The 51,947-nt window shown below is 47.0% G+C and overlaps 1 protein-coding gene across 7 annotated transcripts; it reads right to left on the reverse strand.

Annotated features, from left to right (window-relative positions):
- Positions 1 to 523: 523 nt before the first annotated feature.
- On the reverse strand, positions 524 to 51,446 carry MAPRE3 (microtubule associated protein RP/EB family member 3). 7 transcript variants are annotated; one of them, XM_077330529.1, is made up of 7 exons: positions 51,316 to 51,446; positions 10,566 to 10,693; positions 10,165 to 10,310; positions 5,772 to 5,973; positions 3,801 to 3,952; positions 1,735 to 1,887; positions 524 to 1,639 (listed from the first exon to the last, which is right to left on the reverse strand). In XM_077330529.1, exons 1-7 carry the CDS (start codon positions 51,342 to 51,344, stop codon positions 1,568 to 1,570), a joined length of 882 nt encoding a protein of 293 aa, XP_077186644.1. In that variant the 5' UTR covers positions 51,345 to 51,446; the 3' UTR covers positions 524 to 1,567. The 7 variants fall into 7 exon arrangements, with proteins under 7 accessions (XP_077186644.1, XP_077186663.1, XP_077186654.1 ...); XM_077330548.1 differs by lacking the exon at positions 51,316 to 51,446 and adding an exon at positions 43,826 to 43,990; XM_077330539.1 differs by lacking the exon at positions 51,316 to 51,446 and adding an exon at positions 43,757 to 43,989.
- Between the last annotated feature and the right edge of the window lie 501 nt (positions 51,447 to 51,947).

The raw sequence follows: 51,947 nt of genomic DNA on the forward strand, positions 1-51,947 counted from the left end.
ATAATTTTAAAGGCAAGCATGGTTGGACAATGCCCTGACTAGGCTAGCCTGATCTTGTTAGATCTTAGAAGCTGTGCAAGATTGCTCCTGGTTAGTACATGGATGGAAGGCCACCAAGGAAGTCCAGGATTCCCATGCAGAGGCAGACAATGGCAAACCACCTTGAAACATCTCTTGCCTTTAAAGAGGGTTGCCATGAATCAGCTGCGACTTGATGACACTGTCCACTATCGCAGGATGGGACAGCCTGGTCTTTATCTTGGAATCTGATTTCTGAGCAGCATGGTGCACACACAAAGGGTGCACACACACCCCCCGTGACAAAAAGACAACTTCTCCCTCTGTAAAAAAGAAATGCCAAAGTAGGAGACAAAAGACTGCTGGTCTTCTCAAAGGTTCTGCAGGCACTTTCATCCCCCTGCCTTCTTGGAGGCCCTGAAGCGTGCCCTGGTCCCATCTGTCCACGAGGGCGGGCGGAAAAGTCTCTCAGATGAACTCCAGAGCACAGACACACCGGGACAGGTTTTTAAACCACACAAGTTTTATTTTAAATAAAACGCAACACAGATGCAGGCTTTGCACACCGGTGTCTGTGATTGGACAGGCAATGCAAACAGGGAACGGGGTCAAGGCAGAGTCTGTGTGGCAATCTTGTCAAAACAGCATGAACTAAACCTTGGTGGGGCCAGAACCATGGGTGGGGGAGGAGGCCCAAAGCCCCTCCTCGTTGGTAGAGTCCCAAGTGCAATTGGCTGGAACTCAAGTAAGAGGCATTTATGGAGACAGGTCATTCGGGGGGGGGGGGGCGTTTCCACTCACCCACCTGCCCTCAACTGCAAGGCTGCTGTGCCCCCCCCCCAGGTTCCACCCTGAAGCCCCAAACAGAATGAGCTCTCCTTTCCCTCCCCTTAAGCCCACTCGATATGTCAGAGCAGCCACATTCTCAGCAGCATCATTAAAATCCACCCTACCCCAATAAATAAATATTCCAAGTCCAACCCTTTCCCCACCCCCACCCCATGGAGCAAGCTTCCAGTTCTGCGCTTGGCCTCCGCCAGGCTCGGACACCCCCACCCCCAAAGCCAGGAGGGGGTGCCAAAGCTTGGCTCAGCATGAACACAACAGGCAAAGTGCTAGCGAAATCCAGTACGGAAAAATATACAAAGAATTTGTCTCTCAATATAATACAAGGGGGTTGGGAGCGCTCACACCCAAGACAACTGGAAAGAAAAATTCAATAAATAAGGAAGATGGGGGTGGGATGGGATAGGGCGAGGAGGGGAAGGAGCCCAGGGCACCATGCCAGGCGTCCTGCCCCACCACAGGCCTATTTACAGCACTGGTCTCCTCCCTCTACTGCTGCCTATTTACCATGTCATCGTGGGGCAGATCCTGCAGGATCTGCGAAACACACAGAAACCACTGTGGGCCTCTTGCATTGGTAAGAAACCTGTTATAATGTGTGGACTGTGCGGGACGAGGCTGTACAACGCAAAAACCTTAAATGTCCATGGTCAGTGAAGAGCATGGGGCGGTCTGTCATGGCAGACAGTGAGCGAGTGTGGAACTAGTATTCATCCTGGTCCTCCGGATGCTGTTGCACATCCAGCTCATCGTCTTCTGGCGGGGCAAAGCCTTCCTGCAAGGGCAAGGGGGAGAAGCTCAGAGTCATGGCGAGCTGCTGCCTTGGTGGACCCAAAGGGCAACGGGCAAACAGGCCCTTCCTGTACTGACCTCTGTGGCATACAGGATGCTTATGATGCCTGAGATGATGGGGCTGTTCTCACTCTCGTGCTCCTGGCAGATCAGCTCGATGTCTCGCAGTTTGCTGAAGTAGAAATCACGTTCTTTCTCCAGCCCGTCCACTGTCAACTTCAGGTCCATCAACTGCCCCAGGAGAGAGCGCCAGAAAAAAAAGGGATACAAGTCAGATGCTGCTAATGCCATGTGCCTCCTCCAACATTTCAGGAAGCTCACTTTAGAATACCCACACACTGTGAGCCCAGTATCTGGGTGAGGAGTAGTCTACAACCAATTTTTAAAAACAAATAAGTTACTTGCACGGGGTTAGTGCTTCCAGTGCGAAGACAAATTCCCTGCACGGAGGCAGAGGGAGCTGCACCTTGCAGTATCTGTAGTATCTGACTGGGGCGGACGAAAATGCAAAACTGATCGATCCATTGTGGAGAAAGAAAGGCTGCCATGTACTGGGTCACAAAGAACTAGTTCACATCTTCACCCACAGTGTGGGTCTCTGCTGATAGCAGATGTCACAAAACTCTCTTCTCTACCACGGGTGGACGGGTATGTGTGTTAGGTGTGTGCATTTTTTTAAAAACTCTGGAGACGTTTTGGCTGTTTCCGGAGAGCTCCAGAGAAAGTAACTGAACTAACCGGTGCCTGGGTTAGACAGGTTCTTCTGCCAAATGATGCCCCAGCTTCCGCTGCTGCTGCTGCTACTTACAAAGAACTACACGAAGGTTACCATCCATGAAACCAAATGGCTGGAAAGGCTGACAGGCACCCACCTAAGCCTTTTTAAAAAACAGCCCGGAGCCAGGAAGCAGGCTTGAGAAAGTGCCTGCATGCTCACTCGCTGGAACCAGCTTGGCACTGGAAAGCAGCTCTTTGCCTCTGATGAACTGGGAGCCCTGGCTTGGGACCCATGCCCTGTCACGTTCTTGATACTAAGGGGGCCTATTCATTGGGAAAGTTCCTTACATGCAAAAAGGTGTCCTCTTGTTTTGGGAGGGGGTGAGAGAGAAAACCTGACTTGAAAGCTCTGCCCTGACAGCTTGTGAGCAGTTTTTCCTGACCATCCCCCCAGCCAATGGGCAAGGAATGAAAATGTTCCCCAAAACCGACCAGTTCATCCTTGATATACAAAGGAAAATATCTAGTTTCATCCTTTAAAAGTGCCCCCCCCCCCGAAATCGCTATGAGGTGTGTTGGCATGATTTAACAGGCTTCTTTATGGTCCCCTATAAGGATTTTTTTCCCTCTCAAGCTAAAAGGTTTTGACCATTTTCCACAGGAAGGGTGCTCCATCATTTTAGTGGCTGAGTCCAGCTCTAGGATATCCTCTGAGAGAAGAGGATCAGAACAGCACGGAGGATTCCCAGTGTGATCCCGTGATATATTCAGGGGACAAGTCTATTTTAGATAACAACATGCATTATACCACACTTCATCCATTCACTCACTCACACACACACAGCAGAGGAGTCCATTGATGGTCTGCACAATGCATTTTTACAGGCAGCATGCATGCCCAACCGCTAACATGAAAGTGGGCAAAAGCTTATCCACAAAGCAAAGCAGCCCAGGTATTGCAAGGACAAGAGAGCGCCAGCTAGTTAGCAGCCACTAACGCACCTAAAGGGAATTCAACGAGTGAGCAGCCAAAGGAGTGATTTGAAGATATGCCAAGAGAGCTTGTTCCAAGCCTCCTTGAACTGGACATGCCAACAACTGAATTGGGACCTTGCATAAAGGGTGCATTCTGCCACTGAGCTAGGGGCTCTCTCAATGAGGACAGGAGCCAAGCTGAGGCACTTGCCATTCAAGCAGCAGCAGAAGCCCAACAGCTGCACTTTGAGTAGCAGCAAACAAATCATTACTGTAAGGATGGGGGGAAGGGAGGGTGTAGGTATCCTGCCATCCAACTGACCATGACTGAGGGAGGAGGGCGGGAGCTCTTTCTGCAATTCACTGGGCTGCTCTAAGGAGACAACCCCCACCCCACCCACATCCCTTTCACATTCCTCTAAGAAACCAAAACCACCATCCCCACCCCGCACCTGCTGGTTTAACTCCAAGATCTGGGCATCGGCTTCGCTGCCTCCATTCCGGGCCAGAGGGGTGTTTTTCCGTACAATATTGCTGGGAGCGATGTTCATCCTGGCTGGATTCTGCAAGTTCTTAGGGCCCGTTGGGGAGGTTCTCTGCGGGACTTTATGAAGAAGCCAGAGAGAGAAAGAGAAGTTACTATGAGTCCCCTGACTGACTAGCCCCAAACATAACAGACTAGAAGACCCTGGAAGGTGCAAGTCTGAAGCACGCTTTGGGGTGGGGGGAGAAGACTGTGCATGTCTGTACATGGATGGTCAGAGGCCCTGTACTGGTTGCAGAAAAGTGATGACCATTTGGGAAGCAGAGAAGAGGAAGATCAGGCAAAACCAGGCTTCTTTTTGCTTCTACATCACTAGAGAGAAAGGCACACAGACAGGTGCTTCTTAATTCTGGGCTCACTGCCAAAACTGTGGGGATTCAGGAATGACCCTTGCTAGAGAAAGGAACTCCTATCAACTTTGCCCAATCCCCACCCCACTGGAGCAGAGGCTGGTACCTTGGGGGCAGACGAACCATCACCACCACCACAACAGGCAGCATGAAGCTACATGCAGGAAAAAGGAGTCACATCCCCCAGCCACACACTGTTCCCTCAGCCAGCCCCAAAGCTGCCCCAAAGGGTGCTGCCACCGTTACACAGAGAAGCAAGCAGACCCAGCTGGGCAGAGCCATGCAGAACTTAGAGGCTGCTTCCATTTGTGATTTCCTGGCCTTCCAACTCTCCATTCATACGCGCACCTTTTCCCTCTGCCCTGTACCTGTCACGAGATGCAAGTCACTCCAATGAACCACTCCGCACTGGATGACTCACCACAAGGCAGGCATTTTCTCTCCTTGGAGAAGCAACCTCAATGACAACAAAAGATGGTTGTCTGAACCCTCCCCCTTGAGCCCTGTTCGGCCCAAAGGCTCCATTTCCTTTGCCCTCAGACTCTCCCCACCCCAATCTCACATAAACAGACTGGGAATGCTTTTCTATAAAAGACCAAGAGTCCCTGCAACCACCACAGTGAGAAGCGCAAAGTGCTCTGGTTCTGGCAGAGTTCAACTCCAGAGGCATTATGGAGGCTGCGAGGAACTATGGCTGTGGAGTAGGGGAAGCCTCATCCCCTTGTTATGATCAGGGGGACTGGAAGATGCAGCCACCCACAAAGAATGGTAGGTTTAGGGGTGGAAAAGCTCCCAGGGAAGCCTTGGGTGAAGAGCCACTTTCCAGCCTAAGGGCAGGACAGAATAGTAATAAACATCCCAGACCAGCCAGTGCTAAACCTCTGAAGAGGAGCCCCAAGTTCACAGGTCTTTGAACTCAAGCACATTCTTGGCCTCAGCCCTCCACCTAACTTGTCTAACAGGGACCACGTAATTCCTCACAGCGGTGGGAAGAGAACAGAGAAGATGGGGACAGAGAAGCTCTAAGCAGGCAGCACTTTGGCTTCCATAGCAAGTCACTCACCCATGCAGGTAAGACCTGCCCAGGGCTGCAGAGCCAGATTGGTGGGTCCCAGTTCCAAATTTCTTCAGGGAAAGAGTAGCTAGTGAGGCTGAGCAAGAGATTCCAAGAGAAGCAGACCTAACTGTTGCCCAGGGGATCACAGGAGCCAGCATGCAATGCAGTCAGTTTCCACCCACTCAAACACAGCAGCCCGCGAGGATATATATTATCCTCAGGGAAAGGTAGGCAGAGGCTTGCTTGGGTGAGTCTGATGCTCTTGCATATCTGGCCGCTGGAGCATTTCTCAGCACCTCTCCAAAGTCCACATGCCACACAGCAGGCTGTAACTTCCCAAGCCAACAGAGCTGGACACTCTTTTCCCTGCCCACCCTGTGTGCCCCCAGGAAACTGCCAAGCTGGATGCCAAGGAGCTGAGGTCATGCTAGAGGCGGGATCCTGGGGTGCCAGCCCTCCCTGGCAACATTACCTGCAGTGCCAATGGGTTTCTTGGATTTGTTGAAGTTCTGATCACCTGGGTTTGGAGGGGGGGCCACGTCTTGGCCTTGCCTCGCCAGCAACGGATTGTACTCCTTCCCATCATAGTTGGCGTCGAAGAATTTCTTAAACCACTGAATGAACTCAAAGTTGTCTTGGAACTTCCCCTTCACCAACCTCTCTACTGGGATGATCTGCAGCCACACGAGTCCATCGTATGAAAGGATAAGAAGTTGTTATCAGGCTTCTGTGAGCAGCCCTTTTCAAATTTATCAACCCTGCCCCACAGTCAAAGAACAGAAATGGGCAAGATTGCAGGCAAGCTTTAGGAATATGAATGGCCTTCATGGGTAACTACAATTGCTGGAGTGATTACTATGAAAAAAAAATGACAAGCTACACTAAAAAAAAATGACCATTGGTCTTTCTCCCCAGAAGTACAGGAAGACATCTTGAGATGAGGCATGTTTCTCACCACTCATCTCAGGGAGGCAGGACTTTTTTTTCCTTCCTGTTTCTGTGTGGGCGTGCCAGCATTCCCCAGTTTGAGACTTCCATCACTGCTCTGCAATGACTGGCACTACTAAAAAACTTAGAACAACTGAACAAAAAGCATTCCTCACGCAGAAATATCAAGAACCCGAAGGAGAAGCAATTAATGCTAAGGTATACACTAACATGCTGATCGACAAACATCAGAAAAAACATAGGAGAAAGAACAACATCCCTCTATGGAGGGATAAAGATGTCTTCCTGTACCTCAGGGGAGAAGGACCCCTTACAGGTAAGACCAATGGTCATTCTCCCCAGAGGTGGAAGACATCTTAGGACCTCCCCGAGCAGTGTCCAGGGTGGAAAGTTGCTTACATATTAATTACATCGTGCATTTTTCACAGTCAGAGTAGTTCAGCAGTGGAATAGGCTGCCTAAGGAGGTGGTGAGCTCCCCCTCACTGGCAGTCTTCAAGCAAAGGTTGGATACACACTTTTCTTGGATGCTTTAGGATGCTTAGGGCTAATCCTGCATTGAGCAGGGGGTTGGACTAGATGGCCTATATGGTTCCTTCCAACTCTATGATTCTGTGATCTGCAGAACTAAACATGTCTACTTTATAGTGCTTAGTGAATGTAGAGATTGAGGACCAGGTAGCTGCACTACAAATTTCTTCTATAGGGGCTTGATTGAGAAGTGCAGCTGTAGTGCCTGCACTACGTACAGAGTGCGCCAGTATACCTTCTGGTACTGTAATCCCTAACACCCTATATGCTTCCACAATACAGTCCCTAAGGCATCTACTCAGGAAGGACTTAGACATCCTTGAACCCTTTATTAGGTGCAGACACCAAGATAAAAATGAATTCTGTTTTCCTAAAGTCAGCCGTTCTGATGAGAAATGCCTTGAAGGCCCGTCTGATATCCAGATTGTGCCAGGACCTGTCCAGATGGTGTTTAGGATTGGGACAGAAAGTGGGAAGATGTATCTCCTGGGATCTATGAAATGAGGAGTTTATTTTTGGAATAAAGGACGATTCCAAGGGTAAGGTGACTTTGTCCTTGTGAAACATGCATAGCTTCGGATTCACAAAGAGAGCCCCCAGCTCCAAAATACATCTTGCTGATGTTATGGCCAGCAAAAATAGTGTCTTCGTGTGTAACAGTTTGAGACTGATACCTGCAATCAGCTCAAAGGGATGCTTCGTGAGCATGTTAAGCACCAGCTTCCAGGCTGGAAACCTATGACAAATTGCAGGACCAAGTAATGATGTTCCCTTCAAGAATCGAGTAATATGAGGATGTTGAGAAAGACGTACCTTCCGTATTCTAGGAATTGAGACTGCTGCTACCTGCCTGCGTGGACTTCCTTGTTCTAGGCTGTCCTGGAGAAACTCCAAAACGTCCCTTAATCCGGGCTTTGTATGAGATATATGCTTCCTTTTATACCTGAGCCTAAATGTTTTCCACATGCACTCATATATTTTAGAAGTAGATTTTCTTCTTGCTGAAAGCATCATATCCGATACCCTAAGGCTATAGCCGGCCTTTAAGAAAGACTGCCGTTCAGTTTCCAGGCAACTAAGTGGAACCACTCCAGCTCCAGGTGCCGCAGTGGTTCTTAATGAAGGACATCTACTACAGGAAATCCAAATAATTGGGTTATCTGGTGAAAAGCTCCCTGCTTTAGAGCCCACTCTCCTTCTGATATCATCCACCTGCTGAGCCAATCTGCCTGGCAATTTTCTGTTCCCTATATGTGCTCTGCATGTATGGACTGGAGGTGAAATTTGGCCCACCTCAGGATCCTGAGAGCTTCCATATGGAGATGAGAAGATCTAGACCCCCCCCCTTGGTGATTTATATATGCTCTTGTTACCATGTTGTCTGTCCGAATCAATATTGGTGTCCCGGTCACCACCTTCAGATGTTGGAGAGCTAGAAATACGGCTCTCAGTTCCAAAAGATTTATTAGGAAGGATTTTTCGAGACTGGACCATGTCCCCTGGACCAGCTTGCCCTGTGAGATGGTTCCCCAACATAGCAGGCTGACATCTATGAAGATCTCCAACTGCTGGTGAAGAAGGAATCTTTTTCCCGCTGTCAAGTAGAGATGACCATCCACCACTGGAGGCTCTGCTTCACCGATGGCGTCACTGTCAAGGATTTATCTGTCCTGTACATTATGCTGAACTGATGAGGTCTTAACAATGCTTATAGCTGCCTGGCATGCCCACTGCAGAGTTTCCATGCAGGAGACCATGAGACCCAATAGGCTCACCAGAAACATCAAGGAGAGAGACTTGCTGCAGATGACCGGGATTGCCATTTCCCTAGTTTTCACCGCCTTCTTGTGGGTAGTCAACAGCATTCCTTTCTGAGTATCTATAATTGTGCCCGGATGCTCCAGGCATTGAGAGGGAGCTAGAAGACTCTTTTGCAGGTTTATGATAAATCCAAATTCCCTTAATGTCGCAATGACTGTATTGGTGTTGATGTGAGCACGAGGCAGAAATGCAGACCTTATAAGGAGGTTGTCTAAATACGGATTAATATGTATCTTTTGTTCCCTCAGGACCACAACAGGATTGATGAGAAGACTTGAGGAGCCGATGAGAGGCCAAAAGGGAGGGCCCTGAATTGAAAATGACAATACTCTACACAGAATCGAAGGAACTGCCTGTGAACTAGTCTTATAGGGACATGCAGGTATACTTCCTGAAGAACTAACCATGTCAGGAATTCCCTTTCCTGAATGGCCTCTATGATGGAGCAAAATGTTTCCATCTGGAAACTTTTGTATCTGACCAATTGGTTCAGGCACTTCAGGTCCAGAATGGCCCGCCAATCACCATTTCTTTTTGGGACTGTGAAAAAGATAGAATAGAGGACTTTCCCTAGGTCTTCTGGTGGTACTGGTTCTATGGCCTGTATCTGGAGAAGGTAGTCTATTGCTGTTAATGTGCGGAGCCTCTTTTCTGATCACATGCTGACAGGCGATCTTAAAAATCTTTCCAGTGAGGTGCATTGAATTCTATGGCATAGCTTTTGGTAACCACCTGCTGGCCCAGGGAGCTGTTGATTGCCCTCAAAGACCGAAACGGCCATGTTGTCCTCAGAGAGGAAATTGTTTGGATGCCATTGCAAGAAGGATCGTGTTGGGAAAGCTGCGGCTGCGATGAACTGAGATTGAGGAGGTCCACTAAGCCAGTGGTCCGCAACCTTTTACAGGTTGGACCGGTGGCAGCAGGGAGGGCAATTGCCCGGCCGCACATGCGCGGCTGCATATGCGCCATGCACGGCCGCAAACATGCATGTGCGGCACTTCCTGCTTCCCTCTCGCCCCCCCCCCCACAGTAAGAAGCTTGCTGGGCCGCAGCCTGGGAAGTTTCTTACTGCGGGGGGGGGGGGGAGGGAACCGCGGCCTGGTGCCAGGGCCTTCGCGGCCCGGCATGGTGGTTGGGGAACACTGCACTAAGCCACAAGGTACCACTAAACTCTCTGAAGACAGTTGAAACTCTGCTAGAAGCACTATAGAATTTAGGAATCAGATAAGAGTAGTAGTTAGATTAGAATACATTTAGAATTAGGAATTAAGTTAGAAATAGAAGCAAACTGTTAGCGAAGCAAATAGCTGCTCTCCCTGTAACAGAGGCAGGAAAGAACTGGGGAATGCTGACACGCCCACAAGGAAATCGAAAGGAAAAAAAAGTCCTACCTCCCTGAGATGAGGGGTGAGAAACCCCCTCATCTCAAGATGTCTTCTGCTTTTGGGTGAAGCAAGTATTTAGAAGTCATAGTTATTGCTTAGCATTTATATAGCTCTTCCTGTGTTCACAATTGAACCCTGAACTATGAAGACAGGCGGGCTGTTAATAAAGAAATAGACCCACCTTGTCCACACCCATCTTTTTGAAGGCTGCCTGCAACACTTTGAAATTGTGGATATACTCATGCTCCAACTTGGCCTGAAATTTCACCTTCCTCAAATGGATGCAGCCTGGGAACAACATGTCCATGAACTGGCAGTAAGCAGCACCTGAAAGAGAGGGGAGTACAGAGGTAGAAAGACAGGAATGTAAATAGTGGCTTTTCACACACATCTCTGTTCCTCACATCCTGACTAGGGACCTACATTATTTTAGGGATCTGCTTCTCTCTCCAGCTCTGCAGCTGTCACTTAATCCCTAGCAACAATGCTCAAAGCCTAGTGGATTTCTGCAGGTCACAAAGCGGCTATCAGGGCAGCCATGCTACCCCCACCCCTCAACTCCTTTCTGATTCCTCACAGTACCTGAGCAGAGCTGTTCGATCTTGGTGTAGTTGAGCTGCAGGGAGTCGTTGACCCATGCTAGCATGTCATGGCGACTTAGGTTCTCGCTAGTCACAGATGTGGAATACACATTGACGGCCATGCCCCAACTTCATGAGAAAGAGAGAAAACGTTGATCAGGAAACAATTGGTTAAGGTTCAGCCCCTGCCCAGGAAGCAGAGCCAGCAATGTGCTCCATTCTCACAAATTCACTTATACAATGCAGACGGCAGTAAGCTACAAGGAGACAGATGCATCAGGCTGCCTTATACGACACCAGACCACTGGTCCACCTTTGGGTTGGGAAATACCTGGACATTTTGGGGGCGGAGCCTGGGGAGAGGTGGGTTTGGGGAAGGAAAGGATCTAATGCCACAGTCTCCATTTTCCAAAGCAGCCATTTTCTCTAGGTGAACTGATCTCTGTAGATCATTTGTAATCCCAGTTTTCCAACTATTCCCTACCCTCACATCTATCCATGTGAACTCACCTAGCACTGGAGATAACCCCAAAGTCCTTCCCCCTGTGCCCCCCCAACCATGTTCACATTATGTGTACGATTTGTGCAGCATGTGCACTTTATTTTTCTTTGGACATATGCTGAGTTAATTGCATGTACAGATGAATATGCAATTGAAACCACATGTTTAACCAGCTACTGGTCTTCAGTTTCACTTGCAAAGTGAACTCACACTGGCTCTTTCTTACACAGGTGGTTGCACAGACATAACACCAGATATAACTGTGTTCACAAATGAGAGGTCTTTAGTCTGCTGGGGGGCTACTAGGAAGAGGGCCTCCTCTGTAGTGTACACCAATTACAGAACTCTCTCTCAAAGGCCATCCACCTGGTTCTCTCTTTGCTACCTTTTCAGTGCTAGGCCAAGATGGGCTTGTTCTCCTGGGGCTGATTATGCAGTTAATGGGATTTATTAGGGCTGTGCTTAATTTCTCTTTGAATTTGGGGTTGCTTTTGCCTGGTGCTTTACTTATCATCCCTGCCCGCTGCTTTTTAGGAAAATGTTCTGTTGCTTTATATTTTCCTGTAAACTGTATGGGGCCTGAGGCCAGGCTGGTCTTCCATTGCTGCTTTCTGAGCTGTGATTTTACTGTCAGAAGGGTCAAGAGAGGGTGAAGGCAAGGCAAGGCAGGTTTCACTGGGATCTTTTGCACTGAAGTGGGCTGTTGGCTGATGCGGGGAGGGGCGCAGCTTAAGGGGGGGAAGGCCCACTTCTCATTCAGTTGGGGGACAGACCTCAGAATGGACAGACCACACTGGAGGGAGGGCACTTCATTTAATGACTGATAAGCAGCTTAGCAGCTGCTGGACTCCTTTCCTAATCCCCCTTTCTCTAAAGAGTGCAAGACATATCAGCAGCATGCCAGGGTGATTTTTTTCATGCAGTATCCCTTTATCCTAGTTTGGGAGAGTCCGTCTCTCCTCCAAGCATTCTCTCTGTCTCCAAATTCCACCTCACAGCCACAGGCCACTAGCTGAGGTGGAAAATGAAAAACTGGGGTGCCTAGGAATCTGATTTTTGAAAAAACAGGACATACTGCCCCACCTTCCTCTAAGTCAGGGGTAGTCAAACTATGGCCCTTCAGATTTTCATGGACTACAATTCCCATGAACATTTGCTGGCAGGGGCTCATGAGAATTGTAGTCCATGGACATCTGGAGGACCACAGTTTGACTACTCCTGCTCTAAGTCTTCCAAAATCTTTGAAGTCCCAGGAAGAAGAATGTCTTTTTGTCACAGGAGGTGGAAAAAATAAATTGGGGTGTGTGTGAGAGACAAGGTAAATGCCTTACTTACTTTCAAATCAAACCTAAACTTCATTTACTAATTGAACAACATAAAATGCATCGTTTATAACTTAGCTGGCATATACTATTTAGGAATATCCTAATTTTCTATAATAAAAACTTCCAAGTATAGACGGTACTTTACAAAGAGTTGCAAACTTCTGCATCCTAGGCCACCACAGCACATAAATCTTTTGCCATCGGAGGGGTAGGAAAAATAAAAGTTGAAGACAGGAAAAAAATGTAGTAAGCATATGAAAGTATTTTAGAGAGAAACTTCCTTTGGACCAAGTCACAGTAAATAGGACTGTCTGGATATTAAGCTCAAGGTTAGAGCACTGAAAACACTGAACTCTTCTATAATTATCCTTAAACACATGAAAGCATATTGATGGTCGCCAAAATTATTTACATTTAAACAAAAAAAACACCCTTCAGAATTTTGTATTTGTATAGGTCTACAGTATAAAACAGTTCCTTCCAATTCTCCATTAGGAAAACTGAGAATCTTTTCAGACTTACTCATACTGTACAATTGGAATGAGTGAAATGCTTTGTAAGGCAAGGCAAGGTTTATCTTACTATTTTGCTGTGTTATTTTCCCTTCAAAAAATAGTTCTTCAAATTTCCCAGTTATTCCACTAGACAAAGTTCTCAGACTTTTTCATACTATATATTTTAAGTGTGAAAACCTTGCCTTCCAAAGCAGTTTATTCATTCTAAAACAAAAAAGTATTTCATAAGATTTCCCCTCTTGAGTGCTCCTCCAAATTTCCCAAATTGGAGGGGAAACCCCCCAAAAGAAATACTGTCCTTCAACAGAGTGCTGCCAAATGTGCATTCTTCGCATCTGCAAAATGTGCAATTTTTCTGAAATCCCTCATTACAGTACGGATATTTGAATCTCTTGCAAAACCCTCAGCGATGTCCAGGCCCACTGAAAAACCCAACATCTTCCAGACTTCCTCATTCCACTTAGGTCTGTTGCTGCTGATGCAGCCTGAGAGACCACTGTGGAGTAGTATCGGCCTACCATGTAAAACTCCCAAACTAATCCTTCCTTCCACCACTCACACTCCAACCCCCAAATGGGGCATTGAGGAACAGCTGGATCCAATCAGATTAAGGGGTTAAATACTTTCACTACTGCAGACAAAGCAGAGATTGCTTAAAGCACAGCTGAGTCCAGACTAGCAGAGGGGAGAGGGAAAGAGTGTATTATTATATTCAAACCTCAAGGTATACCTGTGGGCAGATGCAAGGAAACTCCTGTAACTTCACTGCTCCTTCCCTTGGCTTCAGTAGAGAACATGGTGTGGCAGAAGGAAGGTGGAAGAGATCTCCCTGGCATCTCATAAATATGTAGTGGGCTCTTTGACAATCATGATACGCCATCCAACCCCAAGCAATAGTTACTTCCTCGCAAGAATCACTTTCCAGGACCCTGGCACGCCCCCCAACCTCTTTCAGTACTTCCAAAGTCCTCTGCACACCTTACAATGGCCCAAGAAATTCATGACTTGTCATCTCTTGGCCTTTGCTTTCTCAGAAGAATTGGCACGGATGGGGAAGAATACCTTTCTGGGATAGTGGGGAAGCCACCCAGAGTCACCTTGGAGCAGAGCAGGTGGCAGGAGCCAAGGGAGGTCCAAAGGTATACTGCACCTACCTGTAGAAGCGTTCTTCCCGCACAGTGTGCTTTCGGAAGGGGACAAGGCACTGATCTTCCAGACTGTTCCCATTGGAAGGAAGCAGCAAAGAGCGTACCCTGATCGGGGCCATGGTCTACCCAGGGAGCAGCAAAGAGCAAGCAGTGCCTGGTAAATGATCACAGCACATTGCAGCCCTGCTCTGGCACAGAAAGGAGGAAAGACAGAAGGTGGGAAAGGGAGGAGGGATCTGTCACATGCCAGTCTTAGCCTTGGCCAAGTTAACCCTTTGCAGGCCACTGGAACAAAAACTGGAGTGAACCATGAAGCACAGCATGATCTGCAGCTTCATTATTCACTTGTCTTTGTGCTGGGAGTATTTTGTGCTTTGTGCTGGGTTCCCACACCAAGGGATCTGGGGCATCCAGAGTCATAAAGAGGCGGGCAGGGCAAGAAAGTGCAGGTAGAAATTGACGGTGGTGGGGCTGTTCCAATCAGAGTCAGCTCAGAAAGTCACACCACCTGCCTCTTGAATTGCCAAAAAGAAAATCAAAAACTGAGCTCCCAAACTGGAGGCAGAGGGTGGCAGCAGGCAGAGACATCCACAGATATAATAGTCATCCAGCAAGAATTAGGGATTTTATACATGTTCCAGAAAGCTTGAAGCCATGGGCAAAACACCTCTAACACTGTGTGTGTGTGTGTAAAAATGGACAGTTTGGGGAAAATGAAATATATGTACGGCTCATTTTCTTATAGACAAGGTATTTTACTGGATAAAATGCTGTTGTCATAACTTAGCTACCACCCCTCAGCAGAACCATAGTTGCCTTCGTTTTGTTCAAAAACTGGATATATTTGCATCTCTATGTTAACTAAAATTAGACATTTATACTTCTAAGTCAGCTTGTTTTATTTTGTAAAAGTCTATGGCTATATACAAATAAATTCTACTATTATTGCTTCTAAAATTGAGTTCAATAACACCTTTAAGACCAACAAAGATTCATTGAAGGTGTGAGCTTTTGAGTGCATGCACTCTTCCTCAGACACTTCTAAGTTTCATATATATGTCAAGAACCAAATAAGATGCAAGTTACAGAGCTGCTATCTAAGCACATATTTCTTGGCTTTTGCCATGTGGGAAACAGGACACAACTGAAAGCAGAAAATGTAATTTTTTTGTAAACAGATGTTTGGCTTGGACTTAACAGTCTTAATGTAGTCACTATTAAGGCATATCAGCACATTTAGTTATTCAACATAGCAAAACTGAAAACACCAATTTCTTCAGTATCTATTATCCCATAGTGTCATATTAAGTGCACTGAAATTTGCTAACCACATACTATCCACATACTCAAATGTGCTATATATTTGTATGTGCCTACAATATACATAAGAGCCTCTTGTGGCACAGGATGGCAAGGCAACCGACATGCTGTCTGAAGCTCTGACAATGAGGCTGCGAGTTTGATCCTAGCAGCTGGCACAAGGTTGACTCATCCTTTCATCCTTCTGAGGTTGGTAAAATGAGTACCCAGCTTGCTGGGAGAGTAAAACGGTAATGACTGGGGAAGGGAATGGCAAACCACCCTGTATTGAGTCTGCCATGAAAACGCTAGAGGGCGTCACCCCAAGGGTAAGACATGACTCGGTGCTTGCACAGGGGTTACCATTACCTTTTACAATATACATAGGAATGATTATAAATTATAAACCTGTTCCACAGAGTAAGGGTCAAAAACATTCACACTATGAGGCCAGATACAGGAAAACTGGCCAGGTTTGTAGGAAATATCCAAAGCCTTTAAAATTATTGAGGGGGGGGGGGTTCCTAACAAGGATTCCCAGCACAGAGAAGCACAGTATGCACTTACACAGACAATGTAAGGATCTCAGCCATTGTATGTGTGTGTGTGGGGGGGGGGGAGAAGCAGCAGTGTGGGCAATGAGGTCATGGTAGTAGGAAGGAAGTAACAGTAGTGCTGCATTCTCCCTGCTTGCTTCTCCATAACAGACCATGTGTGTCTTCCTACCCCACCCCTCGCCCTTATCATCTGGTGCTGAAAACTGTCATTCATCAAAAAGTCTTCATACATCTTAGAAAGCATTTTGCAAATTAAAACTTTGTCTTAAAAAGCACTCCACCCATTTCAAATAAGAAAATGTTTCCCATCTGTTTTATTTTTTCCCCATCATTTCCTCCAGTGTCCATTTTTTCCACTGGAAAAACTGGGGGTGGGGGTGGGGGTGGAGGGGAAAATTTTTTCCCAGAGGGGAAAAATACCTCCCTGCCATTTGTACCCAAGCCTTTCTTTCTAATAGAAATGAGCAACGGCCAGCAAAGGAGGAAAAGAGCGCAAGGATCAAACAGTACCCGGTCCCATCCTGGTTCATGATGTCACAGAACCTGACAGAGCAAACTCAGTGTGCATCTGGGTCTACTAGGCAAACACCCAGAGTCTTTTCCAGATGCTCCCAAGCTTAATGTGATCAGATGCAACTGTGGCACTCCTCACAGTCCCCTCCCCTCCCATGGCTACCCAAAGCATTAAGAAAGATTGGCCTAAAGGGGCAGAAGGGGGGGAGGGAGGGATTTTGCCAGCCCACAGCAGCTGGTGCTACAGACAAAGCTAAGCACTGCAATCTGCATAGAGTTGATATGTTGATTCAGCTGGATCAAAAGGGAAACTGGACTGGGCTCCACTGGATTAAGCAATGGGCAGTTTAAACAGGAGGGATGAAGAACGACAGTGGCAGCATCAGGGAGGATGCATACACATTTTTTTGCCTTTCACTCCAGGAAAGCATCCCAAGTCCCAAAATCATTTGATAGAAACGCCAACAACCCAAAAAGTGACAGTTTTGTCCAGACCTTCACAGACATGGAGTCCTCATGTTCAGGCATAGGCTGGGCGTTACACACGAACTGCAAAGATGTGGAATGTTAACATACTAGGGACCAAGCCCGTTGTACTTGTAAATACAACGGGCGCTACGTGTGCTTTTGGGGCTGGGGGCAAGACTTCTTTCCTCTGCCCCCCCACCCCGAGCTCAGAAGCGCACCCACAGCCTCCTCGAAGGCTGAACTCTGAAGCATTGTACGATTTTGAAGTCCCACCTCCAAAATTCGAGGAATATTTCAAACCCAGGGGTAGCCAACCTCCAGACGGGGCCTGGAGATCTCCTGGAATTACAGCTCATCTTCATAGTATAAAGATCAGCCCCCCAGGCAGAAAGGGCTACTTTGGACAGGGTTGTGGTAGAGAAGAAACATTTAAGGCCTCCCACACTGGTTGTTGTTCAATTGAAAGACTTGAGGCCTACTGCACAGGGTTGTTGTGCAGATGAAACAGGAGACAAAAGAACCCCCGCAACAGCATCCAGTTTCATCTGCAGAATAGCGCAGTGGCTTCAAATCTGCAGAGTTGCAAAGAAGAAATACACATGGCTTGGCTGTGTCTAACCCCCGGCCAGAGCAGTATTTTAAGTGAGAAGGGGCTTTTCTGTGGCCTCTCTGTCAGCCAACTGTTTGGCAGAAGGAGAAATCCCCCCCCCACAAAAGGAATGCCCACCCCCATGCCCTGAGGATCCCCTGCATTGCACTTGGAAACGCCTCAGTCAAGGCCTGTCAGAGGCTCCTTTGCAGCAGGCCTGAATGGAGGGGGAGGGAGCACACTCACCAGCCTCCTGCCAGCTCTGTCAGGGTTCTGAGGCAATTTACAGTTGGACATGACAGTTAGGATAGCCTTGGGGCGAAAAGGGCTGGTGCAGCATGTCCAAGCCTCTGTTCTCATCCCCCTTGGCAGCCCTACTGACCTCCTCTCTCTGCGGTGGTCAGGAGCAGACTGGCAGCGATGTCTCCAGATTGCCCCTGGCTGGGCGGGTCGGGAGGCGCTTTGCGCCTCCTGACTGGATGGAACTCTGGTCTCTCCTGGTGAGGGCCCAATCAGAAGGCGCTTTGCACCGTCCACTTGGCCCCTCACCCGACTGGCTGGAATTCTTGTCAGTCCAAGGCCAAGGGGCCAATTGTTGGCCCCTGTTTCCTATCCTGAACTCAGCCCACCCCTCTTAGCCTTACTGTTGTTGTGAGGGAGATGCTTCATTCTGTAAACCACCGAGTGGTTTACAGATGAAGCATCTCCCTCACAACAATTCCCTTTTCTTTGCAATTAAAAAGATCCACAAAAACTACTCTCCTCACTTTTTTGCTGTCTCACCTTTGTCTGCCTTCTTTTTGCACATCTTACTCTCCTCACCTGCTGCTGGAAGAGGCGGAAGAGAGCAATGTGCCTTATTTGCATTGAGCTTCCATCTGTCAATCAATTCAGGCAACCAACCCCTTCTCTAAAAGTTTAAAGCAGGAGTAGTCAAACTGCGGCCCTCCAGATGTCCATGGACTACAATTCCCAGGAGCCCCCTGCCAGCATTCGCTGGCAGGGGGCTCCTGGGAATTGTAGTCCATGGGCATCTGGAGGGCCGCAGTTTGACTACCCCTGGTTTAAAGGTTCTGCAATGCCTGCTAATTTTCTTTTAAATCACTTCTCTATTAAATCACTTCTCTATTACAATGATTATTACAATGCCTATACATAGAATCATATACGCCAGTGGTCCCCAACCTGCGGTCCGCGGCCCGGTGCCGGGCCGCGGTTCCCTCTTCCCGCAGTAAAAAGCTTCTTACTGTGGGAGGGGGGAGAGGGAATCAGGGCGTGCATCGCGCATGCGCGGCCGGCCACACATGCGCACTGCGTGGCCGAAATCGCGCATGCGCGGCACTTTCGCGCATGCGCAAAAGTGCCACGCATACGCTATTTCGGCTGTGCATGTGCACGGCCGGGCCGCGCATGCGCGCTGCGCGGGTGGGGCAGTTGCCCTGCCGGTCCCCAGCCGAAAAAAGGTTGGGGACCACTGATATACGCTACCCCTTATGGCAGGGGTAGTCAAACTGCGGCCCTCCAGATGTCCATGGACTACAATTCCCAGGAGCCCCTACCAGCATTCACTGGCAGGGGCTCCTGGGAATTGTAGTCCACGGACATCTGGAGGGCCGCAGTTTGACTACCCCTGCCTTATGGGATCATGAGTAGGCTTTTGCAGGAAGGGCCCAATTTAGCCGCTTCGGCACCCATTGAAGTCAATGGCACCATAGACTATAATGGGAATGTCAGTATTCCCGCATTTCCCAGGACCTGGGGAGGTGAGGGTTTGAGGTTCAGCTTCCAAACTTTCAGGGTAGCTCTGGGAGGCTCTTCCCTGACTCCTCTCCACATTCAAAATGATTGGTCCAAGGGGTCCACATCTAGGAGCTCCTGAAGAGGGTGCTCCTATCCCTCCATAATATCCAATGGAGAGTCTGTCCACCAATTCGTTGCTTTAGGAAGTTTGCCATTTTTTAAAAAGTAATTCTTGCCCTTGGGAACAAGGCAGAGGGAGGCGGGAGCAAGGGTGGTACGCTGCAGACGAATTTACACGTTTGAGCCTCCATACCTTCCTTCTGCTGGTAGCCTGCTGGTTGCTTTCTGGTCGCTAGCGCTTTTTAAGGCGGTGAATCCACTTTATGGGATTCCCAGAGAAGCGCTTTAAAATGAAGAATGTAATGAGCAGTCAGCGGGCCAGACGCTGGATGTGTGCGACGTCATGTGAAGGGACCAGAATATTCAGCCTGCATTTGAATGGCATATTTAAAGGGTAAGGAAATCACCTTCTTTTACCCCATCCCCCTTTTGAGTCTGATGTGACTGCTAGCTCAAAGGAGCAGCTGAGCAGTACAACAGAAACCAGGCAGTAGAAAAGGTTACCAGTCCTTTGTAAAATCATTTAGCGTTGTATTTTAAAAACAAGGCTTGCAAAACACCCTGCGGAAGGGCCTTTGTTAAGCAAAAAGTCAATGCATTTTTTTGTTAGGAAAGTTTTTTGTTAGGAAAAAGTATTTCGTTAGTGCATTTTATCCCACCCTTCCTTCCAGGAGCTCACAGCAGTGTGTACCATTCTCCCTTCCTTCACTTTATCATCACAACAACCTTATGAAGTGAGTGAGACAGAGAAATAACTGGCCCAGGGTCACTAGGTGAGCTACCATGGGAAAGTTAACCTGATTCTCCCAGATCCTAGTCTAGCACCCTGACCAGTATATCACATTGGCTCTCATTAGTGATTAGAAGGATTATTTCAGTCCCCAGCCCTGTACCCTTGATATACGAGGGTAACTAAAAAAAAAATTGCTACAAAATCATAGAGAACTTTACTTAAAAAATCAAAATGTGAAGTTTCTCAGTATATCCTCCATCTAGGTCTGTACACTTCGAAAGGCGGTGTTTCCAACTCTCTAGCCCTAACTGAAGAATTCTGCGCTCTTCAATTTACACCCCTTCCAGCTGACAGTTTTGGCATCCTCAGGGGACTCAACTTGTGTTCCATTTAAATGCAGTAATACAGCCCTTGCAACCCTTAAAGAATGAGCAAGTACATTGCAATGATCGGAAACAATTGCGCAACACATCTTTCCTGGCCCCTTCTCCCACCAAAGCAGTTTCTTTCCTTCTTTCTTTTTTAAGGCACCCTAATGAGACTAAGACAAGGGTATTACTGAGAGAACTTCCACTGATAGCAGAGACATGCTTAAATATGCTTTGTTTGAAATAAACCTGCACACGGGTGAATTGGAACCCTAGTTTGACTTACCATATTTTGCTTAAAGGTAAAGGTAAAGGTATCCCCTGTGCAAACACCAAGTCATGTCTGACTCTTGGGGTGATGCCCTCTAGCGTTTTCATGGCAGACTCAATGCGGGGTGGTTTGCCAGTGCCTTCCCCAGTCATTAGCATTTACCCCCCAGCAGCAAGGTGGTGTCAAATTCAAATAACCTGCATACAGAGTAACTGAGGATTCCTGCAACTGCGATCATCCATAAAACTTAGTTCTGCATCTCTTTGCTTTATACATTCTTACTGGACACTGAAAGCAAAGTAATAGTTGCTGGTTTTGACATTACTTATATTATGTCAGTTATGTAAGCCTGGGGTAGTCAACCTGTGGTCCTCCAGATGTCCATGGACCACAATTCCCATGAGCTCCTGCCAGTGTTTGCTAGCAGGGGCTCATGGGAATTGTAGTCCATGAACATCTGGAGGACCACAGGTTGACAACCCCTGATTGTAAGCCCCTTGGATAAACAAATGTGTGTGTGTGTGTGTGTGGGGGGGGGAAACAACTTTTGCCATTCTGAGAAACCTAAGAGAAGGGTTTTGTCAACTACCTGGCACCACCACGATTTTTGCTTTAAAAATAAGCACAAAGTTTTTTGACCCAGAGAGCTTGCAATCTTGATTGAAGAGTCATCTCAGACTGGATTCGAGCCAAGAAAAGCTGATGCCGCAGAAATCGAGTCAGCCTTTAAAGTACCACAGGATTCCTGGTTCTTGAATGGCCCACTGGGTGCGGAGTTCAAGTCAGCATTTTTCTTCCTCTCCCATACCAGAAAATATCAATGTTGCTGCTTATACATCTTGTATATTTTCTGCAGAAAGAGATCAGTTGCCAAACATTTAAAGACAAACCTGTCAAAACTTATGAGATGGTTGCCTTCCAACTGCCCAGCTAGCTCCAATCTTCCTTGCATAGATCTTTTCAATCACTGCAAAATTAATACTGGAGGTTAAAGGACTTGCAAGGACAAAAAGCTGCCACTGGTGCATCAGAGATAATGTAAGCCAAAGAGGAAACAAAGGTCACTTTTGGCCCATTCCCTGTCTTCACTACAGCCCACCCCATGGGAGCCAGTTAGGAGTGCGGACTTCTAATCTGGCGAGCCGGGTTCAATTCTGCACTCCCCCACATGCAGGCAGCTGGGTGGCCTTGGGCTCGCCACGGCACTGATAAAACTGTTCTGACTGAGCAGTGATATCAGGGCTCTCTCAGCCTCACAGGGTGCCTGTTGTGGGGAGAGGAAAGGGAAGGCGACTGTAAGCCACTTTGAGACTCCTTTGGGTAGAGAAAAGCGGCATATAAGAACTAACTTTTCTTCTTCTTCATGTACATGGCTCCCCCCACATACACACACATCTTGCCCTTCACTCCAGTTTTAAACTTCAGTTCAATGTAACTGGACACAGCATTCATGCCTGAGGATCTGTCTCAGTGATCTTTCTATAATTATACTTGCAGGACTTTGAGGCTGCCCAGGAAATAAAAGGCCAGGCTGGCAGATGCCCCACCAAATGTTATTTAAACGCACACTGCTTCTGAACCATACATATCTGCCCCCCCAAGGTGGGAGAGAGCACAGTGCAGCTTTTAGAGCATGGGAACACTGAGGACCAACCACCACTGTTGGATGACCGAACAAACAATCTGTGGACCAATAGCAAGGAAAGAACCGGAGGGGACACACAAAGTACTATCAGTCCTAGGCTGTCTGAAATAAGAGTGATGGCTGTTAGGCTACTTTCCCCCAGGTTCCTTAGTTGTTCTTTCTATGATTGCTTTGGCAGAAAAAAGTTCTTGCTACACGTGGCAAAGCCAATATTCAGAAAAATTGGCACACTGCTGCCATACTGGCGTCTGCTTTAGCTCTCTGGACGGTATAGCTGCTGACCAGGATAATGTGTTTTCTGTTAGGGTTTCAGTGCACAGTAAACTACAGCATCACCAAACAGGAAGAACATTTAGCTTTGGTAATCTCCCATCCCAAGATGTTACTGCATATGCAACTGTGTTTGATCTCTAAAGAAATAGCTGCAAATAGAGGAAGGCTTTTTCTTTGCAAGACAAGCTGCTCTGTCCCCTCTGATCCACTTGGCTGCCCTTGAGGGAATCCTGGAGGCAGACTCAGTCCACCTAGCTTATGTCGTCACTTCTGACAGGAAGCTCTTTCCGAGAGATGTTGAGAACTGAACCTGGAATTTTCTATATTCCACTCTCACTATTACAACAGCAGACCGGATTAGCAAGAATGCCTCTTCCTTGCTGGAAGTCTTCAAACAGAGGCTGGAAAGCCAGCTTAGTGGGTTCCCTGAACGAAACAATGGGTTGGGCTCAATGGCCCACGAACGTCCCTTCCAAATTTACAGCCCCTCTCCAAATGAGCTTTGTTGAGGAAGACAAGCAGAAATGCATACAGTATGCTGAACACGGGCTTCTAAGGTAGAGCCAGAATAAAGATATTATAGAAACACTGAGCTGGAAGGGACTTCAAGGGTCATCTAGTCCAACCCCCACCCTCACACAACACAGGAAATTCACAGCTACCTTCACTTGCTCCCCCAGTGACTCCTACACCATGCCCAGGGGAACTAAAAAAACAAACAAAAAAAACTCCAGGACCCCTGAGCCAGTCTTGCCTGGAGGAAAATGTCTTCCTGAACCCAAAGAGGGAATCGGCTTTACCTGGGGCACACAAGAAAGAGTCAGGAGAGCTGACCACTGGCTCCTCCCTTCCCACTCACCCTCTCATGATCTGCCTAAATTCATCTACATTGTTGTCAGAAAGCCACCTAGTCTCTGCTTTAAGTTGCCAAGCCTTCGAAGATCACATGCCTCCTCCAGGCTCGCAACTGATAGCCTCCCACCCCTGCCCCCTGGACAAATGGAAAATGAGGAATTCCACCCGAAGCTCCCAGAGGAACCTGCTCCTCTTCCTCCGTCTCCCAAGATACCCAAAGGAGGGCATTGCTAAGCGGCACAGGTGATTTTTGGCCAATTGCTGCCCATGCCATCATGGGTGGGATGTGACATACTGGGGGTGGGGGACTGGACTCCAGCATCCTATTGCTATGCCATTTGGCCAGGAGAAGGGGGAAGGAATTATTTGGATGCCACTTCGGAGAAATACTACATATGCATTAGTGACTAATGCTCATTTAGATGTAGAAGGGGGTGGGGAGAAAGCAACAATCCCCAGAGACAGCTGGGGAGAGAGATGGCTAATAGCAGGGGTAGTCAACCTGTGGTCCTCCATATGTCCATGGACTACAATTCCCATGAGCTCCTGCCAGCAACCACTGGCAGGGGTTCATGGGAATTGTAGTCCATGGACATCTGGAGGACCACAGGTTGACTACCCCTGGCTAATACTACTAAGCTCTGCAGTATAGGTTCTTTTGTAGCGGTCAAGTTATAGGCCTGTAAAGCATAGCAGGGTGCTTTCTTTAGATAAAGCCACCTACGTGCTCCTGGAAAGGAAACCAGCACTTCACTCCCACTTATGACTAGCCATTTCTTTTGGAAGCTCCCACACAATGCATTAAGGTGAGCAATGATTTTGTTCAGCATCTGGTATTCAGAGGTATACTGCCCCTAAACATGGAGGTTCCACTTTATATCTCTGTTAGCAACGATAGTTTATCTATTAGTGTCTAATCCCTTCCCTAAAAAAATATATCTAGGCTAATAAGAACATAAAAAATAAAGGTATCTGAGAATGCCTTCCTCACCCTGAAGCACTGGAGCAGCAAGAGAGGGGGCTGCAATAATCACCTGACACTTATGCAGTCTTGAACTCAGGATTTTGAGAACACAGGCTGGGAAAGGAATCTCAGTCTATGAGCCTCTTTCTGGGGCAGGAGCTGCTTGTCCCCAGACTTAAATGTGGAAGTATCTTCCCCATCACCCCCAGGGACAGATCTAAAAGGAAGTGGCAGGAATCAGGTCACTGATGACTAGCAGGGCTGATGCTCTAGGAAAGTAAAGAAGACCTGGCAGGTAGGGCAGGATGGCAACAAGGTGAGGGGGGCACAAAAACCATCTAATTCAGCCAATGCCTGGCACAGGATGGCTGAGAATAAGACTAATAAAGATGTCAAAGAGGGAACAACCACTGGGGGGCAGCAAAAGCTCTGAAGAAGAGGTGTTGCAGCTGCCTGATGAGGATTTGTGTTGGTGTTTAAAGTACTACAGGACTCTTGTTTTATTTTGCTGCCACACAGTTCAGAGCTGCTACCCCCGCCCACACAACTCGGCTTCTCCTTACTGTCTGGAAACCTCTGAATCTCTCCCGACCTCAGTCTGCTGATGGGCCTGCGTAAGCTACAGTGAGAACTTCCCAAAGAGAACAAGGAATCACTCTGTGAATTAAAAGGAACCTGGATCTATTTTACACGCAGGATCATCTAATCTAATGAATTTTGTTGCCTCACCTGGTCTCCATTTCAAGACTGCCACAAGCCAAAGACTGTGGCATTTTCCATTATGTTCTGTAGCATTTTCTCCCCTTCCCTCCTCACACCACCCTTGTTGTACTGAACATCCAATCAGATGGAGAGCTCTGTCTCACTATATTGCGACTTTCTGGCTGGTCCAGATAAGAAGGCATTAAACTGGAATGTATACTATTTGAACTTCCTATAGACATGACACATTACCCTTTGAATCCCACTGATAACACCTTTCCCCCCGCCATATCCACACATGTGCTGCCAAATGAGAGCAATACACGGATTTGATAACCTGGATTCTAGTTCACAATAAATCTGTTTTGCCTTTAAGGTGTCCAAAGACTCCCTTTTTGGTTTCCTATAACACACTCGTGTGATAGGCCCCCTGGAAGCTTTGCTCTGGGTGTGTGTAAATAAAGTGCCGTCAAGTAGCAGCTGACTTATTGAGGCCATGTAGGGATTTCAAGGCGAGACATATTCAGAGGACGTTTGCCATTGCCTGACTCTGCATAGTGACTTTCCCTGGTATTTCTTGGTGAGCTCCCATCCAAATATTAACCAAGGCCAACCCTGATTCAGTCTGCACATGGAGAATAATGCACTTTCAATGTGCTTTTGCGGCTGGATTTTCCTGTGCAGAACAGGAAAATCTACTTCTAAGGTGTATTGAAGGTGCATTAAGCACCTTGGGTGCTGAATGGGCCCCTGCTAGGTGCCCAAGCTCTGATGAGATCAGACTAGCCTGGGCCATCCCAGTCAGGCCTGTGTGCATGAACAAGATTGTGCTGCAATTCCAAGTGGGCATGTAAGCAATACTAAAAACTATGACATGATTTTAAATTAATTCCAACCCCAAAATCCCATGTTTTGCCATTGTATTACACAATGAGCTGCTGAAATAAAGTATCATTAATTCACTTCTTACAATTGTTGTCCGGCTGCATCCAAGTTAGCTGCAAAAGCAGGAGCCTTGGCCCATTCATTACCTTTCTAAACACCGTCCATTTAAAGATGCTCAACTCAACAAGACATTGGATGTACCACAGCGAGAGAGACTTAAGCAGGACGCGAAGTGCAGGGTACAGAGCCAAGAGAGGGTGGGGAAACCCACAGGAATGACAGCTCTATCAAAATCCTTCTTTGGCATGAAAGGAAAGCTACAACAGCCCAGGCCCAACCACAGCCATACAAATAGCTTCCAGGGAGTTCCATTCCAGTAAATAGCATGCTTCTTTCCAGAGGACTCCTGAGTGGACAAAAGACAGTTTAATAGTTTTCCCTCTTTCCCAGAGCCTAGTCCCAAGACTTGCTGCTGGGGGTGAATATGCCAATAGTGCTGGTACAACAATGGCTACAGAGTGATATGGAGTCAGGCTACTCAAAAACACAAATAGCAAAAGCATGCTTTCAAATTAACATGAGACCCAATCCAGCAGGGCTCTTGGGCAAACCCTACAGAAACAAATGAGCTGCACAAGGCACACTTGGTTGTGCAGGATCCCTTGGATCCATTATGAAGTCTCCTGCACTGCCACCGACCGCATCCATCTCACCTGTAACAGGACCACCTCTGGCTAGAGCACAGAGGTTCTTTAGGCAAGCAATGAGTTAAAGTTGCCGCAAGCTTTATGCTGAACAACCCATTTAGGCATCAGAATATTCAGAGCACAAAAGTCAGCCCAGGTCCTTATGCATCAGAGGGATTGAGCCAGGAGGAGTGGCCCTTGCCGGAACTCAGACAAACTGCAGGTCTAAGTAAAATCCCACTAAAACCAGCAGGTCCTTTGAGCTGATGAGGCAAACATCGAAGGCCAATGAGCCAGCAAATAGCACAACTTTGGCCCAGTGCTGACTTCAAAGCTCATAAAGAATTCTGGTGCTGGATTCACTGACACATGCACACACCCACGCACACACCCTGGTTCCTTGCAACAGTGCAAACTTTAATGAGACATTTATACGGTACAACCAAGTACAACTGATTAAGACAGTCATTGAGTGTGGCTACCCACATGAGAATTTCACAGAAGGAAGGTCATCTAGAGAGGAAGCCATACTTGTTAAACAACTCATCCCTTGCAACCTATATGCAGATGTACATAGAAACAGAAGCAGGTGCCAGGGTGGGGTTTGCTGCAGAGCAGCTTCATTCTCTACCACCCTCCCACAGAGATTTGACGCTGGTTCCAAAGTGGATTTGTTGCCCTTCCCCCCACACTGTGCTATCAAGTTTGCCCATTATGGATTTATTTTCCAAGTGTCTACATACTTGTTGGATCTAAACGTCCTTTTGGGGGGAGGGACCAGCATCACCTCCTTCTTTACAAGGTGAAAACTCCTACAAGGTGAGGGAATTGCTTTGTGATAGGAAAAAGGGCCAGCCAACCATCCCTGTGTGTGGCTTCACTTTGAAAAAGTAGAGTAGGAAACTTTGGCACAAGGAGCAGCTGATCAGCCCTGTCTAAATCCAGCTCTTGCAGAGAAATTGATTTTTTTATCCAAACTTTGTTGCTGAACAGTCCGTATCCTGTACTAATAATGTAAACATGCTTCCACAGCCGGTTCCCCTCAGAATTGTAGAGGTTTGGATCCTATATCTTTGTTCTGCATGCACTTCTCTCCGTCCGTTGCATAGGCTGTCCTCTGCTCTGCTGTGACACAGTTTACTAATGTAACAGGATTAACTTTTGCTTATATATTCCTAGTGTTACAATGGTCAGTTCTTAGTCTGATGAAGGGTGCTTGCACTCGAAAGCTCACGCCTTGAATAAATCTTTGTCGGTCTTAAAGGTGCTACTGGACTCTGATTTTATTGTGCTACTTCAGACCAACACGGCTACTCATTTGAAACTCTGCTGTGAAAGACATTCCTCTATACACTACCATCTCACCACTTCTGCATCCCTTTCCTGAGGGACTAAAACTACCAACCTTGCTAGGGAACTTTCTGGGCAGTACAGAATTCGTCCAGCACCACGACTGAAGTGATGACTTTGTTCCAGGGGGTCTTTCTAATATGTAATGGGGTGACAGGCAAGCAGGACTGGTGCTTATTTGTTCTGGGCAGCTGCAGCCATGCATGCCGGCTTTGGATCATATTTCTGTACTCACTAGGACTGGAGCTCTGCCCATATTGTTTTACAGCTGCAGGCAAAAGGCCCTCCTCTGGGAGACCCAGTGCTATGTCCATTTTTCTCACTGTCTGAAGAGCCCCTGAGCCCCTGGGAGGGAGCCCAGAGGATGTCCACGCAACACTTTCAGCCCTGCGCACACCATCTTCAGATCTACTCTCAGTGAGAAGAGGGAGCAGGAACAATGTATAGTTGTTCCATGTATAATTTCAGTTTCAGCTCTATGTAAACCACCCTGAGCCTTCAGGGAGGGCAGCATATAAATATGAATGAATGAATGAATGAATGAATGAATGAATGAATGAATGAATGAATGAATGAATGAATGAATGAATGAATGAATGAATAAATCTATAAGGGACAGCAGATCTCCTCATTCTGGAACTGACAACCATATGAATGCTGCCAGACGACTTGGATGAAGGAGAAAGCACACTGGGGAACTGTGCTGAACACCCAAATATCTACTACAGGAGCAAGCTGTGCCCCCATTCGCCTTTGCTTGGGTACATTCATGCTGCTCATGTCAAACTGCAAATCCAATTACAACTTCCAACGCCTACAACCTTCAGGACAAGCAGGCAATGGTGCTTCCTAGTCCGGCATACAGAAGGGCATTCTTTCCACCTCTGTCCTAGCTGAATCACAGAAGCTGCCTGATCCCTTCAGCTGCTTCTGCCACTGGCTTCTCTTGAACACATAAAGACACCTCCAGAAGCAAGTCTGAATAAGACACCTAAATCCCAGGGAAGTTTAGACGACTAATCTCATTTCAAGAGGAGATTAGAGCCCCAAAGGCCCTGGCGACAGGAGCAAGGGTCACAAACTGCTGTCCTGCTGGGACACCCATATCATGTAGCTATCTTTCTTTCAGCCCCTCTCCAAACATGTACACTGTGCTCTGGCTTCCCAGTCGGGAAGGAGACAGCAGTTGAGTTGCCATGAGCATGATGCAAGTTTTACCAGGGAACAGAGGCCATCCTTCTCTGTGGCATAATGCCCCTGGTGCGTTTCCTGGCAGGCGCTCATGGGAACTGTAGTCCATGGATATCTGGAGGACCACAGGTTGACTACCCCTGCCTTAGGACACTGCAAGCACAGATACCCCAGATAGAGGTGGCATCATAAGAAAACACAGTGGCTGGAACTGGGGAAGGAAGACAGGGGAGGTGAAACACCTAATCACATCTTAACACCTTATATAGAGAGACTAGGGGGACATAACAGGGCTTTTTTGCCCTTTTCAACCATTACCTGCTACGGGGAGAGTTGGCTGGTTCATTTCTACAGGGGAGAGTAAAACTAAAGGGAAGGGCCTGCAGGCCACACAAGAATGCTTCAGAGAGGAGACGTCTCACCCTGCCCTGGCATGACTGAAGTTATGTGAGAAGGATTCCAGGAATTGCTAGAGGCCTGGAATCTCCACAGATGATGGAGAAAGCCAAGCCTACATGAGAAACATCCACTGCCAGGACGCCACCGTCATGGCAATAAGACCCATCTCTTTTACGCTTGCTTCATGGGGCTACAGGAAGCATCCAAACAGGCTGCTGCATCTAGGCTGCAACAATTCTTTAAGTGCACAATGGCGGAGGAGAAAGAAGCCTCAAGCTGTGTAAGCTTCTCAGAATTGTGATGCTGCTGAAGAACTCAGTTCAAAATACTTGCCTTTGCACCGGCTCTTTAAAAAAATCTCAATTTGTTTCCCTTCTTCTATTCAGTCCAACATAGACCATTCCCTTCTCTCCGACAGACTCCAGCTCCTCCATTATCTCTATTTCACCTCTTTCCAAGCATAGCATTTGCGGGGAAACACTGCAGGACCACCTCCACGCAGACCACAGTGACCCAATTATACCTAGGATAGTTGGGAGATCTTTGGCTGGCACGCTCGGCTTTCATATGCTTATGTGGAGGGGGGGCAGCCCAGATATATGACCACAGGCGCCCTGTGTGAGTACAACATCCCTGCCTAAGCTCCCTGCTGAATCCCATCCGTTTGCATAGTCCTGCTGCCCGCCAATTCAGCATTCTGGGCACTCAATCGGTGCCCAGAGCTTCGCAGCTGGAAGGTTCTAGGCCTTTCGCCCATTTGCTATGACCACAGACAGAGGCAGGGCTTTGCTTTCTGGCAGACCATCCCATTGTTTGCCGGGTTCTGCTTATTCAAGTCCCAGAACAGAAGCATTCAAAGGCAGCAGCAATTTGCTGTAGAGAACAATCTCTGTGTGAAGAGTAAATGCGCTTTAACAAGGGAAACCAACTAGAAACCAGCTGCCTGCCAATTCTAACTTCACAGGGCTCACATTTTACCTTGTTGCTCTGCCAGTTGTACAGGGGGCAGGGGGGAAAGAGGGGCCACAAGAGCAATGGGTCTAGGATAGCAGACTAGCACCTTTTCCGGCTATTTCTCTCAGCAGCTCCAGGGCTTGGCATCTGAAGACAATGCCTGCTCAGAAAGCCAACTTCTATGGAGACCACAACTCTCAGAATCCAGCACTGCAAGCCAGGTTTTGCAGCTTTCCGTGAGATTAAATCAAATGCTCTGCTTTGAGCCCAACAATCATTCTGTACCTGGATTGGTCCCAGGTGGACCATGCAAAAGGACAAAATCCCAAAACTAAGCTCATTCTGACCCATAATCTAACCCTGCTCCAAAAGTTAGCCTTTAAGGCAAATGGAAGCCTTCCTTTTTTTCTCCTTTCTGGAAGCACAACTCCCATCTTGGCTCCTGGCACACAGAAGCTAGCTAACCAATACTAAAAGGACAAAGATAAAACTACACAACGGAATTAATGCACAGGATAGTTACAACAAATCCTCTAATTAAAAAACAACAACTGTGATATGGAGGTTGTTCTGTTAGAGCAGTCCTCAGAAGACTTACAGAAAAATATTTAGCATTGACACCTCAGAACAACTAGGCTTAGACAGAGGCCACTAAGTATGGAAAACATATTCCAAGGAGGAAGGACCACAACTGTGAAGACCCTGTCCAGCCACAGATTCCTCCCCCCGCCCCCCTCCTTGTGTGAAGGACTCTGAACTGGGTGCTTCCAAGGATAGAATAGGAAGGCTCAGGGAGATAAAATAATTCATATTATTTTATATTACACTTTGGTGCTTTATGAATGCTTCATATTTATGTATTTGACTTTATATTGATTGTGTACCAAATCAGTTGTTCACCGCCCTGAGGTGAGCAATCATGAAGTGGCAGTATGGAGGGAGGGAGGGAGGGAGGGAGGAAGGAACAAGTGGCAGTGACATTGGTAGATCCTTTGGCTTTCCCAATCGGATCTCAGTGTTTGTAGGAACTTCAGAATGAAGTGGAGATTAGAAGTATCAGAATAAAGGAAGAAACCACAGAAAGGGAATAGGAGAGGGAAAGGACACATTGTGGATGCTTTGAAAACCCCCAAGCAGTGTACATAAAACTTAAGATACTTGGAATTAAAATGTCTATGTATTGTAAATATGCTCAGCTTCCAAAGCCTCATGTCTGCTTCAGATTCCTGTACCTTCTGGCTAATACAGCCTGTATAGGACAAAGAAACTGTTTAAGTCCAGATCATTAAAAAAAAAATGTCCTGTCTTTACTATGAATATTGACAGGTTCTATTTTAAGTCTTTTCTCATTTCCATTTTCTTGGTCATCAGAAATGGAGATATGCTTACGCCTGCTCTATCTCCAGCACTGAGTAAACCTGTAGTTATTGTTCCAATTAATTTTAAAATGCCATAGAGTTAAAAATGTATTATGTACAATGCAGCTATGACCTTACAATTGTATAGTTTTAAAACAGGTATTACATATGTTTTAGCTTGTCGCCGAATTTCCACAACCCCTCCCCCCCCCCCATGGTTTTGTGCTGGTGTTAAGGGCATAGCCCTTCAACGGTTTTGTTTCTTCCTGTTTGACCAGACCCAAAGAGTTTGCACCAAAGGGGGAGAATCAACTTAGTAGGGTTTGTCCTATGGAGTACCACAGGGTTTTGATCTTACACATGATCTTCAATATACGTAAAGCCGCTGAATGGGTTTGCTCGGAGCTTGGGGTTTGGTGTCATCAATATGCAAATGACACCTAACTCTTGTCTCCAGATGTGTCCATCTTGGTTCTGAACCGGAGCTTTGAGGCTGTGGTCCAGTGACCAGGGTAGAACAAATAGAAGAAGAGCTGGTTTTATATACCCTGCTTTTCACTACCCAAAGGAGTCCCAAAACGGCTTACAAACACATTTCTCTTCTTCTCCCCACAACAGACATCCTGCGAGGTAGGTGGCTCTGAGGGACCCCTAAGAGAACTGCTCTGTGAGAACAGCTCTAAGGGAATTGTAACTGGTCCAAGGTCACCCAGCTGGCTGCACATGGAGTAGGGAATCAAACCCGTTTCTCCACATTAGACTCTGCCACTTTTTAACCATTACATCATGCAGACATTGCTAGTTAGGAAAGCTGTGTCTAGAGAGACTGAATATATCTATCCTAAATGCACCAATGTTAGCTTTTTCAGAGCAGATTAACAGCTCACAGACCTTGCCTTGCTGTTTAAAAAACAGGCTGGGGTCCAGGAGTGTCCTCTACCAGTTGCATCTGGTTCATCAACTCTCTCGTTGTTTAGACTCAGTTGAACTGGCCATGCTGATCCACACTTCTGCAACCTGCAGTTCGATTACTGCAATGCATTCTGTGGAGGGCTACCTTTGAAGACAACCTGGAAACTATAACTGGTCCATAACGCGGCAGCCCAGCTATTGTCAGGGACTAGCAACCAAGGACATACGTTGCCCATAAGGAACATCTACACTGGTTGCCAATCTGTTTCCAAACTCCAGTTCAAGGTTACAAACTTTAAAACCCTTCACAACCTGGGACCCTCATTTGTGAACCCACATATTTCCATCTGTCTCTGTGCACCAGTCACTGACCAGCGTGTGAGCCTTCCCCATCATGGTTCCTGCTCTGCAGAATGGACTCCCTGAGAAGGGGATGGGAGCCCCCTTTCTTGGAGATCTTCAAAAAGTGCCACAAGGCTGGCTTGTTTGCCAGAGCTTTTGAGCGGGTTTGGATTGGCAGGCATCTTTTAAGAGAGGAGGGAGGGAGGGAGAGATTTAGGGTTTATTTTATTTAGGTTTTAACAGGAAATATTCTTTAGCTATTATTTCATGCTGTCACCAACTATGATGAAAGGCAAGGAATAAATGTTTTAATAAATTAATAAAATATCTGGAAGGTTAACATCTCAACTGGAAGCTACTTGTGAGACTCAAGAAGGCATCACAAGTAGTTCCTAATACTGAATACTTCTGTCTCTACAGCACTTAACAACTAACTGCCATGTTAGAAGTGAAAAGGAAGTGGGCTCTTTATTAAAGGCAGACCATGAAGGAAGCAGAAAAAGTAACCACAGACATGGAATGGATCCGCAGAACACATAATGCCAAAGCTATGCCTTCTATGGAGGTCCTGGGAGCCTACCAAGTATAAACAGGAATTCTAGTCCTAAAATTCAGCATCCTGAGGTCAGTTCTCATTGAGAAAAACCTAACCCAGAGTGTTGCAAGAATATACTTGGAAGTGAATGAGCTTGTGCTAGGAGGACTAAAACTCACTCACATTCCACCCAAACTGCTGCAAAGATAACATGAGGGTGGCAAGAACCATGTATAACACCTTGAACTCCCTGGAGGCTGGACAGGATTAAAACACACTAAATAAATTCATACATCTTGTGTGCTTTCCCCACAAAGGAGATGATAACAGCTGGTGGTGGACCCCTCTTTAAAGGAAGAAGATCACGTTAACAATACAATCTTATGCAGAGTTACTGGACTGATTTTGATGGGCTTAGATTGGAACAACTTTGCTGAGTAGAAGATTCTCAGTATTGACAGCCAGCGCCAACAGTCAATGTAGATTCAAATCATAAATTCCTCTAGAAACGTTTCCCTGAATCATTTGTTCTGTGCAACTCTAAAAAACAGAGAACCTCTGAACCGTCATCATCTCTGTGGAGGGCAAAGCAACATTCTGAATCCAGGACAACTTAGCATACATCCAGCCTTAATTAGAAGGATTTAGCCCTGGAGCACATGGTGCAGACACACACAAACTGCTTTTCTATATCAAGTAATCACAATAAGACACTGAGGGCTGGGGATATGGAGCTTCAGAGCAGTTTCAGAGGCAACTGTGAGCACCCAGGCTCATAGCTCTGAGCAAGAGAAGTTCCCAACCTCTACTGTGCCCAAATTAGCAGTTAGCGTCCCTCAACCAATACAACCCCTGCCACCCCCCCTTCCCACAGCACTCCATCTGGAGCTTTAATAACACTGCCTCACTCCAACAAGCTCACTGTCTATACAAGTCTTGGGAGGAAGCATATGGTTGGAAAACATTTTGTTATGCCTCCATAGTAAACCCTGCTGTCACATCACTGTGCTGATCGAGTCACAGGTTCACGTGGTACATGGCAAGTCAGGCGCATCAAGACATTCGAGGCTCCCAAGGGCAGAAGGGTAAAGTTGGAAAAACGGAACAGTGAGAGCGGGAGACCTGATTCACAGGTTGAATATCACTGATTTGAGGTTCGGTTCAGACAGGAAACAGGTAGAGTAATGGGGGATTCCTTGTATCCACCCTCCACTCACTGTTCATCTTTTATGTTTTTGCTCTGGCAGCTGCAAGGCGTAATCCGAACCAGCTATTTAAAACTGGGGAGTGGGGTCAGAGAGAGACACACTAACATCTGCTTTATGAGCCCAGGGCTCATTCTGTCAATTTTCATGTTTTTGAATGGCTGGACATCATGCTTCTCCTCCCTCACCCTAGTCTGCTGGAACTCTTGAGGATAATGAATGGAATAGGACAACCAAATAATTTAAGGGCATGGATGGCCTGTCAGATCCCTGGAGGCAGTGTTCTCACATGTTCTCACAAGGCCCTCATTCCCTAAGGTTTTAGCCTCTGTTATACCAGAGGCTTCTGTGAAGTACATTGATCAACTTTCTGTCATAGCAAAGTTCTCACTGGTTCTGTTGAACTACAGAACACAGACAGTGGAAGTCAAACCAGGGTGTGCATACCAAGGACTACACTTGACCCACTGGCTGTCAACAAGCTCTCACCCATTTCTCCCCTCTATATAACAAACAGGGATTGGAGAGAGTTGGACAGGGGAGTGAACATAAGGACTAAAGCATTATGCAATGTATAAACAACTCTAAAGATTCATAAGAAAAGTAGCCAAGGAGAGGAAGAATTAAACTCAGACCACACAGCTATCCACTGGGTCACTGCAGAACTCCAAGATAAATATTCCCAGCATGCATGCATGCATATGTGCATACAAACACAGTCCTCTTCAAGGAGCAGTGTTTACCTTTCGTCTAAAACCTAAGGAGGCTTATCTTCTAATCCAAACCCGTCTGAAGAGAGTCATCACACAACTCCATGGTGATTTTTGTTGAAGAACGGCTGGACTGTAGTGCCTAGACGCGACCTCACCTCCACCCACAGAGGCAGCCAGCAGCTCTCCTGCCCATCAAGCAAAGAGTCCAATTTAATTCCAGCCCCAACTCACAGCTCTATCATAGCATAAATACTGGGAAAGCAAATGCCTACAGGTTGAGCCTTCCACATCTCCATCCAGTCTGGGATCCCAGCAGCATCCAGCAAAACAGGGAACAGCTCTACGAAGCCCAGTGGAACCAAGAACAACTGCAGTGCAGATGCCTTACCAAAGTGAGGAAGAGTGGCCACTCCTCAAATCCAACAGAATGGTGGCAACTGACTGAGATGGGGGGGGGGGACTGGGCTGAGGGGGTGGGGCCAGGTGAGCAACAAAATCGCCATGTGCAGCATCCTGGTTTACTCTATTTATTTATTTATTATATTTATATCCCACCTTCCCCGAGGACTCAGGGCGGTTTACAGAAAACAGGGAGGATACAATTAACACATGGTAACAGGTAACAGTAACAGCAGTAATATTTTAACAATAATAATTTAACATGACAATAACAATAATACCATAAAATAGAAATTATAAGAGCCTCAGCTCAACTCTTACTGGACCCTAGTGACATGATGTATATAACAAATACATCCAGCCAATCAACTCTATTATCAATTACTGGACTAGGTAGAGGAGCATTCAGAGGCATCATGTAACAAATGCTGTCCTTTTTAAGGCAGCCCAGAAAGAGCTGAGGGGACAGCAGAGCTCATTGCTCGAGTTCCCCACTCTAGCCTTCAAAGACTTGCCATTTTTAGATCTCTTGCTTTGCTTGTTTTCCCATGTGTATCCCATATGCACGACAGCTGAACTTCCTAGATGCAAGTTCCTCAGTGTAAGCTTTCTAAATGCAAGTGGCTGTGGCTTAGTGAAAGAGCCTCTGCTTGGTATGCAAAAGGTCCCAGGTTCTATCCCTGCCATCTCCAGTTAAAACGATCAGGCAACAGGTGAAAGACCTCAGTCTGAGACCCTGAAGAACCACTGCCAGCCTAAGGAGACAATACTAACTGGTCCGATTCAGTAGAAGGCTGCTTCATGTGCGTGTTCAATAGGTGACCCATGGTTAAAATCAGTACCACCACATCTTCTGAGCTTCTGCTTGGTCTCTAGCTGCTGCCATTGCCCATCCCAAGTGATGCTGCACGTATTGTAAGATAATAGAATAAACAAATAAAATAGGGTGACCTAGGCTAAAGTCGGACAGCAGCACAGAATGACTGGCCCACACCACATTCCATGGGCAGGTTACTTGAGAATGCTTTCATGAGCCACTGAAGTGGTTTTCAATTGCAGGACAGACATGCTGAGAGTGGCAATTCTTCCCTGTGACATATGAAGAGGCCTCAGTCTCTGCCTACCCATCTCTAGATATGCTGAACCTGTTCAGCTTGGTGTAGTGGTTAGGAGTGCGGACTTCTAATCTGGCGAGTTGGGTTCGATTCCCCACTCCTCCTCCACATGCAGCCAGCTGGGTGACCTTGGACTCTCCACAGCACTCATAAAGCTGTTCTGACTGAGCAGTAATATCAGGGCTTGCTCAGCCTCACAGGGTGTCTGTTGTGGGGAAAGGAATGGGAAGGCGACTGTAAGCTGCTTTGAGCCTCCTTCGGGTAGAGAAAAGTGGCATATAAGAACCAACTCTCCTTCTCTTTCTTCAAAGATATAAAATAAAAAACATTAAAACAGACAAACGGTGCCTATTCATATAGAAGAAGGAATATTAACAGGGTGGCAAAGATGGATAAACATATTTGGAATTGCAAGAACCCAAGAACAAGTTTTAAAATATTCTAAAATGAGAAAAAGAGAGGAGGGTTAGTAATTGCAAGTATAAAATTATATTATCTAGTGCAGGCCGTCTCAACATGGGCTTAATGAAACCATGGGGGTTGATGGCCCCAGAAGGATTTCCCAGTTGGGTAAGAGGTAATTTTGTATATACTTTTGTTTTTTTTAATCAGGTAATATGACTATATATGGTTATGTTGACCCATTCCCCCCTCCCGAAATGGCTAGTTATGAGCCTGGAGGGGTAGAAAGGGGAGGTGTCCCAGCCATAAGAATCCTTGCTGGCCAAGGCTCGCTGCATGAAGTAGTGACTGGAATCCAGAGAGGTAAGTACTTTCATTTTAACTTAACTGTCAGGGGGCAACAGAGTGCTCCCCTCCCCCCAGCCACTCCACCTTCGGGCAAAGACAGACAGGTGTGATGTGCCTTATTGGGTGCAATCCCAGTCCCTTCCAGCCCCTTGGGGAGTTAAAGGGGAAGGACTGCAATTGCCCCCTTCCCAGCATGACCGCAGGAGAGGAAGGGATAGATAGGCAAGGTGCTTGCCCTCGCTGCATGTTCAGGCAACCTGTTGCAAAATTAAAGAGCCCTGCAGATCTGTGACCAAGCTGGCCAAAATTTGTTCATGAAGTCTGGCCCTACTTTTTTTCATTTATTGTGAGGGACGAAAGGGAAGTGTGGGGGCAGCACACATGTGTGTGGATGGGGGCGGCAATGCTGGGGCTTCTGCAAGCTACGGGAAATGGAGCACTGGCTCAGGGCCACCCAGCTGAGCTCTGCTATAACAGTAGCCAGATGACCTGCAACTGCAGTAGCCTTTCTCACCAGCATGCCTGGAGGTTGGTGAAGAGGGCAGATAGGCAGGTATGTGCCAAGGCAAGGAAGGCCACCCCAGACAGAGCAGCCCATTGTTGGGAGCGGGGCAGTGCAACAGAAGCCTGCCCCGGCCCAGTTCCTGGCCCAGCGGAATAAGCTGCTGGACCATTTTTGGTGCTGAGGGAACAAGGGCGATGGAGCATGATGTCACATCCGGTGGGAGTGTCTGGGTGGTGGCACTTCTGATGACATATGACTTCCTGAGGCATGATAGGGAGGTATGGTCGGCTGATATAACTTCCACTGTATCGTAATGTATGATAATGTATGGTAAATACGGTATATAATCAAGGGAGACCTGGTAAGATATTGCAGATGAAGGAATTAGCATTTATTGGCTACTATATTACCAATTACTTTAAAGACTGTGTAGGCAAAGGGGTTGCAGGTTACAGTAGATGAGCGATTGGGTTGTGAGTGTCCTGCATAGTGCAGGGGGTTGGACTAGATGACCCATAAGGTCCCTTCCAACTCTGTTATTCTATGATTCTATGACTAAAGAACATCACCAACAGGGAAAGCAGAGCTCTAGGAGAGATGACTGAGTTGAAACAGCTGATTAAAAACCAAAAAGATCTGCTCTCTGTTTTTACTTCAGTTAGAAAAAGAAGAGCAAGTGAAAAATGCATGATTAAACGGATGTAGAATTTTAGAGAGCATATTCCTGTGCACCACGGTAAATGGCTATGGGGAAAAGATATGACATTCACAGCCTATCAGGCATTAAGAGAAAAAAATTATAAAATATTTTTAGATGCCATATTATCCCAAAGGATATTAAGAAAGTAAATAAAAACTACAAAGGAAAATATAAGAAGTGTCAAGATATAGACGGAACCTTTTGCCATATGTGGTGGACTTGTAAAAAATTAAAAAGATACTGGAAGGGAATACATGGGAAAATGCAGATTAAAATATAAATTCCCCATGGAAGTTAAGAATATGCTATAAGGCAAACACTGGCAGGGGCTCATGGGAATTGTAGTCCATGAACATCTGGAGGACCACAGGTTGACTACCCCTGCTATAAGGAATATTGTCTAACAAACTACCAAAAGTTTTGGAAGAGGTATTTGAATATATGGTGACAGCAGCTAGAATTATCTACGCAGCAAAATGAAAACCAGACATCTGTCCAAGCTTAAAGAATGGAAAAATAAATTTGCCAATTATGCAGTGGTGGCAAAGTTAACAACTTATTTGAGAAACAAATCAATTTCAAGATTTATGAAGAGTTAATTATGTAACCAGGAAACAAACTTAGCATGAGAAACAATTGAAAGACTATATATTAGTGTATTGCAATGCATACAGATGTATTGCAGAGCAGAAGCAGAATAAGTTTTGAATATAAAAGTATAAGGAAGAGGATTTTGAACACAAATTATCTTATGATTTTTACTGGAAGATATATAATAGATCTTCTTTTGAACTTGGGTATACTGAAAGCTGTAGCCAGTGTCTAGAAATGATGAGATCTATAATGTGGAATATGTGGCGATGATGAAATTAATAATATAGTTTAATAATATAAGAGTACATCAGTTGCAAAGCTTGAAATTTGGAGTATTAGAGGTAGGGCTGTTATACTTGGAGAATGTCCTGTTATATATATGGTTTGTAGTGGTTTGTACAATTTGTTATATGATCCCTCTTTTTCTTTTGTGTCCCTTTTTATGGTTGTGTGTGTGTATACACATACACACAATGGTGGAAGAAGAAAGATAACCAGGAAGAAGCTGCCTGGAGAGGTTGTTGAATAGTTTAAAGGAAGGTACTATATGTATCAATTAGCATTTACATAGGTCAGAACTAGACAACTCCAAGGGAGCTGCAGTTGAAAAATCTGAAAATTTTACAGACTTGGGCAAGGAGAGTACCTAAAATCTCACAATGACCTTTCCGTTCCAGAAAGTAGCTATTTTTCCAGACTGTGTCTTGAGTTGCCTCCTTCCTGCATAACTTTAAACCTCATTGCCTCTGCTGATTCTCCTCCTCAATAGGAACCTTTCTTCCTTTCACTGTGTTAGCCTGACTTGCATGTTCAGAAAATGCTGCTCTATGATAAGCAGTCAACTACCGCCCCAAAAGCACTCTTCCACCTTCTACCCCCTTTCCATCCGGGACTTGTTTGAAGGCTGTGCTGGCTTCAGAGGAATCACGCAATGCAAAACAGACTTTCTTCTCACGCTTGCCGAGAGGAGGACATCCTGCAGGTGATCCCTTCAAGCGCAGGTACACACCCCACACATACCTGCCTGGAGCATCAGGCACAAGCGCCAATTATTATCTCCAACAGCCTTATAAATGTTAATGCCAGGCAAGTTCAAGGGCGATCAAGATTGCATTTAAGGCAAGCCCTGCAGAACAGTAGGACCAAACTTCCCAGGAAGAAGACAATTCCAGGGACAAATTGAGGGTCCAGTGGCACCAGTTCAATTCCAGGGAGTAAAAGGGAACGTTTACCTATAAGCCAAGGAATAGCAAGAAGTACAGAATTCAATTCAAAGGGGTTTCATGAGTAAATGAACCATCCCAGATAGATCATTCACAACACATCAGTTCAGTTTTTCTGCTGAGCCTTTTCACATATTCATTTAAGATATCATCAAGTGATGTACGTATATATCTGTATAGTACATATGAATTAGAGGCAGTTCACAGAACTATGGTGCTCTTAGGCACTCAGATATCCCATATGATAAGGTTTGTATAGAGCATTACAGGCAGCAAAGTAGTTAAAGGTTGCAAGGTACCTTTCAAGTTGGACTGTAAAATATTTTGCAGGATAAAGAAGCCCACTTTACTGCCGTCTCCCTGACCATAACAACAGCCATTCAGCTAGGCTGCCAGAGAGCAGATCAGGCACAGGCTCAGTCATAACCTTTTGAGATCTACCTGGGTCACTCCTGTGACTTTGCAAAAAGATAAGTATGCACCAAGAAAGAAGCACACGTGCAAGTAGCTGTCACTCAGAAAGAATGCTGATACCACAAGAAGTTGCAGGGGGAGGGGAAGGGGAGAAAGAGCTCAGTTTGCTATTTTGGAGGCCCAGGGTCTTACAAAACTGGTTCTGACAGCTGCATCCCTCCAATGGTGAGCACAGCCACACCTCTCTTGCTTTCTGCAGCAGCTGCAGAGTGTCCAGAAGAGGCATTTGGAAGCCACAAGACAGGGAATTTACACACACTCTTGTGGAATCCACAAGTAGCAGTCTTCTGGTGCAAGAATCCTCACTTGCTGACAGAACAGTTGCTCAGCACTCTGCCTATAATGGAAATGCTGAGACAGGCTACTGGCATCTAGACACTGCACTGGCTGGCGGATTGCAAAGGCAAAGCCCCCCAAGGTGGCTCGCTGAATGACATAGCTGTTCTTTCCCACCCTCTTTCCCACTGTGCCAGGGATTCCTAAAAGGTCAATCAACAAAAGTGTCAGGGAATGAAATTTAATGGAGACATGAATTTGGGACAAAAAGATTCAGAACCTGGTCACCTTTCTATGTAACCCACACACAGAATCACCAAGCAGGAAAGAACCTAATATGTATGTAGCTCACCCAATCTCCCAAGAATGGATGTCCCATATAAAGCACCCTGACAGATTAAAAAAAGAAGACACCAAGCAACACCCTCCTCTACTGAAACAGCTTTATCACAGCTGAACCGTTCTCAAATTTAGCAGTAGCTTCAAATGGGTAGCCCTGTTGGTCTGAAGTAGCACAATAAAATCAGAGTCCAGTAGCACCTTTAAGACCAACCAAGATTTATTCAAGAGTGCTTGCACTCGAAAGCGCATGCCCTGAATAAATCTTGGTTGGTCTTAAAGGTGCCACTGGACTCTGATTTTGTTTTGTTGTGCTGCTTCAGACCAACACAGCTACCCACTTAAATCTAATAAAATCAGAGTCCAGTAGCACCTTTAAGACCAACATTTATTCAAGGCGTGAATAAATGGTCTTTGTTGGTCTTAAAGATGCTAACGGACTCTGATTTTATTTAGTAGTAGCTTGTTGAACACCATCTCTGTGTGTATAACTTCATGCCAACCTCCTTCATCCTAAATGTAGGAAACCCTCTCCATTGTATCATGGCAAGTGACAGCCAGTTAGACAGGGACAGTCAATGGGAACTGGACCGTGGATCCAAAAGTATTGGTCCTGAACCTGATCACCTTTCTGCGTGACCAACCCACAGAATCCCCAAGCTGAAAAGAACCAAATAGAGCAAGCTTCATTTTTAGTTAAGGGGCCAGAACTGAGCAAAGCTACCTCTCCTTACAGCAGCCTACCAACCTCCTTAAGCCAAATGGGCTTGTGTGGCACTTGCCAGCACTTTGAGGATGAAGTTGCTTGACATCACTGTAGAAAGCCATCCCTGATCCAGACTATTCAACCTCCCACCATTTAACCCTCATGGTCACTCTCACCCACACCTTGAAAATATAGGGCTCCTTATTGTGCACAGACACCTCACACCGGATCAGTAGGCAAGCTTCTCCTCTCAAAACCAAGGCAGGTGCCCTTGCACTACAGACAAGCAGTCCCCAAAAGGCAAGGAGTTTGGCATCAGGTACACACACCACCTTTAGGGATGACAATCAGATGCCAAAGGTCCCAACAAAACCAAAGGGCTCAGTTAGCACCCAACAACTGCTGCTCACGACCTCTCCCGCCAAGGCTCTGATCCAGCAGGGCACAACCGGGTGGGGAGGGATGGCCAAGCGCCGCCGCAGCGGCCCAGAGGGACGGCCGGTCCCAGCAGGGGCCGGGAGGAGAAGGGCAGCCCAGCCCCATCCCCACCCCCACCCCCCGATTCCTGAAATGTTTCGCCTGGACCGGGACGGCAGCGGGACTCTTTGTCCGGGGGGAAGGGGCGCCTCGGCCCAGCCCAGCCCAGCCCTGCCTTCGGGGCTCAGAGCGCTCCGGCAATCTCGGCCAGGCTGGAGCCGGCTCCCAAGGCGGCCCATCGTCGGTATCCGGGACGCATCCCAGGCCGAGGCGCACCTGGACGGGCGGTCAGGCGGCGGACGAGGGTCCCCGAGGACGGGCCAGGATGCGCCGCAGGACTCCCCCCCCCCGCGCCCCTCCCGCCCCCAGGTGGCAACCGCTGCCACCTCCCCCGCCCCCACTGCAGTGGCGCTGAGGCGGCGGAAAAAACGCGGAGGATGCCCAATAATGAGGAGGAGGATGACGGGGCAGATTTCCATTCCGTTCGCTTGACACCCCCCCCCCCCCGAACACTCACGGCGGTGCCGGCGCGGCAACGGCGGCTGACTGGCTGGCTCCCTCCCTCCTCCGGCCTGCCTCTTCCTACCCGCGGCGGCGGCGGCGGCGGAGACTCCTCCGGCTCTTCGGCCTCCGAGTCCGCACCAACCGGGCCGGCTTTGCGGGAGGGGGGAAAGAGGGCCCTCCCGCGCATGCGCCGCCCCCCACCAGGCTTCCAGAGCAGGGACCTGTCGTGCCTCGGCCTTAGCCCCGCCTCTCTTCCCGCTGCCATAGCAACCGCAAAGGGCGGGAGAGGAGAGCGGGCGACTGAGGCCGCTCTCATGGCAACCGCAGCCTCAAAAGCCCCGCCCACACGCTCTCCCTGTCCTCGCGCTCCTCTTGTACCTGCGCTGGCCTCAAACGTGGATCGGTCGGGTCCGTTTGGACCACAGATCTCGCCCTTCCACGCCTCCCTCAGCAGTTTCTGGGATCTTGCTTAAACTTAAAAAAAATAATAATTAAGACTAGTTTTCGTGTGCAGAGTGCCCTTGAGCATGTCCAGAGTGCCTTCCTTTTTCAAAAGGGGATCAGTTTGAAAGCAACAGGGCACATTGGTTTTAAGTCACGGGCAGTGTTCTCTATAGTCTTTTGTTTATTGTTTTCTAAAACAACAAAAGGGCGATAGAGAAAGTAGGAAAATTAAACAAGGCACCCCCCCCCCCCACACACACACACACACAGATTGGCCTTATGGTCAGTTGGCAACCCTTCAAGTTTACGAGAATTAGGAAAACAATTACGTAAGGAGTGAGCCGGATGGCAACTATGTTAGGGGTACTAAAAAGGGACCCATTGTGGACATCTCAAGGCTTAGAGGGATTTTGTCGGAGAAAGTGCCAGTCCAGCCTCTGTTGCCAAAAGCAGGGGGAGGACAAATCGAGACAGTCTATGCTTGCTAGCCTTTTTTCTGACTTCCCAAGACCAGAACAAGTCATGCATCGGTCGATTTGTCTGCAGTCAGAAGAAAACGAGCTGCTTCCTGGTGTCCTGTATAAACTGGATGGCCGGTGGGAGATACATAGACAGGACTATTCAGAGGTTTGTTATCGGTTTTTCACTCTTAACATTTTTCTCCATTGCTGTTTATGTGCTACTTGACCATATACTTCCCCACTGTTGAAATATATACTTGTAAATGTATGCACAAGCATGCCCAGAGCAACTTTGATGTAAAATCATCAAACGCTTTGCATGTAAAAAGAGCTATATAAACTACTGAGCTGTTAGATCCTGTCTATTCCTTCTAGTTTCTATGCTTGGCAAGATAACGTATTAATAAATATGTTTATATCTTTTCTTTTTTTCCCTTGGAAATCAAGACGTCTTACACAGCATTGATAAGGTGGTCTTCCAAAAAGGGCACTGAACAGACTCTGCACCTTTCTCCCCAATGGGGACCTACAGTGGCTTATGTTGTTCTCCTCCCCTCCAGTTTATCCTCACGAGAACTCTGTGAGGTGGCCTCAGCTGAGAGTGTGGACTGTCCTGGGGTTACCCAGCAAAATGCCATGGCTGAGTAGGGATTGGAAACTGGTTCTCCCCACCACCCCACTCAAATCACAACATTACACTGGCTTTCAAAGTACAATACTGCTGAGAAAGAATGGGATTTGAACCACAAGTACTCTACTATAGGATGGGATCAGCAATTCATTCTACCACAGCTTTGCATTTGCAAAGAAACTCCTTGCTGCTTTTCCGGTCTGCAACATAAAATGCAGAAATCCCATATCAGTGAACACTGAACACTGAACACTACTATTGTTTATTTGTTTAATGTAGCAACAGGCTGTATTTCATGGCCATTTTGTGCATTCAGAGGCAAACCTGACCTTGTCGGCCTGCCTGAGCTCACGCCCCTCCTGGATTTGCAACCCACCTGCAAGAGACTTGTGACCCACTCTTTGGTCTCTATCCACAATCTGAAAAACATTGCTCTAAAGGGCCACTTTCCTCTAAAAATGATATAGAGTTTGTTCTTTTCACCCCTTTTTGATGGAATCCATTTCAGAAAACCCGGGTGAGATTTCTGCTCCTTAAGCCCTGCCGTTTTAGGCTGGTTCTTGGGCCTGCTTTCATCTGTGGCCCTTGGTTGGATTTTAATCTTGCCTTTTCCCTTGATCCTGCTGCCTCTCTTGAGGACAGCCTCTGTGACTTCATTGCTTTGCCGTGTGCTTAAAAATGGTCCTGTGAAGTGTTGGAACTAGCTCTGTGTGCAATGCCTCCTGACTTGCTCACAAGGAACCTGGCTGATGATAGCTAAAAAGTATCAAGCTGACCAGTACAAAGGTGCTCTAGATCAGGGGTAGTCAACCTGTGGCCCTCCAGATGTTCATGGACTACAATTCCCATGAGCCCCTGCCAGCGAACGCTGGCAGGGGCTCATGGGAATTGTAGTCCATGAACATCTGGAGGGCCACAGGTTGACTACCCCTGCTCTAGATCAGTGGCGAGGCCCAGATCTTCTTGGTTTCAACAATGCTACATTGTCTGGTGCTGCCTGGCTAAGGAATCCATTTTTCTTTTTTTAGATGTTGTGTCTTTTGGAGGAAGTTGCTCACCTTTCTGTAGAATATATAACCTATCCTATCCTGCTTAGAAATGGCTTTGCCATGTCTCTGGTATACTTAGCTGACTTGCCAGGTTGACTTTTGGATACTTGTCTCCTGAATTTCCCAGCTGGCACACATGGGACAAGCTCTTGTTTACCTTCAGGATATAGTCACCTCCATAATATAGGAACCTGATACCTGTCACATAATACTGTGACATGATTCATAACCCAATTCCTCCTAAGCAAAAGAATGATATTGGTAGGGGGAGGCAAGGAAGGCAGGGGCAGAAATTAAGACCTGTTCTTGACCCCATTAACACCATCAAATATTTGAAGGAAATTTGCAGAAGAGGCAGGGCAGGTTGACCACAGTTAATAGGATTTCTGCAGCTTCTTCCACCAGCTGTATCTGTTCTCTGTGTTTTCAAGGGTTCTGCAAGACCTTAATTGCAACAGAGACTATAAACTACCCTTGTAGTCCAGCAGCTTAATCCTCAGCATCTTTACACAAAAGCCAGTTCCGTTTTTGAAATGTACACTATCTGATCAGGGACAGACTACTGAAATATGTGAAGTATTCATGTTAACCTTCCTATTCCTTTGCTCCAGTCTTCCGAAATCCTGATGTATTAGCTATTGAAAATCACACTTTATTGCTTGTACTGACGCACTCTGGTTAATCTGCCTTGTGAGTCCCTGTGAGAAAGGTGAACTATAAATAATGTAAATACATTTTAAAAAGAAATAAATCAAGCCTGACAGCAAAAGCCAAGCGGCTGTTAAGATGTGACAATGGAGCTGCAGTAGGATTTTAAAAATGCAACCCCAAGGTTTCTGGGGACATGCAGAAGATGTTGGCCAAGTTGTACAGAGCACCTGCCTCTCTTCATCCATTAATATCAGTCTGGCTATCGACTACTTTGGGCATTTGGGTGTGTGTTTTTTGAAGGTTTTCTCTTAAATTCTAAGGTTGAAAGAGAAATTGTGTAAGAGCAATACTTTTTCTTCTACAAAATCAAGGTGTGGACGACAGATGTCCCAAGAAAACCAGAGCAAACCAGACACAAGTCCCAAAATTTAAAAAAACCACAATCAGTAAAAATGAAAAATATCAGACTGGCTGAATCAGCTGACAAGCAATACCAAAAATATGTGGATCTGCTGAGCTGTGGGATACTGAATGCAGCTACTGTCATGGAAAAGAAACTGGTCCTTGTGTAGCAGTCTAATGCCATGGTGGGGAGGTATGTTAGCCTACTGCGGCCAGAACCATTTAAAAAGTCTCATGATACCTTAAATTCTACCCATTAATTGCAGCAGAAACTTTTTAGGTTCTGAGCCCATTTCATGAGTGACGTAAGTCTTAAGAAAAAGTGCAGCAGTCACACAGAGGTTTCTAAAGGGCATGGAAGGGGCTTTCACAGATTTCTGAACTTATAGAATCATAGAGTTGGAAGGGAACTCCTGGGTCATCTAGTCCAACCCCTGCACTATGCAGGACACTCACAACCCTATCGCTCATCCACTGTAACCTGCCACCCCCTTGAGCCTTCACAGAATCAGCCTCTCCTTCAGATGGCTATCCAGCCTCTGTTTACAAATTTCCAAAGATGGAGAACCCACCACCCCCCGAGGAAGCCTGTTTCACTGAGAAACCGCTCTGTCAGGAATTTCTTCCGGATGTTTAGAGGGAATTTCTTTTGAATTAATTTCATCCCACTGGTTCAGGTCCATCCCTCCGGGGCAAGAGAGAACAACTCTGCTCCATCCTGTTTATGGCACCCTTTAAAATACATGAAGATGGTTATCAGATCCCCTCTCAGTCGTCTCCTCTCCAGGCTAAACAGAGCAAGCTCCCCAAACCTTTCCTCATACGTCTTGTTCTCCAAACCCCTCACCATCCTTGTTGCCCTCCTCTGGACACGCTCCAGTTTCTCTACACCAGCGGTCCGCAAGCTTCCGCTTGCCGCGGACCGCTGTGGCATAGTGGGGGGAGAGGGTGGCCCGGGGGCCCGCGCACGCGCGGCAGCCCCAGCGCAAACGCGCATGCGCGGACTGCCGCACGCACGTGTGCGGCAGTCTGTGCATGCGCGTTTGTGCCGCCGCCATGCCGGCGGGCACGGCTTCCCCTCCCGGCCCCTCCGGGCCGCGAGCAAATCGGCCGCCAAAGCGGCCGATTACCTCGCGGCCCAGCAAGCTTCTCGCTTCGGGGGGGAGGGAAGGAGCCACGGCCCGGCGTCGAGGCCTTCACGGCCCGGTGCCGGGCTGCGGCCCGCGGGTTGGGGACCACTGCTCTACATCATTCTTCAACTGAGGTGCCCAAAAACCTGTATATGTACAAAGAAGTAGGGCCAGGCCAAAACAGCTTCCCAGATGCTGCCAATTGTGAAGGGATCATAGATTATGGAAAACATGTGCAACACTGTCTTAATTGCTGCCCCAGCCTACTGCTTGCATTGCCGAGGCAGTTGGCAAGTGTACAGAAGGGGGCACCTGTAAGAAAAGGATGTGTCTTCTAATCCCTGCTTCCTTTTAGCAGCATTTCCAATGTTTAGTGAGTTACACTTGAAGATTCACCTTGTATCTTGTGTTCATGAATCTTTAGGAAAGCAGCTTGCAGGAAATGAATATAGCTCTTTGGGGGGAGTGTGACGGGACATGAATGTGAAGGTTTCAGATTGAAACAGTCTCGGGGCCTGTGAAATTGGCTCCCTCTTTCTTGGGATCTCGCAGGAATTGAAGGCCAAGTCTGTGTCTCGACGCAAGTTTTCCCTTGGGGCCACATGACCCGCACTGCTGAGATCAGCCAGGAGGCTGCAAATCCGGAAGCCCTTAATTCAGCCCTGGATACAATTCAGATCTAGTATAAGACTATTCTACCCGTGAGGAGCTGCAGGCAGAATGAGGTCACAGCCCTGCTGGACATGAGCAAGTTCCATGCATGTGAGGGATGTGACTTTGGGGTTCTATAAAGCTTTTTAACAATTATTTCGATTGCAATGTGAGGAGGTGTTAAGATGCATTAAAGGTTTCGTTGTGAAGCGTTTTTGACTCCTGAGACCAAAGGGCAGAGATGCCTCAGCAGGCATCACTGCCCTGGCTTGTCCATAAACATCAGAGCAGCCTAACCAGTGGATATGTATGCCTCTCCAAGAATGATTTAAAAGAGCTTCTGCTTTTGGGAAGTGCCTGCCTTTTGTTTTCATATGAGCCACCCAGTGTGCATTGCTATACATACAAAGAGTCTGAAAACTACCTCCTGTTTACAGACCCATCAGAAAGCTTTGCACCAAATACTGTTTCTCATACCTGCTTTGATCACTTTATGCTTATTTTGGATCTGTGGTGTCTCCTTCTGTACTCATGTCTCAGAAAAACAAGCTTGAGATAATTACCACTTCGTGTCTTGCTATCAACTAGGTTCTTAGCGTGCCCAGCCAGGATTTGTCGATCAGGCTGAACGGCAAAGACACTTTGGAAGGCCACACAGAAAACATCCAGCCTGGGGTTCCCCTGAGTCCTTTTGTTTCTTTGCAGTGACTCTGCCTGCCCCGAGGGACCCTGCAGTTGCTCAGTGCCAGAGAGGAAACAGGAGGAGCTGAGGATGGCAAAAGCCACCTTGGACTCAGCTCAGAATGTCAGCAAGTAGCTGTGTTATTCACTCTATCACAGCAGAAAAGGGCAAGAGTCCAGTAGCGCCTTAAAGACTATCAAAATTTGTTGCAGAGTGGCTCACAAAAGTTCAATTTTGATAGTCTTTAAGGCGCTACTGGACTCTTGCTCTTTTCTGCTGCTGAATAAAGATCAGGAAATAAATAATTGAAAGAACTTATTCATAGGCACCAAGAAGCATCAGCAAAATAGATTCCAGAGAACGTGGCGTAATTCGCTGTTATGCAGAACCAGAAGAAAACCTCTTCTGGAGGGGGCAGTTTTGAGGGAAGTTGCAGGAGGGAGGGGCTGACCTAGATGGCCCAGGCTAGCCTGATCATGTCAGATCTCAGAAACTAACCTGGGTCAGCCTTCTTTAGAAAGGAAGACCACCAAGGCAATCCAAAGTTCTGTGCACAGACAAGCAGTAGCAAACCCCTTGTTATTTTCTTGCTTTGAAAACTATGGGTTTACAATATGCACCAGCAGCAATAAGAAGGAGGGAAAGCTGAGCCCTCCCCCCTCAGCTGCTCCTCTGCTGAATGAAGCAGCTTTCCCCAGAGAATTTTTTCCAAAGGATAATCTGCACAAGACCTAGTCAGGCCCCAAGTGTGTTCGATGGTCCAGGAGCTGCCCCAGAGCCATCTTAAGGATTCACAAAGCATAACTGGTGCTATCCCTTGTGCTACACAAGTAACTGTGCCCCGTCCTCACCTAGGGATAGATGGAACTTGAGAAGCAGCTGACAGCTTCACTTTTCTGAAAACATTTCTCAAACTTTGGTGGGACTCACAAGCGCAATGCCCCAGTATCTAAGGGGACCTTCACTCTTACACGACTTCTGGTCCACATGCATGTTCGATGAGCGATGTGCATGCTCAGTTCTAGCAGATCGTGTGCCTTGCCTTTGTTTCTTTCTTGCGGTCCACAAGGCATAAATAAGAAGCCCCCCTAACCATACAGCACTGCAGGGCTCATATGTAGTACACGCTGTATGTGCTAGTAGGCTAAGCCGTTTCTGAGCTGTGCTAGGGTTCCAGAAGACAGGCAGAAATCTGCCTAAAAAGCTGCAAAGAGCTACATCTATTCAGAAGAACATGGGAGAGAGACTGTAGAAACCGACCATGATTGCTACTCAAGCATAACCATCATCCATCTGTTAGAATCACAGAATCATAGAGTTGGAAGGGGCCATACAGGCCATCTAGTCCAACCCCCTGCTCAACACAGGATCAGCCCTAAGCATCCTAAAGCAAAGTTAAAATAAGGTACTTCCATTCCTGCTCCCCTTCTCCAACCACAAAGCCCATCACCACCATGGCCCACCTGCTTACCTTGGGGGTAAGTCTCCTTCCACTGCCATTGCTAAGAAGCAGCCACCTACCCAGTAAGGCACTTGACAAGTTTCTGAGGAAGGAAGAACTTGGTGCGTTGTCTAGCAACCACGGAACACCCTGCCCAGTCTGGAGAGCCAGTGATTGTGTGACCATGGTCAAGGTCCATACAGCTTCACAGACCCTGAAGAGTGGGCGATTAGGGATGGTGATGAACAGGATTTTGATACCAGTGCTTTGTTTGATCACAGAGAAGATGTTCCAGGCACAATAAGGCAATGTAGAGAGGGCCCATAGTCTGATCCCTGGCATTGGGAAGGCAAGCAACATGGTTTTAATATGTATTATTTTAATTATATTATTTCTTTATTTGATGTTGTACACTGCCTTGAGCCGGCCCACCAGGAGGGCGGTATATAAATGGAATATAAACAAACAAAACAAACAAATAAACGAGTGAATATGGATTGGCTGTGGTGAAAGGAGACTTGAGCTTCATTTGTGTAGGATGTGGAGGCCTCTAAGCAAGGGTTTGTATGCTCTAAAGAGAACTGTAAGCAATTGTACAGGACTTGAGACCCCAGTGGAGGGAACCTCTGAGAGGGCCCAGGGTGCAAAGACTATCTTCTGGG

Source organism: Paroedura picta, chromosome 1 (assembly GCF_049243985.1).
Source record: "Paroedura picta isolate Pp20150507F chromosome 1, Ppicta_v3.0, whole genome shotgun sequence".
NCBI classification, from domain to species: domain Eukaryota; kingdom Metazoa; phylum Chordata; class Lepidosauria; order Squamata; family Gekkonidae; genus Paroedura; species Paroedura picta.

What these genes read in the sequence shown, in the direction of transcription:
- MAPRE3 (XM_077330502.1), bottom strand. Translation starts at nt 14,173, where the DNA reads ATGGCCCCGATCAGGGTACGCTCTTTGCTGCTTCCTTCCAATGGGAAC. An exon ending in CGGGAAGAACGCTTCTACAG is followed by an intron (nt 10,694 to 14,060) that starts GTAGGTGCAGTA and finishes TTTCTCATGAAG; the next exon opens with TTGGGGCATGGCCGTCAATG. An exon ending in AAAAGATGGGTGTGGACAAG is followed by an intron (nt 5,974 to 10,164) that starts GTGGGTCTATTT and finishes GTGTGGCTGCAG; the next exon opens with ATCATCCCAGTAGAGAGGTT.